Source organism: Nicotiana tabacum, chromosome 20 (assembly GCF_000715075.1).
Source record: "Nicotiana tabacum cultivar K326 chromosome 20, ASM71507v2, whole genome shotgun sequence".
NCBI classification, from domain to species: Eukaryota; Viridiplantae; Streptophyta; class Magnoliopsida; order Solanales; family Solanaceae; genus Nicotiana; species Nicotiana tabacum.
The window spans coordinates 83,507,407-83,579,495 of record NC_134099.1 but is presented as its reverse complement, the minus strand read 5'-3'; the positions used below and the strand labels follow the sequence as shown (position 1 = coordinate 83,579,495).

Below are 72,089 nucleotides of genomic sequence, written 5' to 3'. Positions count from 1 at the left end.
TCTCAATTTGTGAACCTCTTTTCTATCATTATTTATTTTATGAGAATTACGATGTCGTGAAAACGCGTTTCGAACCCAGTCGCAATCAATGCGCCCGTGATTGTCAACACATTTCGACTTCATCGAGATTTGGATTTGGGTTGCATCAATGCGCACCCGAGTTTAGGAAGGTAATTTTATTAAGAGCGCATTTAAAGCAATTACGCGTTTTTTTTTCTTCAAATTTGCGAGGGCCATGAAAATTCCACTAGATGGCATGCCTCGAATTCTAAAGATTAAAGTAAAATTAATTAAACGAAGGCCATGTGTTATGGACTGAACTTATTTGATGAACAGAGTATTTTTGAGGAATTAAAATTACTATAATCTTTCAGAACATGTATAAGCACCTATTAACAAATTAAAATTATTAAAATCCTTCAGAACATGTATAAGCATACTTGTTAAGACGAACATTTGGATAAAAACAATCTAAATAGGAAGAACAAAAAATGCAAAATAACTACCTAAAAGTAAAGAAACTAAGGGAAAAACATTCATGGCTAAATTTCAAAACCATACAAAATCAGCAGGAAATAGCATCTAACGCTAAAATACATAGTCCTTTCAATCATTGATCCCATGATTATCAAATTAAACCAAATAATTATACCAATCACTAAGTATAAAATTGACCAAAATCATTTTTCAGTAAGCAATCTTAACACTAACCTACTATAATATCGATAAACAATTTCGGAGTAATAAGGAACACATCAACAAAACTGGCCTGAAATGCTTAAACATCAAAATAAAATAAAACCAAGCATGTAACAATATTGAATAAATAAGGGATAAAAATGACCTTTAATAGCAAATCTTAAATTAAATAAGAAGAACCTCCTTTGAAGGACCGTACAGCAACACCGACTGGAATCCACGGCGGAGCTCGAACGCGACCTCAACGACAATGGTTTTTGACGACATTTTTGGTGGCTGTTCAGGGACTATTTTAAAGCAGATTGATGGCTGTTTTGCAGTTGATTTTGCAGCTGAAATTTCGCTGGGAAACAAACTGCGTTTCAGCTCGTTGTTGCTGGATTTTGGGCGATTTTCAACTCGTTTTTTTAGCTACTTTGAGGCCAATTCGGGCTGAAGCTTTACTGGGTTTGAGGGATGTTTTAAAAGGCTAAAATTAGAGGTGGATATTAATAGAGGTTAGTGTTTTTGTATTTTAATGTGAGGGAGAAGATGAACTGATGGGGGAGCCCCATTTTGAGTTATGCGGCTATGGCTGCTTCTTCAGATTTTTGGGCGTCCCTTTTTGTTCCCTTTTTTTGTTTTTTCTTCTTTTTCTCTTTAGTGTTAAGCATTCTTTTATAGTGTAGAGTCTAGGTTGTAGGGTTTTAGGTTAAGGGGTGTGGGCCTAGGAATTATGGGCTAGGTCCAAAATTAGGCCTAAAGATGGGTTGCTCGAGCCCAAGCTCTATTCGTTTGCTGCGAACGAGATTAAAAATACGGGCTCATTTATTAACTAGTCCTACTATTAAAATAATTATTAAAACAAAACTAACCATTAAAACAAATCTATTTTTTGTATTTTCAAATATTATATTAAAAATAAAAATACGATACTATTTGTATATATTCTTTTTTAGATTAAAAATGACTACAAAATATTAATGAACTTATTTTTTGTAATTTTTGTTTTCTTGTACTAAAATAAAGTAAAAGAGTCAAAATTACTTAAAATATCTATATTATGCCTAAATTAAATATTTTACGCTAATATATAAAAGATCTTGGGGAGGGTCAAAAATCACATGTCTACAGCTGCCCCTCTTTGACTGGAAACGTACAGAGTTTTCAGACAAAGACTGACTAGACAGGTTTTTGACCCGACCCTTATTTGGAGAGACTAAGACTAAGAGAAAAGGGGGATGATCCATCCTTCTTTCTAGCGCATTGAAGGGATGCCTTTTACTCTCGACCATCTCATTAGACTGTACAACCCCGTCTTTATCGAGGTGGATTATTAAGGTTTCATCGTTGGGCCACCAAGGTGTTGTTCTTGAGCATAGATGAGTACAAGGACCAAGGATGGATGGTCCAGCTTGTCCAGTGAGGACTTCCGACATAATTCTGGCCGAGAAGATGCCATTCCCCGAAGAGTGGAACATGATGCTTAAGTACAAACCCACCTATAACTTCTGCTTATCGTTTTGTTTCTTTTGCCTTTTCTTATTGACGCCCTTTACTATGATGCAGCGGTTTCTTGGGTGCCTAGTGCAATCCACCGAACCTTGAAGGTTGGGTCCAGAAATTAGCCTCGACCTCTTCGTATGACGAGCGCTCGTGGTGAGATTTGGCAAAGGGCCGATGGGAGGACAAAAATCATGGTAAGCTTCTTTACTCGCGTTCGATGATTTTCTATGAAATATTTCTTTTTTATTTTTACTTGATTTCCTCCGATACAGGTCTCGAAGATAATGTTGTCATAAGGCCACTCCCACTCGGGGAAGAGGAGGCCACGAAGTCGGTTTTGGATAAGAAGAGGAAAAGGGTCCTGCCTTATGATACTCCAAAGCCCAAGAAGAGCAAGGCCTGCAAGTCGAAGAAAGATACCGCTGCCCTTACCAAAAACATAGTTCAATAGTTATGAGATGAAGAAGAGAGAATGAAGATGTTGGCTATGAGCTGGTGGCTCGAAAGAGGAGCGCCGAGGTCCCAAAGGCCGCCGAGCCAATAATGACCGAAGAGGTTCAAAGTCGAACCGAGGGGATCTCGGAAGATGGCCCGAACAAAGTCCCGGAGGCTGAGGATGCCTCCCGCCGTGATGGGCAATCGGTGGATGTACCTAAAGGGGCCAGTTCTGAGGCCCTTCAAAACGAAGAGAACGCACCAAATGACTCGCTTGGGGCAATAGACATTAGTGATTCACCCCTCCTAACATTTTCTAAGGGGCAACTTCAAGAAGCCGCGGCCATCGGAACCCCCGATGTGGGAACGACCCATGAAGGGAAAGACCTTTTTCTTGGCTGCTTCACGGGGGTCGAAGAGAATTCCGATTTGGGTAATGCATAGAGTTACTTCGTTGAAGCCCATCGACTTTTGAGTTAGGTGAGCTTCAGCTCCCTTGGTTAATAATATCTTTGCCTTTATTTATTCTTGTCTGATTTCCTTTCTTTCTTCATAGGCTTTTGACGCTCCATCGGGAAATATTTTCTAAATCCCGGGCAGAGCTGGACCGGTGTGAGGCCGATCATAAAAAGCTTAAGGAGGAGAGAGATGCCCTAAAACTCCTCATTGAGCAAAAGGAAGAGGAGGTCAAGGACCTTAGAGCTGAATTGGAAACATCTCATAAAAGGTAAACCAACTTGATTGAGCAGGTAATGCAAAATTTTGGAAGCTCGTTTTATTAATCCGGAGACGACAACTAACACTTTAATCTTGCAGGTTCAGAAGAAGCCCGAAAATATCGAGCAACTTCGTGAGGAGGCCAAGATGAAGGAGGCAAAGACCTTGGTGTGGAAGTAAAACATGGACCGCCTTGCCACGGAGAAAGACACCGCTCGGGCCCAGCTATCTTTGGCCAAACATCAACTCCAAAGCATGAAGGAGGAGAGTTTGTCCTGAGCCAAGAAAATTGAGGAGCTTAAGGTTCGGTTGGCCACTGAGCTTGCAAAGGCCACATCTGAGGCGGAAAGAGTAAAGGCCGACGCGGAGGCAGTCGTGGCTGTCTATCGAGCTGATGCTGAAGCCGCTCACGCTCGGGCAAAGGAAATTTCCGATGTTGCCCAAGTTCGATCATTTTGCGTTGCCGAGCATGCCAAATTCTAGTCTCTGAGAAAGACTCTTGAAGAGATTCATGCTGTCACACCTCCTTTTTACTACACCCCCGGAAGGGTATATAAGGGAATTTTTTCCAACTTAAAGTGACAATAGAAACGGGATTATTTATTTAAGAATCAGAGTCGCCACATGGGATAATTTATGGTGTCCCAAGTCACCGGTTCAAATCCCGAAACGAGGAAAAGATTGACTATGTTTTACAGTCCGTGAACCAGAAATCCGGGTAAGGAACTCTGTTAACCCGGGACAAGGTGTTAGGCATTCCCGAGTTCCGTGGTTCTGGCACGGTCACTTAACTGTTATAATTGGCCTATTTATTTGATTTTAAAACACTTTCAAACCTATGTGCATTTTTAACTTTTAAACCGCTTTTACTTATTTTAGGAAGATTTCAACGTTATACAAAACACGTCTTTGGATCACGCCATATGAAATGCACCCGCGATCCGTGACATATTTTATTTAACGTTGTTAAAATTTAGATTTGGGTCACATGAAATGCACACCCGAGTTTAGGAAGGTAATATTATTAAAATAACGCGCCTAAAGCAACTACGCGTTTTTTAAATTTGCGAGGGCCATGAAAAATTTGCTAAATGGCACGCCTCGAATTCTAAGGATTTAAAAGAAATAATTAAATGAGGGCCATGCATTTTGAGGTTTTATTTCGCATGACACACCTCAAATTGTTCTAAAAAGGAATTCAAACTAAATTTCGAAGGGCCATAAATTGTTCATTTGGCTAATATAGCACGCCTCCAACCTAAAAACAAAACCAAACTAACTGGCTGAAGACAAAAATGTAACTTCTCTAAGATGAAGTTCAAATTAATTTAGCCAGAACGAATGTCGGATATTAGGCGATGTCCAATTCACCTCAAAATCTGGGCATGAAATGAGGCCCAATAATGTGTCGAAACTGCAAAGCCCACGAAGTGCTGATTGCACAATGGCTTAAATAAAGCCCAAGGAAATCCGGCTTGGAAGCCATCCCTATTGTAGAGAAGCTGGGGTTCAGGGCCGAACCCCTTTCACAGCACAGCCATACGTTTGAATTTGGGGTTAAAGACGACCATAAAAATTTTAAAAGCTAATTGAAATAGATAATGGGTGAATTGCAGCTAACTCATAGAATCTATATGGTTTGGCAATGTACTACCATAGCCTCAAATAACAAAATAACTGAAACTCAAATAAAACCTGCAGAATCATGGCTTCAAGAGAGAGCATTGCCCCAAATTGCTTAACTTAAGAACCATAAATAACCATTCTGCCTCACACACATGCTAACAATATAAATTGACTAAAATTTAGTGTAAAAGAGGATCAAGAACTTAACTAAATATGCAAATATCCCAAACTTCATAACAGTTCTAGACCAAGTACCACGCTAGGGTGTTCATTTATACAACATCAACACCTAATCAACAATTCAGCTAGACAGAATGTTACCCAGGTTTTCATGGCAATCCCAAGTTAAACACAATAGTAGAAACTGACCCCACCCATAGCTTATTCAATCACCATGACAACATCAAATTTTAAAAGAAAATCAAAACAACACAATTGAATCAACAAAATAAAGCTACGCTTTAAACTTCTGCCTTGCATTCTTATTCCTCAAATCAAAACCTCACAAACAAGATATGTACAGGAGCATGTACCTGGAAAGTAAAATAACAGCAAAAGTGAGAAGCTCAGCAGTAAGCAGTAAGCAGTAGTAGTTAGCCCAGATTCAGCAATCAGAACAATGAAATCAGCTCAAAATCCAATGGAACAGTAACCCTCAACAAAGCTTGAATCAAAACTTTTCAAAACACAATATCAATCCATTTCATATCCCAGAATGAGAAACTATTATTTTCCAAAATTGAAAAGAATCAGAAATCACTGAAGAAGTTCAATGAAACAGTAAAAATTCAGCCGTTTGTATTTTCTCTGGATTTTTATCCAATTTTTTAGTCTTTTTTAGCCATTTCTGATTTTCTGAACTTTTTTTTCCTTCAAAATCTGCCTTGAAATGCAAGGTAAAGTGCCTTTATAGGCAAGCTATTAGGGCAGCCTAAGGGATCAATTTTTGCACTTTGCACCTTTTCTAATTTTCATTTTAGCTTAGGTATCCCTATTTTAAATCTCAGAACTTCACAATAGTCCCCCTCCCCAGCTTCCTAGAAGCTTCCTAATCAGTTACCCAAAGATTCCCTTTCCTAGACTACCCAAACTACCCCTCAAGCCCCTGAATATTACTTTAGAATTCCAAATGGATCAACTTGACCCAATGACTTATCCCAAATAGAGGAGCTGCACTTTGCAAAAATGGCCAGAAACAATACTAAAGCCCAAACAATAAAACGACCCAGCTAAATTCTATAAGCATCCGGAAAAACAACATGACACAAACACCGAAATGACTTCCATAATCAAAAAATCTAACTAAGCTACTGGTTAATTAACACAAACATGCAGGGATTTAACTAAGTTGTCAAAGCGGCCTAATTAAATTAAACTAAGTGGCTTAAAACAAAAAGTGAAATTAGAAATTGAACATACTCTTGACACAAACCAATCAGACCAATAAAATTTAGAAAAGCAAAATTGAAAAAGCTATAAACGGACAGTCCTCAATTTTTAGCTAAACTTTGTTCAAGTTTCCATTCAATTAATCATAGAGGAAGAGAAGAAATGAGGAGGAAGGAATACTGAAGGAACACAAGAATGAAAGAAGAAATAAGAAACTCACCAACCTATGCTTCGAACTCGCGATTAACTTTCTGATTTAGTCCCCAAATAATGTCATCTGCTTGTTCCTTGCGAAGAACAAGAAAACAACGTTATTCTGGGACCAAACCAGCCTTGAACGCTAAGGAAACATTGAAGGATATCCCTGCATGAACGAACTCAGCTATGGCTTCTAGCGCTCGAACCCTAGATTTGAGATTCGAGGAGTTTAGGCCATGTTTGAGAGGAACGGAGTGGTGATTGGAAAGGGGGGAGTGAGGTAAGGGTTCTATGATATCAACTTGGGGACGATCAGAGGTGGCGCCGCTGGCTGAGGCGGTGGAAAATTAGGGCGGCATCTCTAGGGTTTGGTTGAAGACGAAGAGACTGATGGGGTTCTGGGGGGGTCCGTTTTGGACCGTTAAATACTTACGGAGCTTTAGTTCTGAGCCGTTTGATCAAGGGGAGGGGAGATCAATGGCTCAGATTCACATACCCAAAATGGCGTCATTTAATTTAATGACTGGTCGGACCGGGTTTGGGGACTGGACTTGGGCAAATGGGTGGGAAATATTTGGGCCTTGGCATTGGACTGGCCCAATTCCGAGTCTTTAAGTCCAATTCCTCCATTTCCTTTTCTTTCAATTCCTCTTTTTATATTTCTATTTTCTTTTAAAATAACACCTAAATTAATTCATAATCAAATTATTCTATCAAATTATATTAACCAACTCTAAATAACAATTACCACAAATAATTAAAAATCAAATTAAAGGAAAACTACCAAAATACAAAATTAAAATTAAAAAGTGCAAAACTAAACTATTTTTTTTGAATTTCCCATTTTTATAAAGCAACTAAATTACTAAAGCAAAGTTAAATCCTAAATGTAAAGGCAACATATTTTGTATTTTTCATAATTTAAACAAAATTAACATGCGCAGACAAATGCAAACAATTAACAAAAAATGCTATAAAAATCTACGAAATTGCAAATAATGGGAAAATTATTTTGTTTTGAATTTGTGGGAGTAATTCATATAGGGCAAAAATCACGTGCTCACAGCTGCCCCTCTTTGCTCGGAAACACGAAGAGTTTTCGTGCAAAGATAAAGTGAGCGGATACGAGCGATTTTGCCCGTTTGAATACTCCGTGGGAACCATTTTTGAAAGATTTAACCGCACCCTACTTCCGAGGTTGCCTACATATCCTTGGCTATAAAGGAATCAGGTCAGTGTAGTTCGGGAAGGTTTGGTAGTTGGGACTACTATGAAGCTGTGATTTCACTGTTGTTGCTGCTGTTGCTACTGCTTACTGACCTCCTTATTACACCATGCCAAAATAAAAGAAGCTAGACTAAACTATGATCTATACATTACAAAAATCCTGTCTGTGTCTTCAAACTTGATCTTGTGATTCTTGTTGCCTTGTTGACTTGTATTCTCCCGGTGAAGTCCCTTTGTTGAGTTGTGATCTGGGACACTTTCCCTTTTCTTCAGGTGGACGCCTGATTGCTAAATTCAAATTATAATCTGAAATGATTTCCTTTTCTCCAAGTGGACTCCTGACTGCTAAACTCAAACTGTATTCCCGTGCTCTCCAGGTGGGCGCCTGACTGCTGAACTTGAATTGTATTCACGTGCTCTCCATGTGGGCGCCTGACTGCTGAACTTGAATTGTATTCCCATGCTCTCCAGCTGGGCGCCTGACTGTTGAACTTAAATTGTATTCCCTTGCTCTCTAGGTGGGCACCTGATTGCTGAACTTGAATTGTACTCCCGTGCTCTCCAGGTGGGCTCCTGACCGCTAAACTTGAATTGTACTCTCGTGCTCTCCAGGTGGGTACCTAATTTTAACAAAAATAGACAAAACAAAGAAAATTTTCTGCCCTAGTTTGGTAGCTGGGCACATATTTGAGTTTTAAACTAAATCATGTTACCAAATATTACTAAGAATTTGAAAGCTAGGTCCCATTATCCAGGAGGGGTCATGACAACTCTTAATTAAATGACAGTTTTAAAAGCTGAATTATGTTTTCTAAAGGTATGACTTCCGCTAAGTCTTGTTATCAAAGAAGGTCTTACGACTACATCCCATTATCCAGAAGGGTCCTGACAACTCTTAAATAAGCGACAATTTTAAATCTAAGTTATATCTTCTGAAGGTACGAAAGTATTGAAGCTACATCCCATTATCCAGGAGGGTCCTGATAATCAAAAATCAAGTCTTATCTTAAGAGTGACAACTTTTACGGCTGAATTATACTTCCTTACAGCAGGATTTACGTTAAATCTTGTTATTTAGAGGAAACCTTAAAACTATATCCCATTATCCAGGCGGATCCTGAAAATCAAAATCAAGTCTTATCTTAAGCGTGATAATTTTTACGGCTGAATTGTACCACCCTACAACGGAACTTACACCAAATCTTGTTATCTAATGGAAATCTTAAAGCTAGGTCCCATTATTCAGGAGGGTCCTGACAACTCCTAATTGAATCCTATCTCAAACTTGCAAACTTTGAAACCAACTTATATTCTCTTGTGGTGCATTTATGCTAGATTATGCTACTCATAATTATTTTGAACTTTAAACTAGGTCCCATTTTCCAGGAGGGTCCTGAGAATTAAATCCCATTATCCAGGCAGGTCCTAAAAACTTCAAATGAAATCCCATTATCCAGGCGGGTCCTAAAAACTTCAAATGAAAGCCCATTATCTAGGCATGTCCTCAAAACTTCAAATGAAATCCCATTATCCAGGCGGGTCCTGAAAACTTCAAATGAAATCCCATTATCCAGGCAGGTCCTAAAAACTACAAATGAAATCCCATTATCCAGGCGGGTCTTGAAAACTTCAAATGAAATCCCATTATCCAGGCGGGTCCTAAAAGTTTACGGTCAAACCTGTCTGGTGCTTGCCTTTCCTTGTGACGGATTTCCCCGAAACAATCGAAACTTTCTGCCCCTGTTTTAATTAAAGAAAAATCTTGTCATTTTAAAATGTGGTGGTTAGTTTGTGGCATTCTTGCTGAAAGTCTCCCCGCGGCCATGCTTTGTTTTGACTGGCTTCCCCGAACTGGCTCTGAACCTCTTGATTTTCTGGCTATCTTTCAACCCACATGACCTCGGACGACCCAATTGTTCTATACCTGAACCACTGTTTTACACCTCTAACCCCTTTTACTGAGCCTCTGCATTTCCCACGAAATTACTAAATCATTCCATCGGTGGATCTTTTGCTGGCATTTTATCCCACTCTACATCATGCTATCTTTGGTATGCTCTGGCCACACTGTGCTTTGCGGTTTTTTGGAAGTTGGTAGTGAGCTTTAAAATCCTTTCTTAATTTGCTTGACCAAGACTGACATTGAAACATCTTAGAGAAATGAAACCCAAAAGAAATGAAATACAATGACCCTGAGAGTTAATGATAAAGAAAATCCAAAACTGGATGACTTGCTAAAAAGGAAAAAGGAAAGAGACTTATCTGAGTGGAATAGCTGGTACCAATGATCATGACATGCATTTCGGATTAATTGGCCCAATCTATCCAACCAATCAACTCTCAGTTGCCATACTTTGTTGCCCCAGAGTTTCCACAACCTGACTTTTTTGCCAAAACCTTGACCTTGTTCGGCCTGTGGTGCCCTGAAGGGTTTTTACCAACAAGCCTCTCTCATTTGTTCATCTCTCAACTCACTTTCGGCTTACGGTGCCCGTGAGGGTTTTCACCAATAAGACTCTCTCATTTTGATTTCTCTCAGCTCCCGGCGCCTTATGGTGCCTATGAGGGTTTTCACCAATAAGACTCTCTCATTTTTCATTTTCTTGCTTGGGCCAGAGTGCTGCCCCTGATATGAATCACCTCTACTTGCTCGACTTGGCATCTCTCGAAGACTGATCAGAAGGTCTTTCTTTGGATCATAACGTGGGCTTTTGGACAGGGTTAGAAAGAAAGGGTGTCAAAAAGCTCAAAACAATTTGAATGGGTTCAAAATTACAACTTTCGGAATCAAATTTCTTGCAACAACCACAACTTCTACCCCAGTTTCTTTGCTCGGGGACTTTTGGATTTTGTTTGATGGGATCGAACTGTGAGGCTACCTACGTATCCTTTAAAGGAATCAGGTCGAACGTAGTTCATGTCATAGGAATTACTTTGTTGTTGTGATTTTTCTTTCCTTTTCTTCCTCTTTCTCCTCTTTTCTTTTCTTTCTTCTTCTTCTCTTTTGTTGTTTTGTTTTCTTCTTCTTCTTCTTCTTCTTCTTCTTTTTTCTTTCTTTCTTTTCTTTTTCTTATCTTTTTCTTCTTTTCCTTTTTTCTTTTCTTCTTCTTTTCTCTCTTTTTACGCTTGCGTTTATGATCTTTGCTACTGATTCCAAAAGAGGAATATGAAAGAAAATAAATAAGGCTCAAAGGGGTAACAAAGGATAAAGTGTTTAGATAGCAAAACAAAATGCCTTCGTCATTCCAATCTTTAAAATATACCAATTACAAACAACACAATTTAACCAAAGAGACCATACATAATATCTTTTGACCGCATCAGAATTGATGGCCATTTCTACACATTTGCCTTCTACATCTGTTAAATACAAAGCACCATTGGACAACACTCTCGTCACGATGAACGACCCCTGCCAGTTTGGGGTGAACTTGCCTCTTGCCTCAGCCTGATGAGTAAGGATACGTTTCAATACTAACTGACCCACTTCAAACCTCCGTGGACGCACTTTCTTATTATATGCTCTTGCCATTCTCCGTTGATACAACTGGCCATGACACACTGCTGCTAATCTTCTCTCATCAATTAAACTCAACCGTTCCAAGCGAGTTTTGACCCACTCATCGTCATCGATTTCGGCCTCAGCGACAATCCGAAGGGACGGGATTTCAATTTCTGCAGGTATCACCGCCTCAGTGCCATATACCAATAAATAAGGAGTGCCCCTATTGAAGTGCGATCAGTAGTGCGATAACCCAGTAATGCAAAAGGCAGCTTCTCATGCCATTGCCTGGAACCTTCCACCATTTTTCGAAGTATCTTCTTTATATTCTTGTTAGCTGCCTCAACTGCTCTGTTTGCCTTGGGGCGGTAAGGGGTAGAATTGCGATGCGTAATCTTGAATTGTTGACATACCTTTTTCATCAGATGACTATTGAGATTAGCCCAATTGTCTGTAATGATCACCTTTGGTATCCCAAACTGACAAATGATATTTGAGTGCACAAAATCAACCACCGCTTTCTTGGTTACGGACTTGAACGTTTTAGCCTCTACCCACTTGGTGAAATAGTTGATGGCCACTAGAATGAACCTGTGCCCATTTGATGCTGATGGCTCAATTGGCCCAATGACATCCATGCCCCACGCGACAAAAGGCCATGGTGCAGACATTGTGTGCAATTCAGATGGTGAAGAATGAATCAAATATCCATGCACTTGGCACTGATGACACTTGCGCACGAAACTGATACAATCTCGCTCCATAGTGAGCCAATAATAACCTGCTCGTAGGATCTTCTTTTCCAACACATACCCGCTCATATGCAGTCCACAGACTCCAGAATGTACTTCGGTCATGATAGTTGTGGCCTGTCTAGCATCTATGCATCTCAACAATCCAAGATCCGGAGTCCTTTTGTATAAAACCCCTCCGCTGAAGAAAAATCTGCTCGCTAACCGCCGAATTGTTCTCTTTTGATCGCCTGTGGCTCGTACTGGATATACCCCCATCCTGATATATTCCTTGATATCATGAAACCAGGGCTCACCGTCAAGTTCTTCTTCTACCACATTACAGTAAGCGTGCTGATCATGGACCTAAATATACAACGGGTCAACATAAGCCTTATCCGGATGATGTAACATTGACTCCAAGGTAGCCAAAGCATCAGCAACTTCGTTATGGATCCTTGGAATTTGCTTGAACTCTACTAATCGAAACCGTTGACAAAGATCATGCAAACATTGCCGGTACGGTATGAGTGTTAGATCTCGTGTTTCCCATTCCCCTTGAATCGGATGCACCAAAAGGTCCAAGTCCCCCAAGACCAAAACTTCCGGGACACCCATATCTGCAGCTAACCTCAAACCCAAAATGCATGCCTCGTATTCAGCCACGTTATTAGTATAGTACAAATAAAGCTGAGCCGAAACAGGGTAGTGATGTCCTGTTTCAGAAATCAATACAGCTCTTATCCCAACGCCTTTCATGTTAGCAGCTCCATCAAAGAAAAGTTTCCAACTTGTTCCAACTCATCAATATGTGTTACCTCTTCATTAGGGAAGTAAGTCTTCAAAGGCTCATATTTTTCATCCACTGGGTTCTCAGTCAAATGATCGGCCAACGCCTGGGCTTTCATCGCGGTCCTGGTCACATAGACGATGTCAAATTCTATGAGCAATATCTGCCACTTTGCGAGCCTTCCTGTAGGCATAGGCTTCTGAAAGATATACTTTAACAAATCCAAACGAGAGATAAGGTAAGTAGTGTAAGATGACAAATAATGCTTCAGCTTCTGTGCCACCCAAGTTAGGGCGCAACATGTCCGTTCCAGGTGAGTGTACTTAACCTCGTAAGATGTGAACTTCTTGCTGAGATAATAGATGGCCTGCTCTTTCCTACTGGTGATGTCATGCTGACCCAACATACAACAAAACGAATTGTCCAAAATCGTCAAATACAGAATCAAAGGTCTCCCTGGTTCTGGTGGCACCAACATAGGTGGGTTTGACAAATACCCTTTTATCTTATCAAATGCTTCTTGACACTCATCTGAGCACTTGACCGTAGCATCTTTCTTCAACAGTTTGAAGATAGGCTCACAAGTTATCGTAAGCTGAGCAATAAACCTGCTGATGTAATTCAACCTCCCTAATAAACTCATCACCTCAGTCTTGTTCCTTGGAGGTGGCAATTCTTGGATAGCTTTAATCTTGGACGGATCCAATTCAATACCTCGGCGGCTGACTATGAATCCCAATAATTTTTCGGATGGCACACTGAATGTGCATTTTGCAGGATTGAGCTTAAGATTGTACTTGCGAAGCCTTTGGAAGAAATTTTCTCAAATCTCTGACGTGATCAGACTGCTTTCTAGACTTTATGATTACATCATCCACATAAACCTCGATCTTCTTGTGTATTATGTCATGAAATATGGTTGTCATTGCCCTCATGTAAGTTGCCCCAGCATTTTTCAACCCAAAGGCATGACCCTGTAGCAATATGTTCCCCATGGTGTGATGAATGCCGTCTTCTCCGCATCTTTATCATCCACTAAGATCTGATGATAACCCGCATAACAGTCCACAAAAGACCCAAGCTCATGTTTGGCGCAATTGTCAATCAGAATGTGGATATTTGGCACTGGGAAGTTGTCCTTGAGACTCGCTTTGTTGAGATCACGGTAGTCAACACACACCCTGATCTTGCCATCCTTCTTTGGCACAGGTACTACATTGGCTAACCAAGTGGGATACCGAGTGACCCGAATGACTTTTGCATCAAACTGCTTAGTGGCCTCTTCTTTGTTCTTCACACTCACATCGGTCTTAAATTTCCTCAGCTTCTGCTTGACAGGAGGGAATGCCGGGTCAGTGAGCAATTTGTGAACCACCAAGTTAGTGCTTAAACCTGGCATGTCGTCATATGACCATGCAAAGACGTCTTTGTACTCAAGTAACGCTTTAATTATCACTTCCCTGAGTTGAGGTTCAAGATGTACACTTATTTTAGTTTCTCTGATATTATCTGGGTCTCCTAAATTGATTGCTTCTGTATCACTCAGGTTAGGCTTGGGTTTTTCTTCAAAATGGCTTTGTTCTTTACTAATATCTTCAAAGGACTCATCTTCGTTGTATTCTGATTCACCATCACACTCTATTTCTTGAATTACTATTTCAGAATTAGATTGGCTTTTAAAACTGGGCCGAAGATTCCTCATGCATGTCATGTTATTGAAACCAGCATAAAAAGAGCTGTACAAGGAAGAAAAGAAAACAAAAATAAAACTGTCAGGAATGAGGAAAAGGGAAATTGCATTTCATTGAAATTGAAAGATAATAAGGTTTATACATCCAAACGGACGGAACATATAATCTGAATTACAACCCTGGAATAATCCAGATAACCTGAAAGAAAATCAAAGCAAACTACCAAAACGCCTTCCTGGTGGGGAGAGGAGTAGCTTCCCAATTGTTAATCTTTGCACCGGGCCCAACAAATTGCACATCTGCCTTGCTAGAACCCTCTCCAGCTGCCACCATGTTCACCTCGTCGAATAATTTCTCAAACCTTTCAAGCAACTCTTTATCAGGACCAACCACAGAACTGGGAACTGTTGTTGCGGGGCGTTTCTTGGCGTCGGGCCTGATAAATGATCTGGAGAGACGTGGGATGGGCTTTGGGAGGACCCATGCCCTCTGTTTCAGCTTTCTAGCTCTTTTTATGTCCGCAACTGTGGGCTTGAACCCCAAACCAAATGTATCCAAGTTTTTGGGGAGAGACATCGGCTGTATGATACCTTGCAGAGATGCACCCAAACCCTTGCCTGGTACAAAACCATTTTTCAACATTTCAACAGCTACCATGACTGCTGCAGCGACTACCCTCGGCGCTGGAACGCACTTCCCTTCTGGAATTTTCTCTACCGATACCGTATCAAAAACCTGATAAACCCATGGCCCCTTGTCATCTTCAAACTCTATGAACGGAACAATGGCATCACTGTGGCACACATATTATCCTCGCCGTGCACAACAATTTCCTGTATATCCCATTCAAACTTGACCATTTGATGCAGAGTAGATGGGACCGCTTTTGCAGCATGAATCCAGGGTCGACCCAACAGCAGATTGTAAGAAACAGCCATATCGAGCACCTAGACCTCTATGGTAAATTCAACAGGCCCCATTGTAAGCTCAAGCACTATGTCCCCCACTGAATCTTTCCCTCCACCGTCGAATCCCCGAACGCAGATATTGTTCTTGTGAATTCTTTCATCATTCACCTTCAATTTGTTCAAAGTGGAAAGAGGGAAAATGTTCGCACTGGAACCATTGTCGACTAGTACTCGGGTAACCACAGAGTCTTCACATTTCATCGTGAGATAGAGGGCTCTATTGTGCTCAGTACCCTCAATGGGCAACTCATCATCAGAAAAAGCAACTCTGTTTACCTCAAATATCTTGTTAGCTATCTTTTCCAGGTGGTTTACTGAGATTTTGTCAGGAACGTGGGCCTCATTCAGGATTTTCATCAAAGCCCGACGGTGCTCGTCTGAATGGATCACTAATGACAATAGTGAAATTTGAGCCGGTGTCTTCCTCAACTGCTCCACCATGGAATAGTCCTGCACTTTCATCTTTCTCAAGAATTCCTCTGCTTCTTCTTCGGTCACAACTTTCTTCACTAGCACTAGGTTGTCTTTGGAGCTCTTAGCTTTTCTCAACTCTTCGGGGGCAAAGCATCTCCCCGATCGAGTCAAACCATGGGTATCACAAACTTCTTCTTTAACTTCTTTCCCCTTGTAAGTCACTATCACTCGTTCATAATTCCACGAGACCGCCCTGTTGTTGACTATCGGTAGTTGAGTTACCGGCTTGATAATGACAGGGTCTATGCGAGCGCCCTCCACAATTACAACAGGCTTGTTCGCCACTCCTGGCACAACCACTTTGGCTACTTCTTATTTTATTACCACATCGCTTGGGGTCCCCTTTTTGGCTACTGCAGATGCTTCACTATTTGCCCTGCTCAATCGAATCACTGATTTCTCACTTGTTGGCTTTTCAACCAGCCTGACTTCACTGGACCGAATCATCATGACGGTCTATGAAGGCTTCTTGGGCTCCCCTCCCTTATGCACTATCTCGATTATATTTGTCTCGGGATGAGCCGGCAACGGATTCTGGTTGGTATTGGGTGCCTCCGGAGCTTGGACCTCAATCCGATTAGTATCAATGAGCTCTTGAATAGCTGTTTTCAATTGCCAGCACTTCTCTGTATCATGCCCCGGAGCACCAGAACAATATTCGCAACTAATAGAGTGATCAAGGTTCCTTAGGGGAGGATTTGGCAGTTTTGGCTCAATCGGACTCAGCATACCCAATTGTCGCAACCTGTGGAACAAACTGGTATAGGATTCTCCCAATGGAGTGAGGGTTTTCTTATTTTGCAACCTCTCGTTCTTAAATGCTTGGTTGGGCCAGAAACCTGATCCAGGAGGGTTCCGGTAGGCTCTTAGGGGTGGATAGACATTTTGTGGAGCTGGGTATGTATTTTGTGGGACTGGCGCACGCCATTGTGCGTGGGCTGGAGGTTGGCTGTATGTTTGGGTATGGTGGACAGAAAAATAGGGGTCTGGTGGTGGGTAGTAGTGTTGGGGTGGATTATATGGGGTATGAGGGTAGGTTTGGTGACGGGGTCGAGGCTGGTTATAGTAATGTGATGGACCCCTGGGTCTGAACCAAGCCCCTGAATCAATCGTTGCTACATCCTCTTTCTTCTTCTTTCCAATTACTCCCCCAGTTCTGCTTTGAATGGCCGAGTGGTTGACTTAATAGCCAAATAACTCATGATTTTGTTTGTTTTGAGCATTTCTTCTACCATGATTCCCATCTTTACCACTTCATTGAAGGACTTGCCTATAGCTGATACCAGATGACCGTAATAAGTAGGTTCTAAGGCCTGCAGAAAATAATCCACCATTTCACTTTCTTTCATTGGAGGGTCAACCCTTGCTGCCTGTTCTCTCCACCTAAAACCATACTCCCTGAAATTCTCATTGTGCTTTTTCTCAAGTTTTGTCAAAAACAGACGATCCGGAACAATCTCGAGATTGTACTGGAAGTGACAAGCAAATGTATGGGCTAGATCATCCCATGCGTACCATCTTCCGTGATCCTGTCGAGTATACCATTCTAGCACTGATCCACTCAGAATCTGACTGAAATACGCCATTAGTTGCTCGTCTTTCCTGCCAGCTCCCCTCATTTTGCTACAAAACCTCTCAAATGCGCCACTGGATCACCGTGCCCATCATACAAATCAAACTTGGGCATCTTAAACCCTGCCGACAATTGCACATCTGGAAATAGACATAGATCTTTTTAAGCCACACTTACTTGACCTCCCAACCCTCGCATGTCCCTGAATAACTGTTCCAGGCTTTTAACTTTCCTGTACATCTCCTCCTGTTCAGGATTTTTAGATGGTTTTTCAGTTTTCGCAGGGAGGTCAAAATGAGGAGTGTAGGAATAGGGTTCGGGAACCTTGAAAGTGGGCTCCGGGGGGTAATACTGGTTGTCGTGAGTTTGGAATAGAGGTTCACTGGAGGATCGGTGTAATACAGCAGGTGGAGGTGCCACAAAAATAGGAGTGACTGGTGGATGAGGGTACGGGACTTGTTTGGGTGGTGGAGCTTGTGATGTCCGGGAAGTGGTGTCGTAGCATTGTTGGTAGAGGAGAAAGGCCGAAGATGAGTTCACATTGGGAGGCTCCTGGGTCTGAGCCAATGGCGGGATAAAAGTAGGGATTGGCGGGGTAAACTGGCGGTGGGTGCCCTTTTGCCCATGCTTGGTACATTTCAGTCAGCTGCTACTTCAGCTTATACAACTCATCTTTCAGATTAACCTCTGATTCTTCCACCTCTTTTGACGGATCGACAATACTTGCCTTAAGTTCCTGGTTGGCCATGTTCAGCTTGTTTTTGGACCGGGTGTTGTAGGAGTGAGTTGCCAGAATGCCAATCAAACTAACCACCTGCCTGACTGGATATCTCATCAATAACAAACTTGTTAGCGATTAGGGTTTTAACAAATACGCAACCGCACATTTGAGGAGTGAATGCACCTAAGCAGTTAACCGTTTTTATTATGCATTTGATCGGCTGTTTGCGTCAACCCGGCTTTTCCTTATTTCCGTTTGCAACATCTCTTTTCTCCTTCTCTTTTTCTTTTTATTCTTTTTATCACTCTTTTTCTTTCTTTTAGTTATGGTCGAATCCTATGGAGATTGCTTACGTATCATGACCCCGCATGAATCAGACCGAGCATAGTTCTGGAGATAAGTGCATAATAACAAAACAAAACATTTTGGGATTTTCAAATTTTTCCATAAAATAAAACAGTTTTGATTACAACCACTCATTCTACCAAATTATAAAATTAACAGACTTGAAACGGGAAATTAACAGACTCTGACTCAAAACAAGATCAACAGACTCTGACAGAAGGTAAAACAACAGACTCGAAAACCAACTAACAGACTCCAATAAAAGAAAATACAGACTCGCAAACAAACTAACAGACTCTAATGAAAATCATGAATACATTAATGGCTCAAATGCTCTTGGGGCCCGCGGGACATCATTCAGTCTCGCCACGGGCCTATGTGCCAGATCCCTTTGAAGCCTCTCCAAGTCACTCATTATCTACCGGACAAATGTCATCACTGCAGCAAAGAAGGTGGTACGAGTCATATCCTCACATGATTGGCATTTCATAACAATGTAGTCGGCAATAGTTCTGATCCGCTCTCAGATTCTGCCCTTTTCCTGAAGCAAATGCCCGACCTGTTGATTCCGGGCTTCTAACACCTGAGTATCATGGAGATGTTGATTTTGCAACTGTTGCATTTCTTCCTCCATCTGAGCCATCAAATCATAACAGTGTTCCCTATCAGCTTTAAAGTCATTGGCCTGCTTGGCTGCCTTATTCTCGAGAATACCTATTTTTCTTTTCAGGCTAGTGATTGTCCATTCATACTTTCTTTTCATTTGTTGCACAAACTGTGTCCGACCTTTTGCGTTTTCCTCCAATTGAGCTCGGACTTTCGCTAGACTGGCCTTAGACTTTTCTAGGTCATCTTGATACTCAAGGGCCTTCTTTTTCAAACTGCTTATAAGCCTTTCATCCCCTCGGCTTCTTTTCGGGTTTCTAACAGCTATTTTCATCTTCCGAATTTGAGCTTTGAGGGATTCATTTTCCTGGGTTAGCTTCTTCTTCTCGCCTTCATCTGCGGCGGCTTGCAACCCATTCTCAAACTGAAGGTCCATGACTTGCTTTTCTAGCCTGCTTATGGTGGCTCGGTACTCATTTTCTTTGGTCAACTAGTCCCATTGCACCTGTGCTCCATCGGTAAATTGTTGGACATGGGGTTTCTTTGCGGGCCTTTCGGGCTCCTGGTAAACTCGGGATCTTTTACCATACCACGCAGTGTAACCAGGCTTCACCTAGCCTCTAGATAGATCTCGTACTTGAGTTCTAGGCTCTAAGAATCTGCATTGATGCCAAATCCGATGCACTCTTTCTTCTGGAAAAGCGGCTTTTGGTTCCAACTCAATAACCTGCCGACTCAAATCCTCATCGTGTGGGATGGTCTGGTATCGACCTAACTGACGTAGAACTCGATGCGGGGCATAAGTTTGGATACTCCGCAGATCCATTAATAGGAGAAAGCATTCCTCAGCCGACATATAGATTACCTCACTGACCGAGAGCCACCCGAATGTCCATTCGATCTTATTTGCAGTCAAAGATCTCAAATGACATGCCATGCTTCCGTACCATCCGGGAACTCATAACCCTCTACCCGTTTTTCTTGTTTTTCAATGCACTCGAGGCCAGTCATACCACAATTCAAGTATCCAGGACGGTGGCAAAGGTGTTCCTCCATCCATAATTGTAACAACATATTGCACCCTTCAAAGAACTTTCCCCCTTCTCGATAGAGGATCAGAGCCCGGTAAATTTCTGCCAAGATCAGCGGCACTATGGTCCCATTTGCCCTTTTCATCATAAAGTCGGCTATCCCCACGAGTCCCAACTCTATGTTCCCGTCTTTTCTGGGGAAAATCAAAGTACCCAGGACCACCGTTATAAAAGCTAATCCTCTCCGAGCTTCCCACTTGTCTTGGTTTCCCGCGTGAGTAAGATCGGTATCTGGCATCTCGAAGTCACGGGGATTCCCGTAATGTCGGTACAAAAAGTAGAAGGTACAGAATCCTTTGGCCAAATTTCTGTCTCGGATGTCCCGACTGATGCTTAACAGGTCCAAATATTTGTGAGGGGTTACTGTTCTCAATGTTACTGGGTATTGATTTCTAAGATTCCCCTCGAAACTGGCGTAGCCTGCTATTTCTTCCAGTGTAGGAGTTAACTCGAAATCAACAAAGTGGAATACATTATGTAATGGGTCCCAAAATGGTACCAATGCCTCAATTATGTCCTTTCTCGGCTTAACCTTCAAGAGCCCAACAAGACTACCCAATGCTTTTTCACAACCTTTCTGCTATTGTCCCCCAAATCATGCCACCACATATGTAGCTCCAAAGGGATCTCTTCACGGACTAAGAAAGGTTCATTTTGAATTGTGCTCATCCTGCACATTTATTAAGGTGATTTTAATTACAAGAAAACTATGACTTATTTTGATTCAAGAAAAATGACCATTTGTTTTTTCAAAATTCAAACAAAAATATCCAGCTTTGCCAATACGGCCTTTCAGCACTTTGAAAACGAAGATTTTAAGGTTGTGTCGGCTAACAGCCAAAACCTTTAAAAAGGAGTAAAGGTGGTTGTTCTTGCAAAAACAGCCTTCTGGCGCCCTTTTGCGGGACATTCGGCTGTTTTTAACAAGAATGACATCATCTTACTTATTGCAATAAACATAAAAAAAATTGTTCTTTTTGGGCTATATTTGCAAAAGGAAGTTGGACCCGATGGGGGTTGCCTACGTATCTCATACCCCGTGAGAATCAAACTGGCGTAGTTCGGGCAAATAAAATAAAACCAACTATTTTTCAAAACAAAACCGTTTTTTCTTCTTTTTTTTCTTTTTTTCATTTTTCTCAAAAACTCGTTAGAGTTTCAGTACCAATTGGACATTGGTTTCCAAAATAGGTGATTTAACTCACTTAACCCTCACATTGCTATTCTTTTTTTCCAACTTTTCTCCCGTTATTCAAAAGCCGGTCAGCATGCAAATCCGAATCAAATAAATGCACAAGTAGCAAGTAAGATGCATCAGGATGGTCTTTTCATTTTTGGTACACCTGTCATAAACAGACCCAACCCCTGTGTTGAGTCTCCAAAGTCAAATGCACGTGATGCAAGCAAATGTTCCTACTAGGGATCTGACATGAGGTCTTGTTATACTATGTTTAAAACCTGGGTTTATTGTTCTAGACCTGGCTTACTCGAGCGGACAACTCGAGCCGAGGGGGGGAAGCGTACCGGGAATACAGAAGCTTCACCGGCTTTGCAACTTGTCCGAACCTCGTTCTAAAATTTGGGATATGACTCTAACAAAGAGAAGTCACACGAAGTGCACGCTCCTCCATGATTTAGAAGACTTAGAGAGAAGAAGGGTTTCATAGCAGTCTGTATACAGTTCACAGAATATCAAAGCGGTAAAAGCAACACTTAGCACACAAAATCAGATAATTAATAAAGCCAACTATAACAATTCATCTGGGTTCGATCCCTAGCAGAGTCGCCAGAGCTATCACACCTCCTTTTTACTACACCCCCGGAAGGGTATATAAGGGAGTTTTTTCCAACTTAAAGTGACAATCGAAACGGGATTATTTATTTAAGAATCAGAGTCTCCACTTGGGATGATTTATGGTGTCCCAAGTCACCGGTTCAAATCCCGAATCGAGGAAAAGATTGAATATGTTTTACAGTCCGCGAACCAGAAATCCGGATAAGGAATTTTGTTAACCCGGGAGAAGGTGTTAGGCATTCCTGAGTTCCGTGGTTCTGGCACGATCGCTTAATTGTTATAATTGGCCTATTTATTTGATTTTAAAACACTTTCAAACCTATGTGCATTTTTAACTTTTAAACCACTTTTACTTATTTTAGGAAGATTTCAAAGTTATACAAAACACGTCTTTGGATCACGCCACATGAAATGCACCCGCAATCCGTGACATATTTTATTTAACATTGTTAATATTTGGATTTGGGTCACATGAAATGCACACCCGAGTTTAGGAAGGTAATATTATTAAAATAATGCGCCTAAAGCAACTACGTGTTTTTTAACTTTGCGAGGGTCATGAAAAATTTGCTAAATGGCGCGCATCGAATTCTAAAAGATTTAAAAGAAATAATCAAATGAGGGCCACACATTTGAGATTTTATTTAACGCGGCACACCTCAATTCCAATTTTAAAAAGGAATTCAAACTAAATTTCGAAGGGCCATAAATTGTTCATTTGGCTAATATAGCACGCCTCCAACCTAAAAACAAAACCAAACTAACTGGCTGAAGACAAAAATGTAACTTCTCTAAGATGAAGTTCAAATTAATTTAGCCAGAACCAATGTCGGATATTAGGCGATGTCCAATTCACCTCAAAATCTGGGCATGAAATGAGGCCCAATAAAAAATTTATATGGTTAAAAATTGGGGTTAAAGACGACCATAAAAATTTTAAAAGCTAATTGAAACAGATAATGGGTGAATTGCAGCTAACTCATAGAATCTATATGGTTTGGCACTGTACTACCATAGCCTCAAATAACAAAATAACTGAAACTCAAATAAAACCTGCAGAATCATGGCTTCAAGAGTGAGCATTGCCCCAAATTGCTTAACTTAAGAACCATAAATAACCATTCTGCCTCACACACATGCTAACAATATAAATTGACTAAAATTTAGTATAAAAGAGGATCCAGAACTTAACTAAATATGCAAATATCCCAAACTTCATAACAGTTCTAGACCAAGTACCACGCTAGGGTGTTCAATTATACAACATCAACACCTAATCAACAATTCAGCTAGACAGAATGTTATCCAGGCTTTCATGGCAATCCCAAGTTAAACACAATAGTAGAAACTGACCCCACCCATAGCTTATTCAATCAACATGACAACATCAAATTTTAAAAGAAAATCAAAATAACACAATTGAATCAACAGAATAAAGCTATGCTCTAAACTTCTGCCTTGCATTCTTATTCCTCAAATCAAAACCTCACAAACAAGAGATGTACAGGAGCATGTACCTGAAAAGTAAAATAACAGCAAAAGTGAGAAGCTCAGCAGTAAGCAGTAGCAGTTAACCCAGATTCAGCAATCAGAACAATGAAATCAACTCAAAAATCCAATGGAACAGTAACCCTCAACAAAGCTTGAACCAAAACTTTTCAAAACACAATATCAATCCATTTCAAATCCCAGAATGAGAAACTATTATTTTTCGAAATTGAAATGAATCAGAAATCACTGAAGAAGTTCAATAAAACAGTAAAAATTCAGCCGTTTGTATTTTCTCTGGATTTTTATCCAATTTTTTAGTCTGTTTTAGCCATTTTTGATTTTCTGAACTTTTTTTTTCCTTCAAAATCTGCCTTGAAATGCAAGGTAAGGTGCCTTTATAGGCAAGCTATTAGGGCAGCCTAAGGGATCAATTTTTGCACTTTGCACCTTTTCTGATTTTCATTTTAGCTTAGGTATCCCTATTTTAAATCACAGAACTTCATAATAGTCCCCCTCCCCAGCTTCCTAGAAGCTTCCTAATCAGTTACCCAAAGATTCCCTTACCTAGACTACCCAAACTACCCCTCAAGCCCCTGAATATTACTTTAGAATTCCAAATGGATCAACTTGACCCAATGACTTATCCCAAATAGAGGAGCTGCACTTTGCAAAAATGGCCAGAAACAATACTAAAGCCCAAACAATAAAACGACCCAGCTAAATTCTATAAGCATTCGGATAAACAACATGACACAAACACTGAAACGACTTCCATAATCGAAAAATCTAACTAAGCTACTGGTTAATTAACACAAACATGCAGGGATTTAACTAAGTTGTCAAAGCGACCTAATTAAATTAAACTAAGTGGCTTAAAACAAAAAGTGAAATCAGAAATTGAACATACTCTTGACACAAACCAATCAGACCAATAAAATTTAGAAAAGCAAAATTGAAAAAGCAATAAACGGACAGTCCTCAATTTTTAGCTAAACTTTGTTCAAGTTTCCATTCAATTAATCAGAGAGGAAGAGAAGAAATGAGGAGGAAGGAAGACTGAAGGAACACAAGAACGAAAGAAGAAATAAGCAACTCACCAACCTATGCTTCGAACTCGCGATTAACTTTCTAATTTAGTCCCCAAATAATGTCATCTGCTTGTTCCTTGCAAAGAACAAGAAAGCAACGTTATTCTGGGACCAAACCGGCCTTGAACGCTACGGAAACTTTGAAGGATATCCCTATATGAAAGAACTCGGCTATGGCTTCTCGGGCTCGAACCCTAGATTTGAGATTCGAGGAGTTCAGGCCATGTTTGAGAGGAACTGAGTGGGGATTTGGAAAGGGGGGAGTGAGGTAAGGGTTCTATGATATCAACTTGGGGCCGATCGGAGGTGGCGCCGCCGACTGAGGTGGTGGAAAATTAGGGCGGCGCCTCTAGGGTTTGGTTGAAGACGAAGAGACTGATGGGGTTCTGGGGGGGTCCGTTTTGGACCGTTAAATACTTACGGAGCTTTAGTTCTGAGCCGTTTGATCAAGGGGAGGGGAGATCAATGGCTCAGATTCACATACCCAAAATGGCGTCATTTAATTTAATGACTGGTCGGACCGGGTTTGGGGACTGGACTTGGGCAAATGGGTGGGAAATATTTGGGCCTTGGCATTGGACTGGCCCAATTCCGAGTCTTTAAGTCCAATTCCTCCATTTCCTTTTCTTTCAATTCCTCTTTTTATATTTCTATTTTCTTTTAAAATAACACCTAAATTAATTCCTAATCAAATTATTCTATCAAATTACATTAACCAACTCTAAATAACAATTACCACAAATACTTTAAAATCAAATTAAAGGAAAACTACCAAAATACAAAATTACAATTAAAAAGTGCAAAACTAAACTATTTTTTTTTTGAATTTCCCATTTTTATAAAGCAACTAAATTACTAATGCAAAGTTAAATCCTAAATGCAAAGGCAACATATTTTGTATTTTTCATAATTTAAACAAAATTAACATGCGCGAACAAATGCAAACAATTAACAAAAAATGCTACAAAAATCTACGAAATTGCAAATAATGGGAAAATTATTTTGTTTTGAATTTGTGGGAGTAATTCATATAGGGCAAAAATCACGTGCTCACACATGCTCATGGGTTTGACCTTACTGTCGATATCGAGAACGTGAAAGTGCTAGAGGCCGAAGCCAAAGTTTTGCTCTCTGATGATGATGACTCCGGGAGCGCAAGCTGATCCAAGAGCAGAGAAGATGAAGATGAATCTCCAGGGGAAGATTAGGCACCTATAATTTTTTTTCTTTTTTGGATTTTTTGTGTAAGATCCTGAGTTGTCTTTGTAAATACTTTTGTATATATGAAAGATCCCTTTTCTTTCCGATTTGTCTCAGATTTATGTTTCGTGAAAACTCTATTTTGCTTTCACCTTATGATAATTCTGATATACTTTAGGTATTGTGAGTATTTTGACTCACTTCATGCCTTGCGAAACTTTTGTTGAAATCGAATTGTTATAATCTCTATAATCGAGTGAGTACTTGCTCCAACTTGGATTAGAAAAAACCCTTAGGTTTTAGTTAAGCGAGGGTGGGTCCTTGAACTCAATAATGTAACGGCCCTTGGGCTCTTGAATCAGACCGATATGGCCTCAAAAGAGTGGTTTTTTCCCTTTTTCGGCTTAAAAAGTTTTAATCAAATGGAAGTTATTATGCCTTAGCATAAGCCATATAGAAAGTTGTTATGCCTTAGCATAAGTTTGTTTGAGAGTTCGAACAATTTTGTATCTCTTAAGGTTTTCGAGGGTTGATGTTATCGAAACCCTTTGTAACTTTGCCGAGGGTAGCCTTTTCTAACCAGTTTTATGAAAATATTTGAAGGCTTGTTGGATTACGGAATTCGAACGTCTCTGAATCATCTTAATTTGGTCGTAGCCTTTAACTTGATATTTTGCCATTGGGCTTGTTTCTCGATTATACTTCAAACTTGTTCGAAGTATCAGTCTACGAGTGGGGTAGTTGTGGCCTATAAAATCGAGGATTGCCTTTTTAAGGTCTTAAAATTTTGAAGTTTAATAATTCGAGCATGTCGATTTTCGGATAGTAGTCCTCGAGTACGGGGTTAATTGCTCGAGCTTTAGTTGTGATTGGCTTTTGAGCTAGTTTTCGTAATATATCATAAGTTTGAAATTGTAAAGTAGAAATTTCACTAAGTCATGGAACATCTGATAAGGAAAAAGTACTTCTTTCAATAGATCATTCATGCGTACATGCTTTGTCATTAGGGCTTGGACGATCTACATGGGCACGGTTCATTTGACCGTTTGGCCCTTTATAAAATTTTCCTATCGAGACCTTGTTGATACGAAGCATCTTCCTTGAAAACATAACATCTGAGGGTGATGCCCTCTAGTATTCGAGGTTGATTATAAAGAAGCCTTGGATACTGTTGAATTGTCCCTAGGTAGCACAAATAATTGTTGCCTCGTTAAAAACTTCGCTTGAAAACCCCATTTGGGACAAAAACCGATCTAAGGGAAAAAGAGTGCAACGCGTGCTTTAAAATCTGAGGTCTTTGTGTTGAAAAATTTCTCGATGCCTTCGATCGAACACCTGTAATAAGTTAGTATCAAACATAAATGAAAAAAAGGAGAGTGTCATACCTTAGCAATGGTATCGTTTGAGGAGTGACATGTTCCAATTATTTGGCAACTATTCGTCGTTCATCGTGCCAAGTTTGTAAGATCCCTTTCCGACGACATCGAGGACCTGGTATGGTCCTTCCCAATTTGGGCCAAGTTTCCCCTCGTTTGGATATCGAGTGTTGAGGGTGACTTTTCTCAGAACTAAGTCCCCTATTTTAAAGTGTCGAAGATTGGCTCTTCGATTATAATATCTTTCGATTCGCTAATTCTGGGTGGCCATTCGAATGATGGCGGCTTCCCATTTTTCATCTAGCAATTTGAGGCTTGTGTTCATAGCCTCATGATTTGATTCTTCCGTTGTATATCAAAACCTGATGCTTGGTTCCCCGACTTCAACCGAGATGAGAGATTCAACGCCATATACTAAGGAGAATGGTGTTGCCCTCGTACTGGATTTTGTCATTAACCTATATGCCCAAAAGACTTTGGGCAAAATTTCTCTCCATTTCCCCTTGGCATTGTTCAATCTTTTCTTTAGGTTCTGAATGATGGTTTTGTTCATTGATTTGGTCTGTCCATTCCCACTAGGATGATACAACGTCTATAATACCCTTTTTATTTTGTGATCTTTGAGGAACTTCATTATTTTGCTGCCAATAAATTATTTCCCATTATCGCACACTATCTCGGCGGGTATCCCGAATCGGCATACAATATGATCCCACATGAAGTCTATAACTTCTTTCTCTCTGACTTTCTCGAAAGCCTGTGCTTCAACCCATTTAGAGAAATATTCAGTTATAATAAAATTAATTTAGCTTTACCTGGGGCCGATGGCAGAGGGCCGACGAAATCCATTCCCCATTTCATGAACGGCCATAGGGATAAGACTGAATGAAGCTGCTCCCCGGGCTGATGGATCATCAGTGCATGTCTGTGGCGTTTGTCGCATTTTTGAACAAACTCCTTAGTATATTTTTCCATATTGTCCCACTAATATCCAGCTATGATGACTTTATGAACCAATGATTCGGCACTGGAATGGTTCCCGCAAGTACCCTCATGAATTTCTTGTAGGACGTAGTCGGTGTCTCCCGGACCCAAGCATATTGCCAACAGCCCATCGAACATCCTTCTGTACAATGTTCCATCTTCGACCAATGTGAATCGTGCATCTTTCATTTGCAGAGTCCTCTATTCCTTAGGATCCGACAGAAGTTTCCCATTCTTCAAATAATCGATATTTGTTCCTCCAATTCCAAGTTAGCTTTGTGGAGTTTATTTCGGCGTGGCCTTCTTCGACTACCGACTTTGAAAGTTGTACGACAGTCCCCTAGCTAATTTCATCATCTTCGATTGATGACCCCAAATTTGCAAGGGCATCGGCCTTACCATTCTTCTCTCGAGGTAAATATTGTAGGGTCCATTCTTTGAACCGGTGTAAGGTTACCTACAATTTGTCCAAGTACCTCTACATTCGATCTTCTCGAACCTCGAAGGTTTTGTTGACTTGGTTAATCACGATTTGGGAATCACACTTGGACTCAATGACCTCTGCTCCCAAACTTTTACCCAGCTCGAGACCTGTAATCATGGCCTCATTGTTAGTCAACTTAGGGGTTTTGATAGATTGTCTAATTAAATTGCCTGTGGGTGTCTTCAAAACGATGCCTAGTCCGGACCCTTCATATTCAAAGCACCATTTGTGAAAAGGGTCTACACCCCCGAGGATGTACCCGATTTTAGCAATAGTTCTTTTTCGACCTCGGGTAAGAGGGCTAGTGTAAAGTCGGCCACGAAGTCTGCTAAGATTTGAGATTTGATGGCCGTTCGGGGTTGATACTCGATATCATACCCACTGATTTCGACGGCCCATTTGGCCAGTCGGCCCGAGAGTTTGGGCTTGTGCAAAATGTTGCGAAGGGGATAAGTGGTTACAACACAAATTGGGTGACATTGAAAATACAGTTTTAATTTCCTAGAGGCGCTTATTAGAGCAAGCACTAATTTTTCTAAGTATGGGTACCGGGTCTCCGCTTCACCTAAAGTTCGACTAATGTAGAAAATAGGAAATTATGTACCTTGCTCTTCTTGAACTAGGACACCACTTACCGCGACCTCGGAGACTGCCAAATATAAGTAGAGCTGCTTGTCCACTTTCGGAGTATGAAGCAATGGTGGGCTCGAAAGATACCGCTTTAATTCTTCTAATGCATGTTGGCATTCCAGAATCCAAATGAAATTGTTCTTCTTTTTTAGCACTGAGAAGAACCTGTGACTTCGATCCGAAGACCTCGAGATGAATCGGCCTAAAACGGCTACCCGTCTTGTTAACCTTTGTACGGCCTTAACGTTGTCCACGACTTTGATGTCTTCGATTGCCTTGATTTTATAGGGGTTGATCTCGATTTCTCGATTTGACACCATAAAGTCGATGAACTTGCCTGAACCGACCCCGAATGTGAATTTCTCGGGGTTGAGCTTCATGTTGTATTTTCTCAATATGTCAAAGGTTTCCTGAAAATGTGTCAAATGGTCCTTTGCACGTAGGGAATTAACTAGCATGTCATAAATATGAAACTTCATTGATTTACCTATTTGTTTTTTGAACATTCGATTTACTAGGAGTTGATAAGTAGCACCAGCATTTTTAGCCCAAACGGCATTACATTATAGCAATAAGTACCTTACTTATCAATAAACGAAGTCTTTTCTTGATTCTCCGAGTTCATTTGTATTTGGTTGTACCCGGAGTAGGCATCGAGAAAACTAAGGATCTCGTTGCCGGCCGTGGCATCAATCATGCGATCGATATTCGGCAGAGGAAAGGAGTCCTTAGGGCATGCTTTGTTCAAGTCCTTGTAGTCGATGCACATTCTAAGTTTATTCCCCTTCTTGGGGACTATAAATATGTTTGCTAACCATTTGGGATATTTTACTTCCCGGATATCCTATTTTGGGAAGTTTGGTTACCTCGTCCTTGATGAATTCATGTTTTACCTCATACTAGGGCCTTCTTTTGCTTTACCGTTCTAAACTTTGGATCCAAGCTCAATCGATGAGTGATAATCTCCGGTGGGATCCCTATCATATCAAGTTGGGACCAAGCAAAACAATTCATATTTTTAATAAGGAATTTAATGAGTTTTTCCCTGAGCTCGGGAGTTAACCCGTGCCCAAGTATACCTTTCGATCGAGCAGATGCTCGATCAGTATGACTTGATCCAACTTTTTGACCATTGACTTTGTGGCATTGGAATCATCGGTGATTACGAACGTTCGAGGTGTCATACAATCATCATCCTTGATAATTTCCTGTTGTTCCGATCTGGTGGAAGCCGACGACTATGGTTGCTATTTGACTCCCTGCTTTTCCTTTGATTCTAGTCCTTTTGTTGATGTTAGAGTCGACACTGGTATCACCTCGTCAATTGCAAACATCTATTTGGCTGTTGGTTGTTCGCCGTAAACTATCTTGACTTCTTTCGGTGTTGGGAATTTCAAGACTTGATAAAGCGTTGAAGGTACCGCCCTTATATTATGGATCCAAGGTCTCCCGAGCAATGCGTTGTATCTCATATCACCTTTGATTACATGGAATTTTGTTTCCTGGATAGTTCCGGCCACGTTCACTGGAAACATGATTTCCCCTTTGGTGGTTTCACTTGCCATGTTGAAATCTTTGAGCACTCGAGCTGCAGGCACGATTTGATCTCGAAGGCCGAGCTTCTCCACGACCCTTGATCGAATGATATTTGCCGAGCTACCTGGATCAACCAACACATGTTTAACTTGAATTTTATTCATAAGTATATATATTACCAGTGCATTGTTGTGAGGCTGTTCGATCCCTCCTACAACCTCATCGTTGAAAGATAGGGTATCCTCTGGTAAGTAGTCCCGGATACGTTTCTCCCTTGTGATTGTAACTTTGGTGCATTTAAATGTTGTGCCCTGAGAAAATCGACCCCACCAACGATCATATGAATCACGTGTTGCAGTTCCTCCTACTCGTTTTTCCTGTTTGCATCCCTGTCTCTGAAGTGATTTTTTGCTCGGTCACTCAAGAATTCTCGAAGATGACCTTCGTTGAATAAATGAGCTACCTCCCCCCTTAATTGTCTATAGTCTTCGGTTCTGTGACCATGAGTTCCATAATACTTGCACATTTGATTTGGATTCCTTTGTGCTGGATCGATCTGCAGGGGTCTGGGCCACCTAGTATCCTTGATTCGTCTAATGACTGACACAATACCTGAAGCATCGATGCTAAATTTGTATTCCGATAATCCAAATCAAATGTGCAAGTACCATGGAACCCATGGCTGACACAATACCTAGTATCCTTGATTTGTCTAGGCCCCCTAGTATCCTTGATTCATCCAATGGCTGACACAATACCTGAAGCATCGACGCTGAAGTTGTATTCCGATAATCGTGGCGCTTCTTTAGGCTCGACTTGTTTATCGAAGCCACCCTTACTCATTAGCCCTCAAGAATTTTGACCTCGATCATTTCGAACGGGATTACGTCTCGGTCCGTTTTTTCTACGATCTGCGTTATAAGGTTGGTACCGATATCTGTTTGATCAGGGCTCTCTGTCGATGTCTCTTTTAATCCTGCCTTCGGATCTATTTGGGTAAACAAAACCAGACGGGGCTCCCAACTGATCATCCTTGACTCTAATTTTTGACTAGTATCAATTATGCACATCGGCCAGGTCACCACTGGATATTCAATCAAATTCTGCTTTAGTTGACGTGATGCTACCGAACTTTGCTTGTTCAAATCCTAAGTAAAGGCTTGGATAGCCCAATCATCGGTAATCGGGGGTAGGTCCATGCGCTCCATCTGAAATCAAGATACAAATTCTCTCAGTATTTCATTGTCCTTTTGTCTCACTTTGAAGAGGTCTGACTTCCTAGTCGCAACCTTTATTGCTTCGGCATGTGCCTTTACGAACGAATCGACAAGCATGGCGAAAGAATCGATGGAATTGGGTGGCAAATTGTGGTACCATATCATTGCCCCATTCGATAAAGTTTCTCCAAATTTTTTCAATAGAACAGATTCAATTTCATCGTCTTCTAAGTCATTTCCTTTTATTGCGCATGTATAAGAAGTGACATACTCGTTAGGATCAATGGTTCCATTGTACTTGTGAATTTCTGGCATGCAAAATTTCTTCGGAATGGGCTTCGGTGCCGCACTTGGTGGGAAAGGCTTCTGTATGAACTTTTTCGAATCCAAACCCTTCAGAATCGGGGGTGGCCCCAGCATTTGATCAATCCGGGAGTTGTACGTTTCTACCTTTTTATCATTAGCCTCAATTTTCTTTTCTTCTGATTCAACCCGTTTAATGAGCTTCTCGAACATCTTCATGATGGCGGGGTCGGTTCTCGATCCATTATTGTTTAATTTCTTCTGTACAGGTTCGACCCTATGAACAACTTCCTGTGATGCATCGAGTTCGATTCTGCTTGGTGCTCGATTCTGATTTTGTAGTTGCGCTATCACAACCTATTGAGTTTGTAACATGTCGAATATCATTCGAAGGCTAATCCCACATTCTTCACCATTTTGTGCATTCTGATCGGCTGCCCAGGCGTCTCTACGTACGCTATTTTCAGGGTCGACGCCTAAATCTCCACGAATGGCGACTCGAGAACTAACATCGACTAGATCTACGACCTATGGTACATTAGGATTGATTGGAGGTACTCCGTTTCCCGAGACGTCCACGTGCTCATTCTCGCCATAAAGACCAAGGCCGGTGTCTGTGTGAGTGAGTACTGCTTGAGAGTTTGACATGTTGATTCCTGAAATCAAAAACACTTACGAGAACAAGTGTAAAAGCAGTGTGTGTTATGAAAGTTAATATTAAGCAATCACTATCCTTAGCCCCACAGTGGGCGCCAAACTGTTTACCCTAAAAATTGAGTAACAATTAAACTTGTAATGTGGTTCTAAAGATACGTGATTTTACTTAATATCAATTGAGAAACGTGAAGATAAACAATAGAAATTGACAATAATGTAAATCAAACTAGTGTTTGGACAGAGCCCTCGAGTTGGAATACCCTCGAGCTAGTAAAGCAAGAACAATTAAAAAGCAGTGAACCAGTGAACAAGGGAACGTAAATTAAAGAGAGAATATTCTATTGCTTTTGTCTGCGTGAATGTCAGGTGCCTACAAATGATTGGGACTCACCTTTATATACTAGAGGAATCCTAATTATGGTACAATTCTATTATGGAAGTAAATCCCATGATTGGTACAAATAACCGCCCTTGATTTGATCCGTTCTAGGATTTTCGCCGTGATCTCCGATCGGTTACGGACATCTCGCCTTTCCGTTATCGCACTTCACTCAAAGTCGGTCAAACTTAGTCTCGATCGCTACTGGCCTCGATCTTGGCGGGTACCTCGATTCTTAAACTTGACACCTCATCTTCGTAATCTGGCCCGATCCATTACGAGACCGACCCCCGACGCGATCCCTTGGTCTCGATTAAATAGCAAAATCGGGCAAGCCGGATTTTAACCGTGCACAATTAAATTTAATAATACAGTAGAATAAAATTTAAGTAATAATTAAAATAAATATTATATTTTAAGTAATATTATGATGAATAAATATGCTTGGTTTTATAACATATGCAAATGCAAAAACAGACAAAAATTGAATATCGAAAAAGCATGGGAAAAAGGCATGAGACAGGCCGAGCAATTTTGGCGTGAATATGGCACTCTTAACCCAAACGGGCGTTCCAAGCCCAACTATAAAAAAAAGAAAATCAAAGTCCAGTCCTCCCTCGTCAACAGTTCACATTTATCCCAAGTCCTAAGAGAGTAATAATGGCGACTTCCGCTTTCGGACAGTGCAATCTTCTACCTCGTACAACTACTGTAAATCCCACACAACTGCACTCTCCTCGTTACTCTTTGTCTTTGCCTTTCCACAGACAAAGCTTAACCTCTTCACCTGCACTATCATTCACCCAATCTCAAGGTCAAACACATTTCTTTAATCTATTTTTATTTTTAAAATTAATTTAATGTTCTTTGGTTTTTATTTAAGATTCTTTGAATTTAATTAGGTTTAGGGTCTGCAATTGAGAGACATTGCGACCGGTCGGATCTGTTTCAAACATGCGCTGTTCGTCAGTTGACTGGTTCCGTTACCTCGACCAAAGGCCATCGCTTTGCTGTTGTCAGTGTTTCTCCTGTTTTACCCTTTCCTCTGCATTTCATTTTATGTGGCAAATTGTTTGGCTAGACGCTTAATTTAAGCTATGACTGGCCTTAAATTATACTCCCTCCTTCCCGATTTATCTGGCAAGTAGTTTAAGAATAAAAAAAAGACTTGGAAATTTGTGATTTAAAACAAGTGAGAGAAATTTTTGTGGCTATAAGTCATGAGAATACGTATCATTCTTTTTGGGATTGAAGGAGTATAAACTAATAGTGTAAACAGTAAAACAAATTACTCCATCTGTCCTATTTTAGGTGGAAGTCTTTCTTTTTTAGTATGTCTAAACAGATTGATACCTTTTGTTTAGGTTACTTAATCTTTAACATCTCGAATTTGCCATCCGGTCTTATGACATGACTTGAAGGGGAGCCTTGTCACAACTGGTAAAGTTGTTGCCATATGACCAGGAGGTCATGGATTCGAGCCGTGGAAACAAGTCTTGCAGAAATGCAAGGTAAGGCTGCATACAATAGACCCTTGTGGTTCAGCCTTTCCCTGGACCCCGCGCATAGCGGGATTAATGCACCGGGTTGCCCTTTTTTTATCTTATGACATGACTTGTTTGAACCTCACTTAATATAAAAGCTAGTTTTCTTAAAACAGGAGAGAAAGGTGAAGGGACGTGTGATAGTCCTCTCTCTTCTATAATTATTAGCAGTAAGGAAAGTTTTGGTAACTATATATATATATGGTCTTTTGTTGTTTCTTAAACTTTGTGTCTGGTCAAATATTGTCACATAAAATGGGACGGAGGAAATGAAACATAAAATTAACTTAGTATTTGCTGATCTTCATGCTATGTTAATCATTAAGGGCAAATTGAAATGTTCAAGAGAAAAAAAGAGTAGTCAAAATTAGAAGTATGTCAATCATATTGGATTAAAAAAGGAAAAAGTGCCATGCAAAATGGAAAAGCGGGAATAGTAGTTTAAAGTAATGATCTTTCAATTGCAAGAATTAACGGTTTCATTTGAAGAAATAGTGAAAGTCACACAATTTGGGTTTGGTTTATAATTTCGTTATGATTTTGGCTTTACTTGAAGTCTTGAAGTCATGTAGCAGTTGTCGTTTTCATCAGCAATTTCCGTTATTGTGCGTTATCGGAAATGACTGGTCATCCGTTGGTTTTAAAGGTGGTTGCACGTTTCAATGATCTTATCACCAAGAAGCTTTTGGAGGGAGCTTTGGACACTTTCAAGAATTACTCAGTTAGAGATGAAGATATTGATGTACGTTTTCGACATCTAATCCTCCCCTCCCCCAAACTGCTTTTATTCCTTAAATTCTTTTGTCAACTGCTACTTATCAAAATGAAAACAACCTTAGTTATTCCAAATATGAAATGCACTGGCTCCTAATTATAAAAATTTTAACATAGATTTGAATAGTAATATGGTGGAAACTTGGCTGATAATTTATGCACTTCTACTGTGCTTGGTAACACTGGGTTTAAAATATTCAATGGTTATGCGGCTAGCTCCCCACCTGTGGGATTATACTGGGTATGTTGTTGTTGTAGTAGTTATGCGGCAGCAGACTAGACGTCCAACTTAACGTATTATGTCTATTTACAAAATAAGTTTTGTTGTTTTACAAGAATGTGGTATTTATTGTCCAAATAATTTCATCCTTGTGTGGAGTCGATGAAGACTAACTGTACTCCCATTCTCCTCTTTCTCTCAATATATTTCCATATCTGACTGCTGTGTCATCGCTCTACAGAAGCATTCCCTAGTGTTTTTTTCTTCAAGTATTGGCTTGATGAGTAGAGCTGATGGATATGACAAGCAGGCTGCCCTTCTATGTTTCAGTGAGGCACTTTTAAATAGTTTAGATATAAATCCATCAATTAGAAAGAATTTTTTCTTTTCTTTTTGGATCTATTTTCACTAAATGATTTAAGACACGTGCCAATGAGGTGGATGCAGATCCCCTTCAATTTGAATATACAGGGAGACGAAAATATTATCAGTGATTGGCTCACGTTCGAGATAAATGAGATGATCACAATCAGAAGTAGGTTAAATCCAAAAGAATGGGAATGAAAATTAATGGTCACATGATTATGCCGCTCAGGTGGGTGCATTTATATAAGCACCGCTTTAGTTAAAATAAATGAAGAAGTAAAGCAAGACAATTTTGCATGGCTCCAAGGACTTGCTGTAATATCCACAAAGGGTCCGCTTGGCATGATAAATTTGAAAGAGAGATTGATTGCTTCATAAACCCCTCTATTGGCATGCTATACTAGAGCATAACGATTTACTTTGGATTAATGGAACTTTTATGTTTTGGAAGATGTTGTATCAGAAGATCGAAAACAGAATAAGGCATGGTGAAAAGTTGTCTCTTCCATTTCATGGCATCATCTAGTTTTGACCTCATAATGCAGGTCGTGTGGGTTCCTGGCTGTTTTGAAATCGGCGTGGTTGCGCAACAGCTTGGAAAGTCACAGAAATATCAAGCAATACTCTGTATTGGGGCTGTGGTAAGGTCGCTTCAGAAGTTCAGGCTACCTTTTTTTTCCTCCTATGTTACTTGCTTACTCCGACTCTGTTTCATTTGATGATCTTTTTGTAGATTGTTTATGGAAATATGGATGATTAAAGTTAGATGTTTTAGTTATCCTTTCGGTTTATTATCCTTTGGCTGTGTGTTATGTGTTCATCGATATTTCTTTGGTTCGCATCATTGTATAATAGCCCGTTTGGCCAAGCTGCAAAAATCAGCTTATTTTGAGAAGTACTTTTTTTCAAAAGTGCTTTTCTCAAAAGTACTTTTGGTGAGAAGCAGTTTGTGTTTGGCTAATTAGTTTGAAAAGCACTTCTGAGCAGCAATAGGTGTTTGGCCAAGCTTTAAAAAAGTGTTTTTAGTGTATTTTTCTCAAAAGTGCTTCTCAAAAAAGTGCTTTTGGAGAGAAGCTACTTTTTTCTGCTTCTCCAAAACTGCTTCTGCTTCTCCTCAAAAGCACTTTTTTTCATTCCAAAAGCTTGGCCAAACACCTCAATTTTTGGCCAAAAGTGCTTTTGGCCAAAAAAAAGCACTTTTGGCCAAAAAGAAGCTTGGCCAAACAAGCTATAAGTGAGCTGATCTTTAGAGTTCCAAAAGGGGAAGCAGCTTAGAGTTTGATGAGAATAAGGTTAGCAGAGAGATTGACAAGGCTCTTTTGACAAATCAGCGAAATTATTAGATGCAGAAAGCTATTGAGCTTTAGATTCCGGACTGAAGATATGTACTTGAAATCATTAAATGGGGCAATATTTTTAACCATTTTCGTAGATGTGAGGGAGGGAATCTTAGGATTTAGGTCAGTGTCTTCTATTTTTTTTTGTTGGACTTGTAATCTTTCTGGTCAAAAGCTTAGATGTTTTAATTGGAAATAGTTGGGGAGGCATCTGTGAATTCAGTGCCTTATGCTGAAGTAACCTCATCCGAACATACTCATAAGCGTCCAGCATAGGAAAAAGTAATATAAAGCTAAGACTCTGAGCATTTCAAACCCGAAAGAAAGAAAAAATCCATCAGACAGACATTAGATTGAAGCGCCTTCTGTTTCACTACTTATTTCTGTAAATCAAATGGGCATCTTTCTGCTTTTTTCGTTTGTCCGAATCATCATCTTGTATTTCCTTTTTTCTTGCTTGCAATGTGAATCGTTGTCTTTAATTTTTCTTTTGTGTTATGTGGCTAGTAGATCAGAGGTGATACGTCTCACTATGATGCTGTCGTTAATGCTGCCACATCCGGAGTACTTTCAGCAGGCCTAAATTCTGGTGAGATAACGTGCTCCATTGTAGTCCACGTGAGCAATAATCATTATGCTAATGTTTAATGTTTTTGCAACTCTTCCAAAGTACTATTGATAATAAGATTTTGGAACATAGTTTGAGCTTCCAATGTAATATCTGGAATTAAATATGATGGTTGAATTAGAGGAGTGTCACAGGAGTATTGTCCGAGAAAGTGAAAGGCAAGCTCTATAGAACGGTTGTGAGATTAACAATGTTATATGGGATTGTTGGGCTTCTAATGTCCAACATATCCACAAGATTAATGTGTTAATGTGGATGTTCAGACATACAAGATTGATAAGATTAGAAAAGATAACCGACAAAGGTGTAAGTACACATGAAAGTACGCTGTCTTTGGTCCTCAAAGGGATGACTGAGTAGTTGAGGCATAGTTGAACAGCTTGAAAATCCTATGTTTGAATCCTAGTTAAAAACTATGTGTGAGTTCATTTGCTCTACTCTTGGTGTCACATTTGCTCGATAGTTGTGCTTCTGAGCAGTATAATAGGCTGCCAGATGAATTAATCGAGGTGCAAGGTGGTTTGGATACCTCCATTATTTAAAAAAAAAAGGTACAAAAATTGGTTGACATAAACCTCCATATATACTGGTTCATAGATGTGACAGTATAATGATAAAGGTGATAAACCTGAAATTACATGGAGTAAAGATAGAATTGGTTCTTGGTTAAGAATTATATATGATGGAGCCTTATGGAAAAAGTAGTATATATACTGGAGCAAAATCTACATCTTCCGTCAATTTTCCCAATAACTTTAGTTCTTTAGAATTTATATACCCTTCAACTATTGCAATTATATGCTATTTTCAGTTCATTTTTTCGTTTGGCTGATCAAATAAAATCTCCCTTATGTTATGAGTTGCAGGTACTCCTTGCATATTTGGTGTTTTGACATGTGATACCTTGGAGCAGGTAAGCAATCGTTGTTATACACAAGCATACTAATATGGTGTATTGGTCAGACACTTGAAGTGTCGTTATTTTAGTTGGATTCATCTTTCTGTTATCTCTTATCAAATAGCAGCCTGGAAATGAGGTTTTCTATGAATTGTATGCTTCCAAAGTAAGTTCTAACTATTTTTAGAGGTCAATTATCATAATTGTCCTAAATAATTCATTTCTAACATATTTATGTAACTCCGATTAAAACTCTGTATTATGTTATGCTATTTTTTTCGTGATAACTGTAGTAACGAAAGAAAAGGCAAAAACAAAGCAAAAGGGAACCCTGTGTTCATTGTCCAAGTGCCACCTTAGAATATGGCATCAGACTTAGTTCTGGCAGCGAGATTGTTTTTTCTTTAACAGGCCAACTGCAGTTCCTAACACTGCAGGAGAACTTCTAGAAAAGAAATTGGAAAAACTATTCAATAAGGTGTTCTAGCTTCTTCGTCCATTGTATAAACTGTGGTTGGAGCAAGGAATTCACCAACAGGCAACAGTATGATCTAGCTGAGAGGTTATAGCTTGTAGCCTTGTACAGCGAGATAAAGGAGTTCGAATTTGGAGAGCTCATTGTTGTTCCCTTTACTTTATTAGAGATAACGTACAACTACCAATATTGGATGTGCTGCTTTAATAGCTTTACTATACTTTAGTTTTGGTCCCAAACACTTGTTTACACAATTTTCTACCTTCACTTGTACAAAGAAATACTAGTATAAGCCTAAAGGTTCTTTTGCTTTACTTCATTTTTGGTGTTCTTTGCTATTCTGAGTACCTTGCTAGTGTGCTTGTTTCAGCCATAATTTATTCTTGTCTATCAAATATGCTAGGAAAAAATAAAAGCTCTTCAAAGTAGGATAAATCCAAAGTCATGCTGCTATATTCAACATTTTTTTATGTCATAGTTAGATTTGATAGTGGCTGTTCATTTTTAAGGATTTGTATTAACATATACTCCATGTAGTATACTCTCCATGGAACTATATTTACAATATTCTTCTTGGTTGTGTGAATCATCTTTCTCATGTTGTGTCATGTATTCTGAGAAACCCCGTAATTAAATGCAGGCTTTCAATCGCGTCGGTGGGAAGGCTGGGAATAAAGGTGCCGAAACAGCGTTGACAGCTGTAAGTTGCCTGTGATTGTGTGATGGTTATATTTTATCTTCAAAACTAGTTCAGCCGTGTCTGATTCTGCTCAAATTTTCCTGCCTTATTATGTGACAAAAGGTTCTAGACTAATAAAATTTATGCAAAAGGGAACTTATTGTCATTAATTATTGAAATTTAAACATCACTTGTGATAATTTCGAATTTAAAGAAAGAACAGTCTTCGAATGTAAGACATTCTAAAAGTTTGGTCCAAAGGTCAAGAATCTTATATGTTCCAACTATGTTGCTTGGATCCTTCAAAAGTGTGGCTGCATCGGTGTTGGATCCGACTGGTTCGGCTGGCATTCTTGGAGGATCCAAGCAAACATAGTGTTTTGAAAAATTTAAATGTAAGTCACCATATTAAGAAATTTTATGGGGGATTTTGATTTTATGGGGGATTTTGTTAGAGGGAGGAAATTGATTTATCAGATGGATTCAATATAAAAAAAATATTTGTTACCCTCAAGTGACTGGTTAAAGGCCAGAAATTCAGGGAGAAGGGGAGGAGGTAAGACTTTTACCCTCTTAGTGAACTTTTGGACTGTAATACACTTGCATATGCAAAGTTAAATCTTCAAGATCTTTGAAACTGTGACAATATTTGGTTCGAAATGAAGAGTGAGCTCAGTTTCAGCCATGTACCACTCCTTAGTTTGAAGTGGAAGTCAGATTAAGGTGGGTAAAGAAAGTGAAGAAAATAGAGTTAAAATTGTGGTTGACATTCAAAACTGTTTGGTTCATCTAGGAGTCTAGGTTCTATTTGCACTTAATGACTGATATTGGATACTTATGTTGTGCGCTTTATGTTCCAGATTGAGATGGCGTCTTTGTTTGAACACCACCTAAAGGCTTAAGAGGTGGAGGCGGCCCTTCTTACGAGCTCACTGTTTTACCGCAAGAATGTTGTTGTGATTCTTACCTTTAAAAAGAAACTTGTTCCCGTCACCATCTGAAGTAGCTGCTCAGACTAATAAGGTCAGACATCTGGTTTGATTGAACCAAGCTATTTTGCAGAAAAATAAAGAAAAAGAAGATCCCCCCTGTACTTCTCGGCTTCCTTCCTCGCCTACTCATTGCCGCTAGCTGTAATCCCTCTAAAAGTTTGTGGAGGAAACAATCTTGGACAAAGCTGCACTTGTTTGAAATTTTGTGTTTTTGAACAATAGTATCATTTCTTTGTGCTGAATTTATAGACGTCAAATTGGTTCAATGTGAATTGGAACTTCCGAATTGATTTGATCTCTCCTACACAGAAATAGGAGAAAAAAAGGTAACAAAATGGGACAGTGGACATGGTTTTCCGTTTTGTTATTTTATTAAAATTTCGAAATCTTTTTATGGTATGCTACCATACTGTTGTATGTTGATTATGACGATCTTCCTATAGTGAATAGTAAAACTTAATTAGTTTAGGTTGGCACATAAAAGATTTTCTAAATGAAGACAGTAAAATCAGCTCATCCTCTGAATGAAGTAGAAACAAAGTGCATTGAAATAAGAAATTTGACATTTTTCTCGTAGAAGTTAACTCACCCTTTGATTCACTTCTCCGCTGTTGGTTTATTCGTATGACTGACTGCTGCTCCTGTAAATGCCAATCCTTAAGAGGGAACGAACGGTTCAAAATTGAAAATTTGCATATCGGATAAGTATTATTTATGACAATTAGTTTTCTTTGCAATCACGAACCAAGTTACTCATAATCAAAATATATATATATATACCCATTGCATTTGGAAACTTGAGGTGTAAATTATAATTTGCCTGGTCCTAATCATTGTGCCCGTTAATGATAGTAAATAAACTGAAATGATGGAAAAAGAAAGATGCAAAATCTTCGGCAACAAAAGGCTACATAGCAATTTCAATGATAAACTTTAGATCACCCAATAAATTGTAACTACTGTCTCTAAACCGCTGAATACATGAATGTATACTATAATTCCTTTTTTTTCTTTTTTTCTTCTGTTGGTGTATACTAGCAAAAATTCGATAAGACAGTATGATAGTCCATAAATTCAGATGTATAAGGTGTGACAAAAACTCTGCAGGCAACTCCACAAAGGGATGACACAAGACAATTGTCCCAAGCCGACCAGCTTCCCTCTAGACATGGTATATCATGCCAACTTCAATAAGACTAATGTGAGGAATGTTAAGTGCCACAGCAGTACCCCTGCAGTTCTTGCGCAGAAATGTGTATCCAACGTCAACAGCAAGTTTCTTCCAGAAAGAGGACGATCTCCTTGCCTTCACGTACGAGTGCCCCATTATATATGCAACCCCTGCCTCCTTTGCTTGAACCAAATCTAGAAGCTCGTCCCTAACTTCAGGATCTATGCCAGGGTTCTCTGGCAAGTTAAACCTGACTCGTCGTCTCCTGACTTCTGGGTTCTCATCTTCATAGGAAGATCTTAGACTCTGAAGTGTCTGCGACTTGCTGCTTTGAATGGAGCTACACGTAACAAAATCCTCGTCTGAGATGATTAATGGTGAGCTCGAATGTAGAATTCTCATGCTTATAACTGCCATCCTCCCATCAAGAGATGGACTCTCGGAGCTCGACAATTGTGGTTCCACAGCTTCCATTTGGATAAACTCGGCTAGACTTTGGATGAGAAGGTCCTCAAAGTTCCCATCATCTTGTTGTGCGTCCTTGTAACCATATCGAACAATGCAACGATACATGCGATATGGTCTTGGACCAACGCGACCAATGAGGAAGCGTTCATCAGATGAGACATGGGGTACAGGAACAGATTTGACACACACAAACACCAGCACATTGTGAAATGCAGGGAGATTTGTTACAAAGTGAGAGAAGATAGGTGGAACTCCTGTTACCAATTCAGAGTATATTAGCCCTATCCCAGGGACACGGACAATACCAAGGCTGGGACCCAAGCCAAGGAGCCATTTCAATGGAACTTTGTTGTGCAGGTCATACTTGTACTTCTTCCGAGTTCCATAGTGCCAGACAAGCATGACAGCTAAGAGGACAAGAGAGAACAAAAGGGAGACCCATCCTCCCTGTGGAGCCTTAATGACTGCAGAAGACAGGTAGAAACCTTCAATGAACCAGAAGAACAGGAGAAAGGAAGTGGCAAGTACTATGTTTCTTTGCCAGACAAAGATTATAACAAGTGTCATGAGGAATGTCGTGATAAACATCACTGTCATGCAAGCTAGCCCTGAAAGGAGGAAAAAAAAGTTATAAGAAAATCCAAATTAAGAGTTATAGAAAGGCTTGAATTTAGAAAAAATAATTTAACTATTGAAGGCAAGCTGGACTTCTTTTAATCTGCAGTAATGTTGATGGAAAATCCCCCGTACTTTCCACAAGGGGATACCCTCTGTACTGTGTCTGAGGAAAATAGATTTTTCTTCTCCACGTCATCCAATTAGAGATTCCTCCTTGTTCACCATTTATTGTTTCAGTTTCATCGTTCTTTTCTCTTTGCAAGAAAAATTCTTCCCTGGATGTATGTAAATCCTCCAGCATAAGGTTTAAAGAAACACGGGTAGGCACTAGAGAAAAGGAGCAAAATTTGGAAGAACAGAATTATGTAAACCAATCTGGTTCTATAGAGAAAAATTGGTAGAGAGAGTTGCTTGATAATTTCAGATCCAGCACAATGACAGGCTGAAACGATGAATTGTCCATGGTATTCTTTTTAACACAGGATTCCAAGAACACTACTTTAAAGGTTAAAGAAGGACATGAAAGATTCAGCTGCTTTAGTAGGCAAATAGTTGGGGAGAAGACATTAAGGAGATTGTAGCTCTATCTTCTATCTGAATGAAATGTTTTTCTTCTAGGAAAAAAAAAACTAAAAGTCTCATATAGGGATATTTAGAGCAAATAAGACATCTTTAGCACACAAGAAGGTTTACCATATGCATTTCCAATTAAAGTTGTATCTTGGAACCCAATAGCCACAACAAGAGTAAGAATCATCAGGATCCAATTTATTTCTGGTACATAGATCTGCCCTTTATGCTTTGAGGTATGGACAATCTTGACCCGTGGGAAGCAACCTAGTGCATTACATTGCTTGACAATTGAGAATGTGGCTGTGATGATAGATTGGCTGCCAACAATGGCTGCAAGGGTTGCAATAACAAAAACGGGCCAGTATACTCTATCTGCATGGATAGCATAGACCAGCAGTTAGGATTGATTTGATTTCACCAATAATCCTGAGAACATTAAGCTTTAAAAAGAAAAGAACTAACCAGGTATTGAACTGTAGAAGTTATTTGGAAGGGAATCTATATTTTTGGACAGAAAAGCAGCTTGACCCATGTACTGTATCACCAAGCATGGATACACGACAAATGCAAATGTAATCTGTGCAGGACAAAAAAATTCAGACAGACATGGTGTAAGTTCAAGGAATCCCCAACCAGTTGACTAGTATGTTGAACAATATGATGCAGAAAAAATGACAACCATGGGCAATATAGACGCATTCCATGAAATAAGAACCTTTTGGCTGCATATGCTGTTTCCTATGACTTCGCTAAATATGAGTTTAAACTCTTACACTTAGAAGCTACATCCAGTGGATTTCAAACGCAATTCAGATGTGTTATCTGAATATCCTCTGTGATTAAGAAGAAAATGTTACCCTTGATCCTTGTAAAAACTGTTTGTTTCAAACTGCACTTTCAAATTTTAAAGTAGCAAATTGTTGTGGGGACGTACAATCTATTAAATGCAACCTACAACCCATTCTCACACCATTACTTCCCCATAAAACTAGTTCAAATCCTGGTATTCAGGACTTTCCAGGAAAATCATATATGGTGGCCTAAATAGAGAGTAACAGCATAAAGCTTCCACGAATCACAGCTTAATCTAGTCCAGCAGCAGAAAACAGTTTGACTTACCCTCATGGAGAAGGCAGAGAAATGACCAAGATCTGCATACATTGCTTCAGTACCTGATGATTGAAAATGATTAGAATCAGATCCAAATTCTAGTAGTAGATTTTTATCTCAGCCTCATTCTGCAACAAATGTCTGCACAAACTGCTTTGAATTCTCAAAGACTACTATGTCTTCTAGTATAAAGAATTACTGATTTAAGAGATAATACATTTCATATACCTGCAACAGAGAGAAGGACACCTCCGAGAGAAATCCAACCATCTTTTCCCGTCTCCCTGAAAAACTTGACGATATAATAGGGCGAAAGAGCAGCCACAACTTTAGGATTCCAAACGACAGTGTTGTACAACCCAATGACCATAATTGATATCAACCAGATGATCACTATTGGTGCAAACAAAAACCCAACCCTGTGGGTTCCAGAATGCTGTAAAGCGAACAGGCCAACCAATATAATGCAAGAAAGAAACAGCACTCCATCTACAATAAGAGATATTTTGATAGTCAAAGCCATTGCTGAAGTCACATATTGACTGATTGAAGTCATAAAAATTTAACAAAAGGGTAAATCAAGTCAAAGTTACCATGAGATAGGTGTTCTGCAGCAGCCTTTATTCCTGACATTGATGATATAACTGTCATAGTGAAAAGGTAATCCTAATTAAAAAATATTACTCAAATCGGCTTTGACATTACAGGACTTCAAGCATCTAATGGGCCACACCAACACTGACACCATATTCATAATTTGTTATCTATAATTGTCCCATTGAGCAAGAAATCAACTCATTGAGAAAAAATTATAGCTTGTAAATTATAGTTACACAAACTAATACCACATGAAATGATACTAGTAGTTACAATTATAATTTCTACCTGACATTGCAGGTGTCAGAACACCATCACCTATGACCATACACGCCCCCAATAATACGATAATAAGCAGTACTGTACGTGACTTTTTATGCTTCTCAAGAAATCTCTTCAACTGTAAACATGATGTAGACTGCCCAGAGTAGCCATATCTGTAAGCAGATAGCTCCTCATCAGCTGCTTGTTGGTTGGGGAGCAGACTAAACTTTGCATGTCTACAGAGCAGAGAGTAAAGAGCAAATGAACCACCTGGATGTATGTAAGTGTATTTGTTATAGACAATCAGTTATACGAGTTCTTCCGTAAGCATTGACTTAGAGTCTAGTCTATTTTTAACATACCTTCACCATTATCATCTGCACACAACACGATAAATACATATTTGAGCAAAGGAATGAGTGTTATTGTCCAGAAGATCAATGAAAATGAACCAAATATTGCTTCTGGAGTCTGATAATCTTGCAACTTCCCGTCAAATATACTCCTATAGACATAAAGTGGTGAAGTGCTCAAATCTCCATATACCACCCCAAGACTTTGGTATGCCAATACTAGATTCCTGGAAATATTCAGCAAAGGGAACTGCAAGGCAGAATATAAGACGCGAGCTAGTTACACAATCAGTAGTCAACTAGTCACACATATTTGAGTTAGTTAATGCTTCTCTCTCCGTCTCCGTATGTTCTTTCCTATAAATTGACCCCCCCCCCCTAATTGACCATCTTCATTTTAGTAACTATCTTGAAGCCTAAGTCACTTCAATCCTTGATTGGGAAAAAAAAATCAGCACATAACCCACCATTGAAGTCAACGACACAAACAAACTCAGTATTAAAGACTGCTAAGATAAAAGCCTCAGACAGTTAAAAAGAGAGATTTTCCACAATAAAAGGAGAGACTTTCCACCTTTGACGGCAACTTCCTTTTTCTCCTTTCTTGTTGAGTTTGTCCACTTTGCCCCTCTTTTCTAACTGTATCAATTGATTCCTGGCACTCAGCTGCAGCAGATGAAGGCGGATGCTCCAAACTATCTTCCACATGATTGATACCAACTTCATACATCTAGTACAACAACTTCGTCAAACTAGTTTTCGTTTTGCTAATACAGAAAAGAAACAAGACAACTTGGTTGTGACAAAAAGAAAGGGGCAAAAAAAAGCAAAGAACCAGAGGAGTCGGTCAGCCTATTATAATATTAAAACACTATGAGTTAAAAAATTATATATATATATATATATATATATATATACATATTTATCTTCTTAATACATATCTAGAGTTCAAGTAGAAACCCATGCGTTCAATCAGCTACTGGTCCGAACCATGAAAAGATATTATATCTAGGATGTCAATAATCTGTAAGTTTAGTAATTACACTTAAATACGAGAGACAACGGGATTTGATGAAATATTAAGCTATTAGCAAAGCGCATTGACTGAACGATTTGTTAAGAAGCTCAGGTACAATGCAATTTCGATTGAAAGCCTCTAATGGCAACAAAGTTAACAAACTTTTATCAAATGCAATAAGCATATTTACTCCGCCCAGCTATTTAACACGTATTTAACAAGACACATAGTTTAATATGCTAATTCGACTTAAAGGGCAGCTCAGTGCACTAAGCTCCCGCCCTGCGCAGGGTCCGAGGAAAGGCCAGACTACAAGGAGTCTATTGTACGCAGCCTTACTCTGCATTTCTGCAAGAGGTTATTTCCACGGCTTGAACCCATGACCTCCTGGTCACATGGCAGCAACTTTACCAGTTACGCCTGCAGGTACCTAGTGGAATAATTTAACATGCGCGCAAGCTGGCCCGAGTCTGCTGTCATAAAAAAAAAAAAAGATTATATACGGTATCATGAGAAGTTGTTTAACAATGAAAACATCATATAAAATTTGATCAAATTTACAAGTTTGAATTCTCGAAAGCTGAAAATTGTATAGGAATGAAACAATGTGGATTCTTTTGGAATGCCTAAATGTTAAACAATGTCTATAAACAGAAACAGAGATATTAATAACGAAAAAACAATCAGCAATTCATAAAAGAACAACATTACAAAATAAAGTAACAAAATTCAAACTCAATTCAAAAAATCAATTTAAGTAAACGCGCGCAAGCTGTGAGATAGGAGGAAAAACGAACTTTTGGCGAGGGCGCGGCGGATGACGATGACGGAGAAGGACCCGGGGTGGAGGAGAACGGCGGCGACGGCGGTGATATTTACCTCGTGTTTTTACGTTTCCTATTGGATATTTTTAAATAAATATACATATATAGAGATAGGAAACGTGATACATGAAATGATGTGCGAGGAAGAAGAAAGGAGAAGAGAAGATTGCAGAAATCTTTCTTCTTCCTCTTTCATCTGGATCATATCACCCAAATTACCTTATAAGTATTATGTACAAATGATTCAAACCATTTGTTCTTCGGACGATGTTTGGGAAAAAAAAAAAAAATGTGTTTAACATAACCTGTTAATTTACCATAATGTAATAAAATAATCAACCATAAGAATACAATATATTAGGCGTTTTGTTTCATGTTACATCTTGTTTGGATGGTTACCCGTTGTATCATATGGTATTGTTACTTTAAATATAATATTTATTTTGATTGTTACTTAAATTTTATTGTATCGTATCCTTAAATTCATCGTTACGTAACGTCGAAATGTGTCATTTTATGTAACAACCGATTTGGTGTGGTCGTGTCGTTACCTTGTCTTTTTCTCTCAATCTCACCCTTTATTATTATTAAATTATTTTATTTTTATCATTTACCCTGCCTTTTTATATAGTAATTTTATCCTGTATCATAATTTTTTTTAATAATATTACAAGTTTATTCTTCATATTACTGGTGCATGATATTATGAAACGATGGCAAACAACACAATCTATCCAAATATTGTATTTATCAAACGATACAGTACAATACAATACAGTACGATGCGATACATTATGAAACGATACGTAACAATCATCCAAACAAGCTGTTACGTTGCATTATTGCCTTTTCAGTTCGGTTAAATAATATTCATCCGTATATTTTAAATCTTTTTCACTTTAAAGTTTCATGTCCAATCAAGTATCATAAATATAAAGTAATTAACTATAATTAAGTAGTTAATATTATCTAGAAAACGCATTGTCTTGGTATAGTACGGTGCTATTTGTACATCATGTTTCTTTATAATTTTAAAATTAAGAAAAACACCTTTTTAGATATTTTATATGTAAAAGACATATATCTTACGGGTAAAAATAAGGGCTCGTTTGGCCATAAAAAAATTCATTTTTAAAAAAAAAATTTACTTTTTTTCGGAATAAGTGTTTGGCCATGAAAATTTTAAATTTCACTTGAAGATGAATTTCGAAGATTTTAAAAACTCCAAAAAGCCGTTGTTCAAGATTTTCACTTCAAATCACTCACAAAAATTCAGAAACAGCTTCAAATTGTATTCATGTCCAGACAAAACTCTAAGTTTCAAATACCATTTTCACTTGAATTTTTTTTCACTTTTTTGCTGGAATTTCACAATTCTTATGTCCAAGTACCAATATATCGGCTTTTGTTGCTTTTTGAGCCGAGGGTCTCCTGGAAACAGCCTCTCTACCCTTCGGGGTAGGGGTAAGGTCTGCGTACATATTACCTTCCCCAGACCCCACTTGTGGGATTATACTGGGTTGTTGTTGTTGTTGTTGATGTTGTTATGTCCAAGTACCCACTAAATCTCTCATGTGTAAAAAAGAGGTAGGGTCATAAAACTAAAAACAAGTTTATAAAGAGTCACAAAACCAATTGACCCCTTTACGATACTTTGTACTCTTCTAAATTTAAGGTGAATCAAATAAATAAGATATATCTCATGTACACTTTTTATAAACTTATGTTTTGTTTTGTGACCCTATTTTTATTTTTATTTTCACGCGGGAGATTTGCTTTGATATAAAAGATCTATCTTTTATATATAAGAGATCTAAAAAGAAGACTTTTTATACATACATACATACATACATACATACATACATACATACATACATACATACATACATACATATATATATATATATATATATATATATATATATATATATATATATATATATATATATATATATACATACATACATACATACATACATACATACATACATACATAATATCTACTTCTACATTATTATATATTGACGTGGATGCTCGTTGATCTCTTGCCTCAATTTTTTTTTTTTTTTTTTTTGAAATAATAATAGTTACAGGTAGCGAAAAAAGTAGTTATCACCTATATTTTTTCAATTTTTGCAACGATGATTATAATAACTTTCACTTATGACAAGCACATCCAATTTTTTAAAAAACGATAAGAAATGTAAGTAATTTAACGAGGAGCTTAGAAGAATCAAAAGGAAATAAATGAGAGAGTGGTCAGATGCAGAGTAACTGTGAAATATCACATCCTAATAAATGGAAAGAAAAAGCATATGCAATGCAGGCCAAGAATATCAATTCAAATGGTTAGTTATATCTGTAGTCTAAATTTGGTTCATGAACAAAAGCGAATTCCATATGACGTTCAACTGCATATTCTTTCCCAAATTAAGTATCCTTTATTCATTTGACTATTAATTAATGCTTGTTTTCAAAGGTTGCCTAACATACTTTTAGAATGTTTTTACATGTGACCAAAGTCATTTTCCATAAAAATATGTTTTCCTCAAAATTTGTATATGTATATAGTGAAAAATATTTTCTTAGAAATTAGTGGCTAGTGTTTAAAAATAAAAAAATAAATAAATATATATATATATATATATATATATATATATATATGTATGTATGTATGTATGTATGTATGTATGCATGTATGCATGTATAAATATATTTTGCTGAAATCTTTGAATATTAAATATTAATGATAATGTATAAACTGTTGGTTGGCCATTTAACGTGATATTGAGATTTAAAATAGCTGTAATTAGAAAATGACTCCCGTCCACAAATGAAGAAAATCAGTTTAGTAGCTCTACGAAAAAATGGAAATCATTGTAAGCCATTAATTTTAACGGAAAATGTTTTCCCGATGACCAGATGCCAAAAAATAATATTTTTAGAAAAAATAACTTCCGTCGTATCAAACACACTCAAAAGATCTATTTTCATCTTCTTTTGCATATGAATAAATTCCAAAGCCTTGATTTTTTTATGTTATAACTCGATTTATTATCCTTTGAAGAAAACCCGAAAAAGATAACAACTTCTGACTTATATTATGCTTCTATAAGTTTAATTTCAAAAAAATATTTGTTGGAATTAGTTGATGAGTAGAAAATATTTTCATGAAAAAAGATATTAAGTATTAATAGTAATATTAGCAAATTGAAGAGTGTTCTGATGAATTTTTTGAATATTAAAGAGTAATAATATGTGTATACTATTGGTTAGAGCATGTAATGTAAATTAAATTGAAAGTTAAGATGAATGTAATTAGGAAAATGACTTCCGTCCATAAAAGAAAAAGAAAGAAATCATTTTACTCCATTTTGACAGAAAATATTTATCTAATAATCAATACTAGAAAATAACGTTATAAAAAATAACTTTGTCATACAAAATACTCACAAATTTACTTCTTCTTTTTTTTTGCATGGGAATAGACTTGTGTTTTTTTTTGTTTGGTTTTTCACCCGATGTTCGGTATTCGTATTGGAGCCCGATTATAACTGAATTTACACCGGAAGAAGCACTCCTTATCAAGGGTTTTTTCATACCAAAGGCTCGAACCCGAGACCTCTAGTTAAGGAATCTGTGAGCGTTTCAACTTTTAATTGCAAAAGATAAATCGACGGCACCATGCAAATTCCCGAGCTTGGTTTTTCCATGTTATGACTCGATCTAATTGATATCATTTCTTTAAGTTTGAATTCAGAATAAAACAATTCAGAAACGTCTAAAATGAAAATATTTCCAAATGGATAGGGTGATCTGTTTCATTTCATTATCAGCTACATGAAGTGGGCATGCCCTCAATTAAGGGAATTCATCTCTAATATTTGATTGAAGAGGCTAAATTTATATGTTCCCTTTTTGTGTTAAATGACAAGGGAGAAGACATCATTGTTAGCTAGAAGCATCTCAACTAGATTTTCTTCCTTGCTTGCTTTCTATCTTCGTTATCTTAAAAAAATAATATTAGGAATGTGACGAAGAGCATTATCATCTTCCAGGAGTAGAGGCGGAGCAAAAATTTTAATTTTATAAGTTATGAATTTTAGAACGATGATTTCAATTGTTAATAATTGGGTTTTAAATTTATACATAATTAATGAATTTCATAACACAAATACACTATAGGTGCAAAAGTCGAACCCACATTCGGATTCTCTAGTCCAGGAGAAGAATATAATTCTGCTACGCGAGAAACGAGACATTAAGTGGGAAAAATTGAACTCTGAATTTAATTTTTGTACATATATAATAAATTTATAAATATATTATTTGAATTAAAGCAATTGAATTTCGCCGAATCCATTAATTATCGTAGTAATCTTCCAATTACATTCCTGTACCATACGTGTCATCGTAGTATGTATGTCATCTGTCCAAGATTCCAAAATCCGTCATTAGTCAAGCTAGTCGGATGCCGTGAGCATGTTCTTGCATAATCATAGACATATTGAAATTGTCAATATAAACGTTGTAAAAGACATAATATCGAAAATTCATTTCCTAATAAATGAACGTTAAAAAAGATGCCCTTGCTAACCTTGGTCTTTTTAAAATTATATTGTTGTATACTTGTGGCAGAAGTGGAGCTAGTTTATTAAGTGTGGTTTTGGCCGAACTTTGTCACTTCTGCTTAAACAATATAGATATACTAGAAAATTTATTAAATATATAAAAAAATATTTAATTGTGAACCCAATAACTAAGACATATACAATAAATTTAGAATCCATAAATTTCAAATATTAGCTCCACGTCCTTACTTCTTTGTTCATGAGAAAAACAAAAGAGAGCTCCAATTTAATGCAAGAAGGTCGATAGGTGGTGTACGAGGAACAAGCTAAGAATCTTAATTGCTTCAATTCAAAGGTGGTTTTGAATGAAATTAAGTTGAATTCATTGAATCAAAAGGTCGGTCACATCACACATGACTCATCCATCCTGCCCACTTTTCACCATATGTATACATTGAATAGTTTTATTGCGAGTCTCACGCAAACGCAACTGATATTAGTTGTGCGAGGCTCCTTTTTGTCTTATAAATTTATGGACCCCAATTTTATAATTTTGGATCCACAAAAATTTGGATCCACAAAACTGTGAGACAAAAAATGTGCCTAATACAATTAGTGTCAGTTATATGAGACACAAAATAAAATTTTCCGTATACATTAATTTAGTTTAGTACATGCACATTCTTTATATAAATTTCTTTTTCCTTTTCTAATAACTTAAGAACACTTTCCTATTATCATACAAATTCATTTTTCATGAAATGTAATAATGTAGTTGTCGATCGAGATATATTATAGTACGTATTTTGTTAAAGTAGGCCAAGACTGTACTTTTCCTTAATATCTCACTTGCAACTATGACATCAATAGGAATTTTATAGCATGACCAACATGTAATGTAACATAAGAAAAGATTGTGTTGTTTGTACTCCTAATTCTAGTCTTAAAATAATTCTAGAGGATTCATTGTTTCCAAATCAAAGGACCAATTATCTTTGATTGCTTAACTGAGGTTATACTTCACCGAGCTATACTCCTCTCTAATCCCACTATCTTTTTCAAGTACAATTCTTTGATTTTTGTTAATTTCTTTTTAGAAAAGTATATCTATATATTGTATTGGGTAAAATATGATATGACACGTGGTCATCTAAAGGAAGGATACGTGGAACCTAAGATGGAGATGGCCGAAGACCGAACGCAGCTATTCCTCTTGTCACCGAAAGGGATAACGTTCGTAAAGGTGAATTAAATACTTAGCGCCCAGTAGCATTTAATAAAGAATATTCTACGGCATTAAAAGTGATGGCCCGTTACAGAGAATTTGACATTTATGTTCACCGTTACATCTTCATCAATGACCCTCATAATTGACATTAAATGAGGGCACGATCCTAGGACTTCCTTTCCTAGACACAACTATAAATAGTGAGTTTAGTTATCATTGTAAAGGACACGAATTTTCTAGCATACTTATACTATATTCTATACAAAACTTAAATACAATCTTACTTTCTCGCTTTTGATTTCACTATTGTTGTGTCCGGAAACCTTGTTTCCGGAGCTGCCACTTCTGCCGTTTCGTCTATATTTTAAGGCTAAGTATTGTATAATTCCTTGATTATCTTATTATTTCAGGATCAAATTAGTTCACTTGTCTAGAAACCACGTATAAATTTAACTGTACCATTTTAGGGGTAAACAGTTTGTCGCCCACCGTGAGGACTAGCTAGACAGCCGTGCAATTAAATTGATCCTTGCATTTTTTACTAACATGCTTTGATTATTTTGTCTTAGAAAAAATCACAAAAAATAGCAGATAACACTGTTAACAACACGCACAACCCTGAGATTCGAGGGGATCAGCCCCATTTCGAGGACTCAATCAGTGACACCCACAATAAGGGAAATGACGCCACATTGGTACATGACATGCAGTATCCTCGATAGGTTCGGGAGATAACTCTCGATGATGATGATGAGGAGCATATCGTTGACGCAGTAAGGGTCTTGCAAGAGCAACAGGCGATCATTCTAGGTCATCTCATACGGCAAGATAAAGTTATGAATGAGTTGAAGTAGGCACAACCGGGGGCTTCGAATAATGAAAACAGACGATATCCAATTCCTCTCGGTATTCTCACAAACCAAACAACACAGAGGGTCGACAACAACACTCCTAAGGGTGAAGTCGGCTCCGAAGGGGCTGGGGGAGCGGATCCGGTCTCAATAACGGGAACGACCCTTTCAAGAATGAACTTTTACGGTGTATGAGGGAAGTAAATGCCTGCATGGACCAAATCCTAGGTGCGTCACCAATACTGAAAGGCCCGGACTCAAAAAAGTATACTCAGTTGCCGTACAAGCCAAGTGCGGCACCAGAATTAATCCCGAAGCGGTTCAAAATGCCTGAAGTGCCAAAATATGATGGGACTTCAAACCCTTAGGATCATGTTACCACTTACACAACGGCAATAAAGGGAAATGATTTAGCTTCCCACAAAATTGAATCTGTATTGTTAAAGAAATTTGGAGAAACTCCCACGAAGGGAGCTCTGACGTGGTATTCACTGTTACCCGAGCATTCCATAAATTTATTTGAAATGCTCGCAGACTCTTTCATCAAGGCCTATGCTGGGGCTAGAAAACTACAAGCCCGAAAGGCCGAAATATTCAGGATTACACAGGGAGAGTCCGAGTTACTACGAGAGTTCATTATCTGATTTCAGAAGGAAAGAATGTTTCTCCTGGTTGTCCCGGATGAATAGGCGGCTGAGGTATTTACTAAGGGATTGAATCCGAGAAGTTTAGACGCTTCCCGGAAGCTGAAGGAAAGCCTGCTTGAGTTTCAAGCAACGACTTGGGCAGATGTCCACAACTGATACGAGTCAAAAATAAGAATCGAAGAGGATCAGGTTGGCTTTCCATCGTCGACCAAAGGATGGGAGAAAAGCAGAGAAAAATCAAAAAAATGACTACGACACGGACATACAAACTTTGAGGGGGCAGTTTTTTCCCTACGAGCGGACCGAAGGTTGTGGCAGAAGCTTCCAGACAATAGACAAGTTCAACATTGATAGAAGGACTGATCGTGGTCACAACAATAGATCACTGCAGGATAAAGAAACGTCGGGGTCACAGGATCCTTCTTACCCCAAGTTATCGAAATACAACTTTAACGTCAGTATAGTAGAATTGGTGTCAGTCATGAGAAACATCAAAGAGGCACGATTCCCAAGACCAATGAGATTCGATTCCAGTCAACGGGATCCTAACTTATAGTGTGAATACCATGGGACGAATGGCCACCGGATAGGGGGTTGCTGACACCTTCGGGAGGGAGTGGCAATACTATTGAAGAATGGTCACCTCAGAGAATTCTTAATTAATCGAGCTAAAAACAATTATGCTCGTAATAGAGATAACGCAGAACCCTCAAAAGCAGGAGAAGAACCCCCATTCTAAATGATCAATATGATCTTCGGAGGGAATGAGATTAACGGAGTTACCTTTTCAGCAACAAAAAAGATGAAAGTGTCAATAACTCATAGTAAAAGGCTTCGGGAAGACGATATCACTTTTACGGAAGAGGACACAGACGGATTACTACTACTACACAACGATGCACTGGTAATTTCTTTAAATGTGTTAGATTTTCTAAGATTAAACGTGTTCTAGTGGATCAAGAAAGTTCAGCTAATATCATACTATGGGGAGTATTGGAGCAAGCTAAACTCATCGGAAGCATTATTCCGGCCACAAAGCTCCTCGCTCGATTCAACCTCACGAGCGTGATGTCCCGAGGAGAGATTTGCTGCTCATGAACGCTGAAGGAGTAATGAAAACAACTCTCTTCGAAGTAGTAGATGGTGACATGGGATACAATATAATCCTGGGAAGGTCGTGGTTACACGAGATGAAAGCCGTATCCTCAACATATCACCAATTGCTGAAGTTTCCAATGCCCGAAGAAATCAAGTAGATAAGGGGTGATCAACCGGCAGCAAGGGAGATAAACGCAATTTCGGTCTCCAGTAGCAAAGGAAAGGAACACTCAACATAGCAATTATAGGAACTGACACCTACCCCCAAACCAGAAGGAGTTAGTATGGGGACAGAGGCATCGGAACAATATCAGGTGTCGAGATATTTCCAAGTTCCAGAAGAGACGGATGCAACGAAGTCCACGGCCGAGGAACTGGAGAAAGTTGCATTGTTCAAAGAATTCCTAGAAAGGAAATTTCACTTGGGGATGGGACTGCACCCGGAGCTCAGGTATCCTGGTGGAGGTAGTAGTGCACAAGTTAAGCTTGGATCCCAACATACCTCTAGTAAGACAAAAGAAACGCCCTATTGCTGAAGACAGGAATAAATTCGTCAAAGAAGAGGTAACCCGCTTGCTTAATATTGGTTCGATCCGAGAGGTAAAGATATCCGGATTGGGCTGCTAACGTAGTAGTAGTTCCTAAGAAGAACATTAATTTAGCATGTGTGTAGATTATAAAAATATTAATAAGGCATGCCCGAAAGACTCATTCTCACTGCCAAATATCAATCAAATGATTGATTCCACGTCCGTGTACGAGTTAATGAGTTTACCCGATGCTTATTCTAGGTACAACCAAATCAAGATGAACCCGAAAGATTAGGAAAAGACTTTGTTTATAACAAATTTCGGTACATATTGTTATAATGTAATGCCCTTCGGATTGAATGCCGGAGCCACTTATCAACGACTCGATAACAAGATATTTGAAAAATAAATAGGAAAGACAATGGAAGTTTATATAGACGATATGCTCGTTAAGTCTTGGAATGTAGGTGACCATCTTAAACATCTGTAAGAAACTTTCGACATCCTGAGGAAGCATAACATGAACTAAATCCCGAGAAATGCACGTTCGGGGTTAGTTCTGGTAAGTTTCTGGGATTTCTAGTCTCACAAAGGGGAATTGAGGTAAACCCCGATAAAATCAAGTCCATAGAAGACATCCCCGATCAACTGTCAAACGTAAAGGAAGTCCAAAGGTTCACGGGAAGGTTGGCAGCTTTAAGCAGGTTCATTTCCCAATCGTCAGAAAAATGATATCGCTTCTTTGCACTGCTCAAAAATATTTTTTGACTGGACACCAGAGTGCCAACAAGCTTTGAGGGATTTGAAGATGTACTTGTCAAGCCTTCCATTGCTCTCAAAACCAAAAGACGGTGAAACATTGCTAGTCTACCTCACGGTCTCAGAAGTTGTGGTTAGTGAGGTTTTAGTCCATGAGGATGAAGGTGTTCCATCTCCCATTTGTCACACCTCCTTTTTCACCTACACCTACAAGGGCGTAAAGGAGTTTTTCCACTTAAAGGACAATCGGAACGGGATTTAATTATTAATTATTTAGAGTCGCCACTTGGGAGATTAATGGTGTCCCAAGTCACCGGTTGAATCCCTAACCGAGGAAAATTATGACTCTGTATTACAGTCTGCGAACCAGAAATCCGGATAAGGGATTCTGTTAACCCGGGAGAAGGTGTTAGGCATTCCCGGGCTCTGTGGTTCTAGCACGGTCGCTTAACTATTGTATTTGATTTTATCTGATTTTAATACATGCTAGCTTATGTGCCTTTTATTCGTAAACCACTTTTGTCATTATTTTAAAAGAATTGCAACGTCGTGAAAATGCGTCTCGAACCACGTCGCAATCAATGCACCCGTGGTTGTTAACACATTTCGACTTCGTTGAGATTTGGATTTGGGTCGCATCAATGCGCACCCGAGTTTAAGAAGATAATTTTATTAAAATCGTGCCTAAAGAATCTAACGCATATTTATTTTGAGGAAGCCGTGAAATTCCCTAAACGGCCCATCCCGAATTCTAAGTAATTTACTATAGACATTTAAAGAGGCCCCCGCAATTTATGCATTTTTATTTGGTGGGGCTCACCTCATTTATTATTTAAAGGCCAATCCTAAAGCAAACTATAATTTTCTATTCACTTTGTCTCTAATAATAAAGAAGAAACCCTAATTAATTAGCAAGATATGCGAAATGGATTCGGCCAATTTTATAACACTAATGGGCATTTGTACAAGCCCAAGCGTAATCAAGGAGCCTAAAGTGAGACCCCATGGTCTCCACATGAGGCTGCAAGTGAAGCTTATGAGGCCTGGGCCTTGGGGCAACGGTCCTGTTCAACAGAAGGCGCCAAGTGATTTTAGCTACGCAACAGGCCCAAAAGCAACTCAACATTTGGCCTTAAAAGGAAAAATTCGAGCAGGGACGGGAGATGTAAGCCAATCCAGAATGGTTTTCAACCTAATAATGACTATCTACAATTAATCCAATATTTTTTTAAAAATGAATGAGATTGCAATTTTCATGAATAACAAGGCAGCAAAGTTTTGACCTTTCACAGTTCAATTTCATATGGACTAGGCTAGCTGCATTACTTCCATTATTTCAAATTAACCATAGGCTAGCAGGAAATTACTAAAACTAACATGAATTATTCTATTAACTTAATGTGAGATCAATCACAATTAGTACTTAACTCAAAAAGCTCATGTGAATCTGAGAAGTAACAATTTAGCCCAGTTAATACAAAACCAGCACAGATCTAACAATATCAGTGACTTAACTCCTTAAATAACGTCACTTCCAACTCGAACCTAGACAATCTTACAATTAATACTCATGCCCTTCTGAACACAATCCGCATATTCTAATTAGTACCAATAGCGATTGTCCAAATAGCATTTCCAGAATCAGTCATAATTTGTGCCATTTTTGAAACTGTGAGAGTTAACTAACGCCATAAATTATTTCAATAAGCACAAACACACAACTAATAGTTCACATGAACAAACTCAATCCTAACAGTTCATCAGTTTAATACAATCCAAAATCATTACAAAACTATAATGAAAGCATTGAAACCACTGGAAATTTCAACAAAATATGCTTCCTCTTCATTTTATTTCACCTAGAGATCTACATAGTATCGAGTTTCAGAACATGTACCTGATATTTAGAACACAAAAACGAAGAAGAAGTGGAGGTCAGTAGCACCAAAGGTCACACAACAGCTCAAAATTTGAGTTCACAGCTTCAACAAACAGATCAACACTATCCAGAATTGCATTCAAAGAAGGACAATACCAATAGTAAACCAAATAAACTTGAAAAATCCCAACAGACTCAGAGTTAAACCCAGGACAACTTCTGAAATCAACAGCCAATAAAACCAGCCTAAAATGGCCTCAATTGAACCCAAACCCATCCGACATGCACCCAGGAACCTCCAGAATGTCTCAGTAAACAGACTATATGCTAAATGATGCAAATCAGACACTGAAGCTCAAAATCAACTTGAAACTTTCAATGAAACAGTTTTTTTTGGATTTTCTCTAATTTTTTCTATTGTTTTTGGTTTTTTGAAGACCTAGATCTAGAATTTGGATTTGAAATTCAAAATTTGAAACTCAGATATACAGAAATGGTTTTTGGGGGAAATTTTGGAGGCTGGAGCCCTTCTGAATTAAGGCGGATATGCTACCATTTATAGGCCCAAATGAGGGCAACCCTCAGATTTCAAATTTATCGTTTTAGTCCCACTTTTATTTTACTCTTTAGCTGATTACTCCCTCATTTCCTAACTTGTTGCTCAAGCTAATACACTAAAACTTTCTGAAAATCTGTTTTAGACCCCGTATAGAATGTTCTAGAGAGTTCTTATTCATCCACTTGTAAGATTCCCTACCCTTGCATTACCCCAATTACCCTTAACTTAACCCTGAAATCATTAACCTACCCCCAGCCCTGTTAATTAAACAAACTCTAAATCAAATGTTCATAAGCAGATAATCACCTAAAATCAAACTAGCTAGACATATTAAGCTAAATATGAAGTTAAACCTATTAATGAACTATTCTTAGCAACAAAATAAAAGTGAGGAAATTAACTAACTAAAACGAGAATTAAACCTATCATCACAGACTCCAATTGTACATGAAATTTAAAGCAACATCAATCAACTTGAAGAAACGAAACATCAAAATTTAAACTAAATTAAACACTGAACAAGAACTAATTCTTATACTAATGACAGAACTAACAGAACTCGAACAACAATCAAATAAGAAAGACTTCAATTACTAACCCTAGATGGATAACATCGAATCCAGTTCATTTAATGAAAAAATCGTTAAGAAGAGAGGACAATTTCGAAAAATACAACGAAGAGAGAAACTCACTGATTTCAAACCTTCGACTCGACTGACTTCTCACTTGGTTTTCAAACAATATTATGTGCTTGTTCTTTCCAAGAACAATCACATAATACAATTTGAAACCATATGAGCACTTGGCTAACCCGAGAAATTCCAGAAACGTTGACAGAAACCCTAGATCCAAAATTCGCGGCGGTCCAGTGGGATTTGAAGGAAATTAGTCAAAGGTTTAGGAAAAGGGTGGTGAGAGGAGTATGTGGTGTAATTTTGGGGAAGTTTAGACGAATTTGGGTTTTGGCCGGAAAACTTCGATTCAACATTCGAACCGTTTGGTTATGATTCGAGGAATGCTATGGCCAGATTCGAGATGAGGGAGAAGAGGAGATTCTACGGTGTTATTTTGGTCTGGATTGGAGGCCGGCGCCGCCATCGACGGTGAGGGCTTGGGGCGGCTAAACTAGGGTTCTTCTGAAAGAGACGATGGAGTGGGGGGGAAGGGGTTCGGACAGTTTTATACTAATAAGACCCCACTTTTCCGCCGTTGGATTAATTAACCTCGACGGCCCGGATTGATCGACGCCAAACGGCGTCGTTTTATTTATGTAAATGGGCGGACCGGGTAGAGGCTGCTGGGCTGGGTCATTTCGGGTGTGTTTGGTCCGATTGGGTTGCGTATTTGGCCCAATTCCGGACAGCTCCTTTTCCTTTTTTTTAATTGTCTTTCTTTTATCTCCTTTATTTATTTTTTGTATTTCATTTTGTATCTTTGTATTTTTCTGATTTTTGTAAAAATGCAAAAGTAAAATAGAGTCCTAATATATTTCAAAGTTAAACTGATTAACTCCTAAAATTGTTTAAAATCTATTTCATGACAAATTCAACAATTGACAATTAAAAATGCAAAAGTGGACTATTTTTGTTATTTTCTCTATATTTTGTTCCAAAAACAAACTATTCCTTAATTAATCCTAAAATATGAAGTTAAATCCTAAATGCAAATGCCAAATGTATTTTTTTGTATTTTCATATGAATTAAAATGCACAAAAAATGCAAACAATTAATAAAAAATGACACAAAATTCACAAAAATTGTAAAATAATGAAAAAGATCATTTTGTTTGAATTTTGGGAATAATTCATATATAGGGCAAAAATCACGTGCTCACAGCTGCCCCTATTTGCTCGAAAACATGAAAAGTTTTCGGGCAAAGATAAATTAGCAAATACGAGCGATTTTTGCTCTGTTTGAAGATTCCGTGTGAAGCATTTTTTGGAAAAATTGACCGCACCCTGCTTCAGAGGTTGCCTACATATTCTGGGCTAAACAGGAATCAGGTCAGTGTAGTTCGGAAATGTCTGGTAGCTTGGACTACCAAGAGCTGTGATTTTACTGCGATTGCTGCTGCCACTGCTTGTTGACCTCCCTTATTACACCATGTCAAAACAAAAGAAGCTAGCCTAAACTATGAACTATGCATTACAGAAAAGTCCTATCTAAATTCTTCAAACTTGCTCTTGTACTTCTTGTTGCCTTGTTGTCTTGTGTTTTCTTGTTGAAACTCATTGTTGTTACTTCAAATCGTGAATTGAGATGTTATTCCTTCTCTCCAAATTGCTGAACTTGAATAATCTTGAACTTGAATGTATTCCTATGTTATCTGGGTGGGCTCCCAATTGCTGAAACTTGAACTGTATGTCTCTGTTCTCCAGGCGGACTCCTAACTTCTGAATTTTAAAATTGAATGTATTCCTCTGTTATCCAGGCGGTCTCCTGACTGCTGAACTTGAACTTGAATGTATTCCTCTGTTATCCAGGCAGGCTCCTGACTTCGCAAAACAGACACAACAAAGAAAACTTTCTGCCCCAGTTTGAAAACTGGGTGCCTGTTACTGGATGAGAATTTAAAAACTAAAACTTGAATTGTAATACCTCTATTCTCCAGGCGGGCTCCTGACTTCAAAACTTGAATGTATTCCTCTATTCTCCAGGTGGGCTCCTGAATTCAAACTTGAAATGTATTCTCTGCTTTCCAGGCGGGCTCCTGGCTTCAAAATAGACAAAACAAAGAATTTTGAAAGGTAAAACTTAAATTGTACTCCCTTATTCTTCAAGCGGGCTCCTGACTGTTGCGCTGGAATGTATTCCCTGCTCTTCAGGCGGGTTCCTGACTTCACAAAAATTGACAAAACAAAGACAATTTTCTGCCCCAGTTTGGTAACTGTTTGGTGATTGCCTTTCTCCACAGAGAGTTCCTCTGAAACAAACGAACTTTTCTGCCCTTGTTTTAATCAAAGAAAATTTGTCAGTTTAAAAATGGTGGTTAGTTGGTGGCATTCTTGCTGGAGATCTTTCTGCTGCATTGCTTTGTTCCGACTGGCTTCCCGAACTGGCCCTGAACCGCTTCGACTCTCCGACCCCTTTATCTGAACCTTTGCGTCTCCCATGACGTTACTAAACCATTCCACCGATGAAACTTCCGATGATTCCTTGTAACCCCCTCTCACATCACGTTATCCACAGTACGCTCTGACCACGCTGTGCTTTGCAAATGTGGAGGCTGGTAGTGAGCTTTGACTTGCTTTGAACAAGACTGACATTAAAACATCTTAGACAAATAGACCCAAAAGAAAATGAAATGCAATGACTTTGCGGGTTAAGGATAAGAAGAATCCAAAACCAGATGACTGCTACGAAAGGAAAAGGAAAAGAAACTTATCTGACCAGAAGAACTGGTACCAATGGTCATGACATGCATTTCGGACTAATCGGCCCAATCGGTCCAACTAACCAGCTTTCAGTTGCCATACTTTATTGCCTCAGAATTTCCATCACTTGATTACTTCACCCAAACCTTAATCTTGTTTAACCTGCAATGCCTCGAAACAGTTTTTCACCAACAGACCTTTCTCCATTAACCATTTCTCAACTCACTTTCGCCTCAAGGTGCCCGCGAGGGTTTTCACCAATAAGACTCTCTCATTTTATTCTTTCTCTCAACTCCCGTCGCCTTACGGTGCCTGTGCAGGTTTCCACCAATAAAACTCTCTCATTTTTATCTTTTTGTTTTTCTTGCTTGAACCAGAGTGTTACCCCAGACATGAATTACCTTTACCTGCTTGACTTGGCATTTCTCAGAGATTGATCAGAAGGTCTTTCTTTGGACCGTAATGTGGGCTTTGGACGAGGTTAGAAAGAAAGGGTATGAAAGGCTCAAAATAATTTCGAAATGGGTTAAAATTACAACTTTAGAAATCAGATTTCTCATAACAACCACGACTTCTACCCCAGTTTCTTGCTTGGGGACTTTTGAATTTTATTTTGGTATGACTGAACCTCAGAGAGGCTGCCTACGTACCCCTGCGGGATCAAGTCAAACGTAGTTCACGTCATAGAGACTACGTTTTTTTTTTCGTTCTCTTTTCCTTTCTTTTCTTCATTTTCTTTCCTTTTCTTTTCTTTTCTTTCTTCTTTTCACTTTCAATTTTCTTTTCTTTTCTTCCTTTCTTTTCACTTTTCTTTTTTTCTTTTTCTTTTCATTTTCTTTTCTTTCGCGCTCACGTTTCTTAATGGTGTCATTGATTCCGAAAGAGGGATATGAAAGAAAATAAGTGAGGCTCAAAGGGGATGACAAGGGGTAAAAGTTTTAGATAGCAGAACAAAATGCCTTCGTCATTTCAATCTTTAAAATATGCCAAATACAAACAAGTACAATCAAAATAAAGAAATCATACATAGTATCTCTTGACCGCATCGGAATTGATGGCCATTTCTACACATTTCCCTTCCACATCTGTCAGATATAATGCACCATTAGACAACACTCTGGTTACGACAAATGGTCCCTGCCAATTTGGAGCGAACTTTCCCTTTGCTTCAGCCCAATGAGGCAAAATACGTCTCAACACTAACTGTCCCACTTCAAACTTCCTCGGACGCACTTTTTTGTTGTACGCTCTTGCCATTCTTTGCTGGTACAACTGACCATGACACACTGATGCCAATCTCTTCTCGTCAATCAAACTCAACTGCTCAAGGCGGCTTTTCACCCATTCATCATCATCGATCTCAGCCTCCGCAATGATTCAAAGAGACTGAATTTCCACTTCTGCGGGTATCACTGCTTCCGTACCATACACCAAAGAGTAAGGAGTCGCCCCCACCGAGGTACAAACGGTGGTGCGGTACCCTAACAATGCAAAAGGCAACTTCTCATGCCACTGTCTAGACCCTTCCACCACTTTCCGGAGTATTTTCTTTATATTCTTATTGGCTGCCTCAACCGCACCATTTGCCTTAGGGCGGTATGGAGTAGAATGACGATGAGTAATCTTGAACTGCTCATATATCTTCTTCATCAGATGACTATTAAGATTAGCGCCATTGTCCGTGATGACTACCTTCGGAATCCCAAACCGACAGATGATATTTGAGTGCACAAAATCAACCACTGCTTTCTTGGTCACGGATTTGAAAGTTTTCGCTTCAACCCACTTGGTGAAATAATCAATGGCCACCAGAATAAACTTGTGTCCGTTTGATGCTGCTGGCTCGATTGGCCCAATGACATTCATGCCCTAAGCCACAAAGGGCCATGGTGCAGACATTGTATGTAATTCGGATGGTGGAGAATGAATCAAATCTCAATGCACTTGGCACTGATGACATTTACGCACAAAACTGATGCAATCCCACTCCATAGTGAGCCAGTAATAACCTGCTCTGAGAATCTTCTCTGCTAGAATGTACCCACTCATATGCGGTCCATAAACTCCGGCATGTACCTTAGTCATGATAGATGTGGCCTGTCTCGTATCAATGCATCTCAATAACCCGAGGTCTGGAGTTCTTTTGTACAACACTCCTCCACTAAGAAAAAACCCGCTTGCCAACCGTCGAATTGTTCGTTTCTGATCACCTGTGGCCTATATCGGATACACACCCATCCTGATATATTCCTTGATGTCATGAAACCATGGCTCACCGTCAAGTTCCTCTTCCACCACATTACAATAAGCGTGCTGATCGCGGACCTAAATCTGCAAAGGGTCCACGTAAGCCTTATCCGGATGGTGTAACATCGACGCTAGAGTAGCCAACGCATCGCCCACTTCATTATGAATCCTTGGAATGTTCTTGAACTCTATTGACTAAAACCGCTGACAAAGCTCATGAAAACATTGTCGGTACGGTATAAGCTTTAAGTCCCGTGTTTCCCATTTTCCTTGAATTTGGTGTACCAGTAGGTTCGAGTCACCCATGACCAAGACTTCCTAGACACCCATATCTACAGCTAATCTCAACCCCAAGATACATGCCTCATATTCTGCCATGTTGTTTGTACAATAGAAACGAAGCTGAGCTGTAATGGGGTAATGTTGCCCTGTTTCAGAAATAAGTACCGCTCCTATTCCCACGCCTTTCATGTTTGTAGCCCCATCAAAGAAAAGTTTCCATCCTGGTTTCTTAACTTGTTCCAACTCTTCAACATGCATCACCTCTTCATCAGGGAAATAAGTCTTCAAAGGTTCATAATCTTCATCAACCGGATTCTCGGCCAGATGGTTCGCCAAGGCCTGTGCTTTCATCGCAGTCCGAGTCATGTAGACAATGTCAAACTCTGTGAGCAGGATCTGCCACTTTGCAAGCCTCCATGTGGGCATAGGCTTCTGAAAGATATACTTTAACGGATCCAAATGAGATATGAGGTAAGTAGTATATGATGATAAATAGTGTTTCAGTTTCTGTGCCACCCAAGTTAGGGCGCAACACGTCCTTTCAAGATGAGTATACTTAACCTCGTAGGGTGTGAACTTCTTGCTGAGGTAATAGATGGTCTGCTCCTTCCTTCCAGTGATATCATGTTGACCCAATACACAGCCGAACGAATTGTCTAATACCGTTAAATATAGAATCAAAGGTCGCCTTGGTTCTGGCGGAACCAACACGGGTGGATTTGACAAATACCCATTTATCTTATCAAACGCCTCTTGACATTCATTTGTCCACTTGACCGCAACATCTTTATTTAACAGCTTAAAGATAGGCTCACAAGTTGTCGTGAGCTGGGCGATGAACCTGCTGATATAATTCAATCTTCCCAGCAAACTCATCACCTCGGTCTTGTTCCTTGAAGGTGGCAATTCATGGATGACTTTAATTTTTGATGGATCTAGTTCAATACCCCGGCGGCTGACTACGAACCCCAACAACTTTCCAAACGGCACCCCAAACGCGCATTTTACAGGACTAAGCTTGAGATTGTACCTGCGAAGCCTTTGGAAGAACTTTTTCAGATCCCTGACATGGTCAGATTGCTGTCTGGACTTCACAATCACATCATCCACATACACCTCTATTTCCTTGTGTATCATATCATGGAATATTGTTGTCATTGCCCTCATATAAGTTGCCCTAGCATTTTTCAAACCAAACGGCATGACCCGATAACAGTATGTTTCCCATGGCGTGATGAATGCCGTCTTTTCTACATCTTCCTCGTCCATTAAAATTTGATGATAACCCGCGTAACAATCCACAAAAGAACCAATCTCATGTTTGGCACAATTATCAATCAATATGTGGATGTTCGACAGCGAAAAATTATCTTTTGGACTTGCCTTGTTAAGATCCCGATAATCGACACACACCCTAGTCTTGCCATCTTTCTTCGGCATAGGCACAACATTAGCTAACCAGGTGGGATACCGTGTAACCCGAATGACCTTCGCATCGAACTGCTTGGTGATCTCTTCTTTGATCTTTACACTTATGTCCGTTTTGAACTTTCTCAGCTTCTGCTTGACAGGGGGGAATGCCGGGTCAGTGGGCAATTTGTTAATCACTAAATCAGTATTTAGCCCTGGCATATCATCATACGACCATGCAAAAATATCTTTGTACTCAAACAATGCTTTGATTAGCTTCTCCTTGAGCTGTGGCTCCAGATGAACACTTATTTTAGTTTCACGAACATTGTCTTAGTCCCCTAGATTAACTGCTTCTGTGTCATTTAGGTTAGGTTTGGGTTTTTCTTCAAAGTGACTTAATTCTTTACTAATTTCCTCATATGCCTCGTCATCATCATATTCCACCTCATCGTCACACTCGATTTCTTGCACTATTATTTCTGAGTTAGATTGGCTTTTAAAACTGGGCCGAAGATTCCTCATGCATGTCATGTCATTGATATCAGCATAAAAAGAACTGTACAAAAAAAATGGAAACAAAATTAGGAATTAAGAAAGAAAAGGAATTGCATTTCATTGAAAGTAAAGATAACAGGGTTTTAACTCATCCAAACGGACGGAACATAGTAACTGAATTACAAACCCTAGAATAATCCAGGTGAACAAAAGGAAAACAAAACCCACTACCGCGACTCCCTTCGAGATGGAAGATGAGTGGCTTCCCAGTTGTTGACATTAGCACATGGCCCGATGTACTGTATATCTGCTTTGCTCGACCCTTCCCCGGCCTCAACCATGTTCACCTCAGCAAATACCCTCTCAAGCCCTTTCTCCAAGTTCCCATCCGCCCCAATCAGTGGACCAGACACTTTTGCCAATAATTGTTTCCCAATACTTGGCCTGACGAAGGACCTAGACAGACGTGGAATTGGTTTTGGAAGAACCCAGACTCTTTTCTTCATCTTGCGGGCTCGTCTCATATCTGTCGCCGTAGGCTTGAATCCCAGCCCAAAGGTAACCAGATTCTTGGGCAAATAAACTGGCTGAACAATACCTTGCAAATCAGCACCCAACCATTTGCCTGGTACAAACCCGTTTTTCAACATTTTAGAGGCTACCATGACAGTTGCAGTTGTTATTCTGGGGACCGGGACACTTTTCCCTTCAGTAACTTTTTCTACCGAGACTGTATCGAAAACCTGGTAAACCCACGGCCCCTTATCATCATCAGTCTCCATGAAGGGTACGATGTCATCACTTACAATGCTCATGTTGTCTTCCCCATGTACTACAATTTCTTGTCTATCTCACTCGAATTTGACCATCTGATGTAGTGTAGAAGGCACCGCTTTGGCAGCGTGGATCCATGGTCGCCCCAACAGAAGATTATAAGACATCGCCACGTCTAACACCTAAAACTACATGGTGAACTCGACCGGACCAATTGTCAATTCAAGTATGATGTCACCCACTGTGTCTGTACCACCACCATCAAACCCCCCGAACGCAAATGCTATTCTTATGAATTCTGTCATCATCAACCTTCAACTTGTTCAATGTAGACAAAGGACAGATATTGGCACTGCACCCATTATCAATCAGTACTCGAGTGACTACCGAATCTTCATATTTCACGGTCAAATAAAGAGCTCTATTATGTTCTGTACCCTCCACGGGCAATTCATCATCAGAAAATGTCACTCTGTTTACCTCAAAGATTTTGTTCGCGATTTTCTCAAAATGATTCACCGAAATTTTATCGGGGACATGAGCTTCGTTCAATATCTTCATCAGAGCCCGGCGATGTTCATCCGAGTGGATAAGCAATGAAAGCAACGAGATTTGGGCTGGCGTTTTCCTTAGCTGCTCAACAATAGAATAATCTTGCACTTTCATCTTTTTCAAAAACTCTTCTGCCTCTTCCTCCGTAATAGCTTTCTTAACTGGCATTGGATTTTTCTTGGGGTCCCTGGCCTTTCTCAACTCTTCGGGGGCAAAACAACGTCCCGAGCGAGTTAAACCTTGTGTTTCACAGACTTCCTCTTTGATTTCCTTCCCCTTGTAGGTCACAACTACCTGTTCATATTTCCACGGAACGGCTTTACTGTCAATTACTGGTAACTGGGTTACTGGCTTTATAACAACTGGTTCTATGTGATCCCCCTTCACGACTACCGCAGGTGTGCTTGATACTCCCCGAACCACTACCTTGATCAGCTCTGGTTTCTTCGCAACAATGGACGATCCTTTCCCCATCACCACAACTGGATTGTTGTCTATTCTTTTCAACTGAACCACTGGTTTCACACTAGCTGACTTTTCATTCACTTTTGCTTCACTAGAACGGATCATCATGACTGTCTGTGAGGGCTTCTTAAACTCTGCTCCCTTATGTATCAGTTCAATCATGTTGGCCTCATGATGCGCTGGCAACGGGTTCTGGTTAATATTAGGTGCCTCCGGGGCCTGAACCTCAATCCCGTTTGTGTCAATAAGCTCTTGCACATCAGTTTTCAATCTCCAACATTTCTCAGTATCATGTCCAGGAGCCCCTGAACAATACTCACAACTCACTGAATGGTCCAGATTTCTAGGAAGGGGATTTGGCATTTTGGCCTCAACCGGGTTCAACAGGCCTAACTGTCTCAGTTTGTGGAAAAGATTGGTATAGGATTCTCCCAGCGGAGTGAATGTTTTCTGTTTCTGCATTCTTTCATTTTTGAAAGATTGGTTTGGGTGGAAGCCGGATCCTGGCCTATAAGCCCTCGGGTGTGGATATGTGTTTTGTGGAGCTGGGTATGTGTTTTGGGTAGCCGGCGCACGCCATTGCGCGTGAGCCGGAGGCTGGGTATAAGTTTGGGCATGATAGACGGAAAAGTGTGGCTCTGGTGGTGGATAATAGTGTTGAGGAGGGCCATATGGGGTATACAGATAGTTTGGGTGGTGGGGTCTAGGTTGGTTGTAATAGGGTGAAGGGCTTCTAGACCTAGAACATGCTCCGGATTCGACAGTTGCAACCTCTTCTTTCTTCTTCTTCCCAAGCACACCCCCAGTGCCGTTTTGAATGGCTTGGGTGGTTGCTTTGATTGCTTAATAACTCATGATCTTATTGGATTTGAGTCCCTCCTCAACCATGCCTCCCATTTTCACGACTTCATTAAAGGACTTGCCCACTGCTGACACCAAATGACCAAAATAGGTGGGCTCCAAAGCCTGTAAGAAATAATCAACCATTTCACTCTCTTTCATCGGGGGGTCAACCCTCGCCGCTTGCTCTCTCCAACGGAACCCATATTCTCGAAAGTTCTCACCGGGCTTCTTCTCGATCTTTGTCAATGACAGTCGATCTGGGATGATTTCAAGATTGTATTGAAACTGACAGGCGAAGGCTTGGGCCAAGTCATCCCAGGTGTACCACCTGCTATGGTCTTGTCTAGTGTACCATTCCAACGCCGATCCGCTCAAACTTTGGCTGAAATATGCCATCAGCAATTTATCTCTCCCTCCTGCTCCTCTCATCTTGCTACAGAATCCCCTTAAATGTGCTACTGGGTCGCCATGCCCGTCGTACAAATTAAACTTAGGCATCTTGAACCTGGCCGGTAACTGAACATCTGGGAATAGACATAAATCTTTATAGGCCACACTTACTTGGCCCCCTAACCCCCTCATGTCTCGGAATGATTGCTCCAGGCTTTTGACCTTTCTGATCATCTCCTCCTGCTCAGGGTTTTGGGTGGCTTCTCGGTGCTTGCCGTGACATCAAAATGAGGGGTATAAGAGTAGGGTTCTGGAACTTTGAAGGTAGGCTCAGGGGGATAATACTGGTTGTCATGCGTCTGGAATAGAGGTTCACTGGGGGATCGGTGTAGGGTAGCAGGCGGAGGTGCCACAAAAATGGGAGTGATTGGTGGAGGGGGGTATGAGACTTGTTTGGATGGAGGAGCATGTGATGTATGAGAAGTGGTGCTTTGGCATTGTTGGTAGAGGGGAAATTCTGGAGATGAATTCACGGTGGGTGGCTCCTGAGGCTGAGCCAATGGTGGGATATAAGCGGGGTTAGCGGGATAAACTGGCGGTGGATAACCCTTCGCCCAGGCTTGGTACATTTCAGCCATCTGTTGCTTCAGCTTATACATTTCCTCCCTCATTGCATAGGTGGGCTCCAAATCCTGTAAGAAATAATCAACCATTTCACTCTCTTTCATCGGGGGTCAACCCTCGCCGCTTGCTCTCTCCAACGGAACCCATATTCTCGAAAGCTCTCACCGGGCTTCTTCTCGATCTTTGTCAAT

General features: G+C 39.3%; 2 protein-coding genes and 1 long non-coding RNA gene across 4 annotated transcripts in view; 1 reads left to right on the top strand and 2 right to left on the bottom strand.

The window, feature by feature from the left end:
- Nucleotides 1–1,456, bottom strand: part of LOC142174667 (uncharacterized) — an 11,453-nt gene extending 9,997 nt beyond the window's left edge. The window contains exon 1 of the long non-coding RNA XR_012703639.1: nt 845–1,456. This is a non-coding gene — a long non-coding RNA (uncharacterized LOC142174667). The remainder of the gene's footprint in view (nt 1–844) is intronic.
- A 32,591-nt stretch (nt 1,457–34,047) lies between these two features.
- LOC107761937 (6,7-dimethyl-8-ribityllumazine synthase, chloroplastic-like) lies at nt 34,048–41,725 on the top strand. The gene is made up of 8 exons (NM_001324738.1): nt 34,048–34,222; nt 34,311–34,423; nt 35,599–35,694; nt 36,858–36,953; nt 38,160–38,238; nt 39,144–39,190; nt 40,291–40,350; nt 41,190–41,725. The coding sequence occupies exons 1-8, from the start codon at nt 34,069–34,071 to the stop codon at nt 41,229–41,231; spliced, it is 687 nt and encodes a 228-aa protein (NP_001311667.1). The 5' UTR covers nt 34,048–34,068; the 3' UTR covers nt 41,232–41,725.
- A 491-nt stretch (nt 41,726–42,216) lies between these two features.
- On the bottom strand, nt 42,217–48,511 carry LOC107761936 (potassium transporter 4). 2 transcript variants are annotated; one of them, XM_016580234.2, is made up of 10 exons: nt 48,291–48,511; nt 47,050–47,205; nt 46,485–46,725; nt 46,147–46,392; nt 45,855–45,905; nt 45,490–45,750; nt 45,271–45,323; nt 44,614–44,728; nt 44,272–44,523; nt 42,217–43,568 (listed from the first exon to the last, which is right to left on the bottom strand). In XM_016580234.2, exons 2-10 carry the CDS (start codon nt 47,203–47,205, stop codon nt 42,484–42,486), a joined length of 2,460 nt encoding a protein of 819 aa, XP_016435720.2. In that variant the 5' UTR covers nt 48,291–48,511; the 3' UTR covers nt 42,217–42,483. The 2 variants fall into 2 exon arrangements, with proteins under 2 accessions (XP_016435720.2, XP_016435721.2); XM_016580235.2 differs by having other exon boundaries at nt 42,339–43,424.
- Nucleotides 48,512–72,089: the final 23,578 nt, after the last annotated feature.

Excerpts from the sequence above, each read along its gene's own strand:
- LOC107761937 (NM_001324738.1), top strand. The coding sequence starts at position 34,069 with ATGGCGACTTCCGCTTTCGGACAGTGCAATCTTCTACCTCGTACAACT. Across the intron at positions 35,695-36,857 it reads TTAGAGATGAAGATATTGAT|GTCGTGTGGGTTCCTGGCTG; the intron begins GTACGTTTTCGA and ends CTCATAATGCAG. Across the intron at positions 36,954-38,159 it reads TACTCTGTATTGGGGCTGTG|ATCAGAGGTGATACGTCTCA; the intron begins GTAAGGTCGCTT and ends TGTGGCTAGTAG.
- LOC107761936 (XM_016580234.2), bottom strand. The coding sequence starts at position 47,205 with ATGTATGAAGTTGGTATCAATCATGTGGAAGATAGTTTGGAGCATCCG. Across the intron at positions 45,751-45,854 it reads TGCAGAACACCTATCTCATG|ATGGAGTGCTGTTTCTTTCT; the intron begins GTAACTTTGACT and ends CTCTTATTGTAG. Across the intron at positions 43,569-44,271 it reads TTTAATTGGAAATGCATATG|GGCTAGCTTGCATGACAGTG; the intron begins GTAAACCTTCTT and ends TCCTCCTTTCAG.